This window comes from Lactuca virosa, chromosome 1 (genome assembly GCF_052849685.1).
Source record: "Lactuca virosa cultivar CGN04683 chromosome 1, Lactuca_virosa_CGN04683_v6, whole genome shotgun sequence".
Taxonomy (NCBI): Eukaryota; Viridiplantae; Streptophyta; class Magnoliopsida; order Asterales; family Asteraceae; genus Lactuca; species Lactuca virosa.
The window spans coordinates 246,133,398-246,205,486 of record NC_136426.1 but is presented as its reverse complement, the minus strand read 5'-3'; positions in this window follow the sequence as shown (position 1 = coordinate 246,205,486).

The following is a 72,089-nucleotide window of genomic DNA, read 5'->3' as shown; positions in this document are numbered from 1 at the left end:
TAGCACTCACGGGGTAAAAATACAACATATCGGTTTAAAACAAAGGAAAACATAAACAATATAGAAAACATTGTTTTTATACTTTTATTGTGAATTAAAACTATGTTAGACTATTTTATAGTACAACAACACTTATACAGAACGGTTTTATGGAGTTAAAACTACTTTTCAGTTAAAATAGAAAATATTGGATTTTCTGATATAGTAAACATACTCGCTATTTCAAGGAAAGGAAAACAAGCGTTTATACATAAATACTTACACACTCACCAACTTAAATATTGATACTCTCTTTTTCAAAACACTTGTGTTCTCAGGGAACCAGTAGACAGGTACATCCCAGGGATTTTGAGAAGACGGAGCAGTATAGAGTCATGTCTTCTATCTTTTGTTATATAATTTTTGATGTCATATATACAATGACTGAATACATATGTAAAACTTATACTTTATTAATGCAATGGTTGTTGTACTTTTATTACTATGATGCATGTGTTGTGATACTTAACATCAAGTCATCCACCCCCAAACGTTTCCGCCGCTCCGGTTTGGGGGTGTGACATATTGGTATCAGAGCATTGTTTATAGTGAACTCAGTATTTCAATTCATAAAAGATATACAACTATAAATACATTAGGGTTAAAGAACTCTGACTACAATTATACTTTTAAAATATAAGTATTTTATAAAAAGTATATTAACACTCATACATACAAGAACAACATCACAGTCATAACAACATAAAAGTATTTAGATGTTGAACACTACAATCAAACCTAGACAGTTATGTAATCTTATTTGGGATAAATACAGCATGGTCAACTATATTTATTTGAGATATGACCAACATGTGTTTGGGAGTGATCGTGGTGTTGCAACAAGTCTAAAACTTACCAATAAACCATACAGAGAACCTTTATCATTTAAAATACTATAGGAGTATTTTGTAATACTATATGTTTACATTCTTTCTTTTCTCGTATAGACATTATGGCAGGATATCCCCCGCACGGAGATCCCTACTTCCCTGATCAAGGGAATAACGGTTGGATTGAAGATGATCCTGAAGAGGATCTCAAGGATGATTAAGAAGGTACAGACTCAGATCCAGAAGTATACAACCCACCGCCGGTTGAACAAAACCCCGCAGCCAGACAGGATTACCAAGGTCCAACACCAACATGGGGCGAAGAACTACATAGGTGGAGCCAGCAGCCAGGACAACGCCCTCCTTTTAGTATGAACAGGGGCTTTTACAACATCAGCAATGGAGGTTCAACAGACAGGGCCTTCCCTATTATAGTACGCCGCATTTCTCGTCAGGTTGATCAATCTCGGATATCGATCAACCGAATTACAGAAGTCCCTACTGCCTCCCAAGTCAACGCCATAAATCTTCATCGTCTGGACGGAGATCACGATGAAACCAGACACCACACAAACATGCTTCATGAAGAAATGATTGTTGCTCAAATCGAAATTAGAGCACTCAGGAAGCATCAAGCTACACTAGAGAGGCGTATGAAGGGAAGAGAGCACCAGGCTGCAGACTCCATTGCCAAGAACCGTACTCGCCACAAGTAGTGTTTACACTACTTCTATTTTGATATATACTAGGATCTCGAATATATATACTACTTTTAACTATACCCTACGATTAAGTGAATACACTACTCATAGGTCGTAATGCTGTCTAATTTCCCTTTTTGTTGATGTAATATAGACCTATATCTAGGTTAAATTTTCCCAACTTCATGTACAAAATAATATATCAATAAAAATGACAAGTATTTTACTTCATTGGGAGTTACTACAATCTTCATAAACATTTTGCTTCATAAATTTTGATTGCAGACTTAAAGCATAGCCAATATGTTCAACTATACAAATTCATTATGAGTGTTGTTATAAACTAAATTGGCGATTGTTTACTTATATTAGTAGACTTTTATTGTAAATCGCTTAATAGAACAATACATCAGTCAGGATATAATGCATCAAAAATTAATGTGTATCTCGTTCAATATCACCTGACTCATAACTACTATAAAGAAACTTATCATTATTTTCTCATTAAATCTTGTAGAAAAAGATTCCTCCAAGAAGAAACCCAAGACGTATCAATGTCAATGCAGAACATATACCACCTCCACCTCCGCTGCCACCTCCACAGTTTGACGTTGCTATGTTTCAGGCAACGGTCACTGTAGCTATGGCAGCTGCCATGTCACACATAAATACAACCGGTACCAGTGGATCTGGGAGTGGTGCTCATCCCTTAAATCATGGTGAAAGTTATGGACACCCACAAGATTGTTCTTATAAGGACTTCACAAATGCTAAACCTAGGACCTTTAATGGGACTGGGGGAGTCATGGCTCTAACTCAATGGATAGAGAAAACTGAAGCATTCTTTGAAATATGCTCGTGCCCTGAAGGTAGCAAGGTGAAATTTGTTGTCTGCACTTTTTCTGACAGAGCTCTTACATAGTGGAACGACCATGTAAAATCACTAACCCTTGTAGTGGCTTATTACATGAGCTAGGAAAATCTGAAATCGTTAATGTTTCAAGAGTACTGCCCTAGGGGTGAAGTACAAAATCTCGAGCAAGAGCTTAGGGGTCTTACCATGATAGGTATATGTTGGGTTTTGAGCATTCTAACACTCCTATGGTGTACATGCAACCCTATAAACCTTGGATCTATGTTTTCTCTATTATACATGCAAATATTAAATATTCCAAGGTTTCATCCTAACTAGCATATTATGAAGCACCTATACTACCAAGTTCTAGTTAGATGACATACCTTTTGATGTAGCTTGATGTCTTCAAGCTTTAAGAGCTTAGCCCCAATAGTGTGGAAGCCTCAAGTGGAATCACAAATCACCAAAACACCTTGGAAAACCTTTAGAGAATATGGATACTTGGCTCACACTATGAAATCGGTTATTTCCCTCTCTAGTGTATCCACACTAGCCACTAGCCTAATTTCATGAACCATAAGACCCTTTATATAGTGTGGAGGATTAGGGTTAAAACCTAATACCCATGACCTTTCATTTCCTAGGATCCATGGGTTAAAGCTCCATGGACTATCCATGAAGACTTAGCCCAACCTAAATGAACTTGGCCCACTACACACACATATATATATATATATATATATATATATATATATATATATATATATATATATATATATATATATATATATATATATATATATATATATATCTAAGAGTCCATATTTAGTTAGTTCTTTTTGATCACTTAATTAATTATAAATTAATTCTTGATCAATACTAATTAAATCATATGACTATATATTAATATATTAGAACTTTTAATATATTAATATAAATCATAAATCTACTATTCTCAAAAGACTATCCATATAAATTGTGTCGGTGAAGTGCAACCCAAATGGACCATGCCGGGTCGGGTCAAGTACATACCAAATATAGTTATGGACTTAGACATTAATCCAACAGTATAGACATAGTAACTTACACCGATAGATTCAGTGATCTAGCGATCCTATGTCCTGGAATGGTTCCTATGGAGAGCAAGAAAATCGAAAGGTATATCTGGGGACTCTCACCTCAGATCCAAGGTAGTGTGTTAGCTTCAAATCCTGTGACATTTGATAGTGCCAAGCAACTGGGACAGTCACTATTAGATCATGGAGTGCGTCAAGGCTTCATTACTGCTACTGTAGAACAACCAAAAACAAACAAACAACAACAACAACAACAAAAACAACAACAACAACAACAACAACAACAACAACAACAACAACAACAACAACAATAACAACAACAACAATAGCAAGAAAAAGTCCTGGAACAAAAGGAAGGTTCAATCTTCCCAAGAGCCTTCCAAGAAACAACAAATAGTGGCAGTTCATATTGCTACTGTTCCAACTGTTGTTCCTGCTACTCGTACACCAGTAAAGCAGTATGCTGGTAAATTACCGAAGTGCAACAAGTGTAATTTCCATCACAATGGAAATTTCCGTGAGATGCAATGTAGGAACTGTAACAGAAAAGGGCACAGTGCCCAATTGTGACAACCCAAAACTTCTATCTTGTAAGGTCAAACACATCAACCGAAGGTCAAACTTATAGGTTTCTAGACCTAGTATACGTAAGGGTTGTGTGTTAGGAAGTGAACCACGTAAGAACCGAGAACCAAGAACAACATTCGAGCCATAAGCCTCAACAAGTGAGGTTCACGGCCACAAACTAGGTTCACGGCCGTGAACCCTCCCTTGGCCGTGAACTATACCTTATATATATGAGGTTGTTCGATTTTATCCTAATTTCTTCATCTCTTGGCCGAAAACCTGCCCTCTCTCTCTCAAGTACCATATACCAAGAACACCATTTTCACTCTTTTCATCCCTTTTCCTTTTGCATCTCCTTAGTATACCACTTTGGACGTTCAAAACACTCGTCAATCATCAAGATCTTCAAGTGTTCTTCCCTGATTTTGGGTCGTGAACCCTTCATAGGGCCGTGAACCATCCATGGTCCTTGAACTATCCATGGGCCGTGAACCCTTCATGGGGCCGTGAACCCATCAAGCCTGGCCGTGATCAACTTTCAGCCTTCCATTTTTCGATTCTAACACTTCTTTGTAAGTGTTACCTACTGTTGGGATTTGAGCATTCTAACACTCCTAAGTGTACATGCAACCCTAAATACCTTGGATCTATGTTTTCTATATTATACATGCAAATATGAATATTCCAAGGTGTTACCCTAACTAGCATACAATCTTTGATACTTGGGTAATAAAATAGATAGAATACATACCTTGTTGATGTAGCTTCACTCCATGTAGCTCGAGAGCCTAGTGCCCCAGGTGTGACACCTCAAATGGTTCACACAACATCAACACATGGAATAACCAAGAGAAGAAGACACATGAACTCTAGAAATCGGCTTGCCCTCTTGCGTATACACTCGTTCCAATTTCACCAACCAATGGGGTCTTTATTTAGTGTGGCTATTAGGGTTACACCATGTAACTCATGACTTTAACCATTCCTTATGCTTCATGGGTTTTAACCTCCATGGAGTATCCATGGGTCACCACATGGGTTAAACCCAACATAAGGAATCTTGGATCATAAGCCCACATATATAAGAATGAATGATTTACACAATCAATCCCCATATATTTAATTAGTCTCTTTTTGATCACTAAATTAAGTCCAAATTAATTCTTGATCAATACTAATTAAATAACATGATTTCATATTAATATATTAGAACTTATAATATATTAATATGTCATAAATGTCCTCTTCTCACAAACGGTCTATCCAAATGTTCCGATGCCATGCAACCCAAATGGACCATGCCGAGTCGGGTCAAGTACATACCAAATATAGTTATGGACTTAGACACTAATCCAACAGTCTCCCACTTGGATAAGTCTAAAACTATTATTGAGTATGACTTCAACAACCAACTGGCAATCGTAGCTCTCAAAAGCCGCTATCGAACTCTGACGTTGTGACTGAACTCTGATCTCGTCAATGACTTGTCCATTAGATAAGGGATCATATATTCCTCCATTCTAGATATCATATGGACTGAGACATGGATTATAAATCATTCTCTCTGTCCATTTGTTGTTTCCCGATTTTCGATTTATGACGACTAACTAATTGAACAAATCAAATCAGTCCAAGCCCGGCCGAGCACTTACATTTGTCATCACTAAATCATCGAGGGGCCCACAAATATCGCTTTTATCCCGAAGGTAAAAGGAATAGATAAAATTAGACTCATATCGCTTGTTCTACTACTTGTTGAATCATACACAAAGGCACGTTTTATAACATCGAGTTACCAATGCGGTTTCGCGCAATCAATGTATAACCAACTCATAGTAACAACTCATATCTCTAGGTTTGAAGAACATAAGATATTATCGTCTCATGATCACTCGTGATAAAATCCATGAAGTGATTCAAATGAGCGCGGGTTGAATCCAATACTCAGAACATATGAGCACTCATGAGTGTTATAGCACCGGTTTGTCCAACATCTTAGACCTCTACAAGCCAACCCATGACACTCTTGATTCATATCTACTTCCAACATATGACCGACTGTGGATGGTTTGAATAACTTAGTCATTCGGGAAGAGTGACCTAGTTTATTCTGGAAGTCAAAACATGCAAAATGAAACACAAGAATAATTGAATCTAGTATGGTATCAAAACCTATGAATATAAATAGAACACTTTTTATTTATCACCATACTGATTACTCATTATTCATTGTTTCGGTTCTATCAACTTTATACTTGAATTAAAAACACTAGTTGTCCCATGCTCCAAGCATGTACACTATGTTTTTCTAAACAATAGCTTTTCCATACACCACGTAAGCACTCTATGTTTGTCTATGATCTTTACTTTGTGAACTAGATCGATTGAACATAATTTCAATGATACTCTTTTCACACTCCCAAATTCTTATCGAAAATGTAAGAATTCCAAATTCCTATCATTTATTGAAAATTGTTAGATTCTAAACTTATATGCACTAATCCTCTTGTAATAATTATGCACAAAGTCAGAAAGACTTGTCAACAGACATTACTGAGTATTCCAATGGAGATCAGTTCCATGGAAACATCCTTCTTGCATTAAGTTTTTCAAACCTTACACAAATTGAATAACTTCCACCTATGGAAACATTTCCATATTCCCATTTTGACTGTCACTTCTGAACAAGAGTTGCCTCCTTTCAGAATATGTCAATAAGGTCCTTCGAAAATTTAACACTATACTTCCAACTGTCCTTGAGCAACCAATCTTTGGTAATCCTTAGATTGTTCTGGACAATTACTTAATCATTTTAGTCATATCCAATTCTAGATTTTTCCCCCTTAATGCCCAGAGCATTTGGAAAATTTAGAAAGGATGAATATTATACTACATGCAATCGATCCTATATCTGAAGCATATGGGACACGATTTATGATGTCTCACATAAAGACATGATACTAGACCAGTCCTTTTGCTATAATATTTCTATGTCTATTTGCCAAGTTCTCATAATTCAGATTATGAAAATGGGATGCCGTAATCATAATCAAATTTTAGAACGCAAATAATGGAATCATATATAGAATTTCCTTATGTTGAGCCATTCCAACACCAAATTGATATATACCCTTGACTAAAGATGATTAAAACCTCAATCTAAGCTTTTAGAATTGAAATGAAGTATAATTTCCTCTCCCTTAATTATAGCAAAACAACTTTTTCCCAATTGAAAATTTTGTTTTCTATAATTAACATTGCTAACTTGAAATACTTATCATAATTATCATGCTCCCACTAACATGAAAATTATTAGCATAACACTTAAGCTCCCACTAGCTTTGACATGTACTCAGAAATCAGCTGGACTTCTAGAAATCAATACTTTAATGACTTTCTTACCAAAGTTCAGATTTCTGATACAAGATTGCTTTGATAAGACTTTATCAAAATCATACACCTTATCTTAGATAGCTCACAGGTGTGTCTAAACAATTTTAGAACTATGAAAAGGGATGACATAATCATAGTCTCACTTGTTCAGACCTTTGCCATTCCTCACAAGTCCATGTTAGTGTGTCGGTTAACCACGCGTGCTCCACTAACGACTTTGAGATTGCAAAGATCACAATTGCTATCTTACTTAAAATCTACTTGGTGAAAGTGTTTCCTCGCCATCATTTTCATGAATCAGAGAGAAACCTTATGACCCTTAGATTTTATGGTGTATGTGTTCTTATCCATGTGAATTGTCAAAACCATAGTCAAAAGAAAAGGATAATGACAAATCTAAACTCATATGGATTGAACTTGTGCAATCTTAACTTCTCGCCACTTGGCAGTACAGGGCCTACCATTGCTTCCAAGTAGTTATGCAAACAATTGAGAACATGTAGAACTCAAATTTATAGCCAACTTTACTGGAATGGGCACAAAAATGTCAATATGTCAACATGATAGGTTATAAACCTCACGTCGTGTGCTAGTGTCAAACTACAGGTTTTTATTCTTTATTAGATCTTGAAATACTTCCAGGATCTTTAAGACTCCCACTGTCCTCTTGACATATAAGACTCACTTGTCAGATATTCAAGAGATAGTGCGGATTCTTTTTCAAGACAAACACTTAACACAATTGGCCTAAGTTGGTCTTTGGTTTTATCCAAAACATCACAACTTACCAATTTCAAACGTACAAGAGTAGGACACTTTTACTCTTACATTTGACAAGTGTTTTAAACTTTCTTTAAGATATGTCACTCAACTTACAGTCTTGGAGTATGACTCTAGGACTTGTTTTGGAACGAAGTATGACTCATCTTCTTGATTTAACCATTTCAGCAATTCTTGATTCCCCTTCTTAGCCATAGGAATGCACTAAGATTTTCCTTAGAGGACTAATTGTGATATGATTTCTAAATCATTAAGATCATCACAAAACCTGATACTAAAGTACTCTCCCCTCTTTTCAGATTTGAGAAACTTTTATCTTTCTGCCTAAAATCTGATTCTTCTCATTCTTTTTGCCATACATCGAAAATTTTCCAAAACTACAGAATTATACTTAGACTTGTAAGTATAACCATATTTACTAAACTTTAGTAAATCAGGGCGAATAGTCTTATCGATCTTTTGTGGTGGACTTGACCGGTGCACCAGAATGTGTACTCGATCCCTTAGTCCTTCAGTTGACTCACATATACATGTGAACAAGGAATCAATCTTAATTTTCCAAAGATGAAAATTGTCATTCATCATACTATATAACTTGCATGATTTCTAAGTTTCTATCCAACTGAAACCTTGGGTGATGAGAATCTTTCCTTATTTGGCAAATTTAGACACTACCACAAATGGAAGAAACAAATCCATTTTCCAATATTGCTATCAATGGAATCATATAAGCAATAATTTTTCTCAAATGCCATTGTAAGGATACATAGAATAAATAAAATCAAAAAATCCTTTAATTTTAAAACTTTGCGGAAAACTTATCCTTACAATGCAAAAGCATATGAAAAACTTGTTGTTATCTATTCCTAAGCAATATATCATAACTCCTAAGTAACAGCTCAAAATTTTGATCACTGAACCATGCAATCGAAATACATCTTCGTGATCAGAATCAACATACACCTCCTTTAAGTTTCTTCACTTTTCTTTGATTCTTCAAACATCAACATGTGAACCAGTCACATCATGTAATAAGAATCTCATAATAGAAACTTAACAGAGTTAGATAGTGGACTTTACCTGAAGTCGAGTCTTGACTTGATCAACCTTATGATCTTTCAGGTAAATAGGCAGCTTCGCAATCAATGCCCCTTCCTTTGGCAAGAAAAACATATGGACTCTTTGGAAATGGTGTACTGGACTATCACAGACTTGCCTTTCTCTTTACCATTTGGTCAACCGAGTTGACAATGGCGGATCCCTTTCCATTGGGAAGAGAAAGCTTTTCTAGATATTCAATGTTACCATTGTCAATGTCCATGGTAGTTTGGGAAGTTGATCTTCTAATCAAATTTGCTCCACCAGTGCTTCAAACCATTGCTGATTCAGCAGCACAAAGCAAATAGATAAGATCATTAAGGGTCATGCCATAGTCTGTTTCATAGTAGTCCCAAGGAACTAACTATGTGACTTAGAAAGTGATTGAACATCCGACTTTCTTAAGACTTTGACACCCAACTCTCCCGACTTGTCAATATGTGACTTCATCTCCAAGATGTGAGCACACATAGACCTTGCTTGCCAATAGGGCTTGAGTGACCTTGAACGTGTGGGTTAGGGAGAATAATTGGAGGAGGTGGAGGAAGTGAAGTTCCAAGAGATTTGGGAAGATCATAGATGTCTGAGCTAGACATCTTTTGGGAGATATTCAAGATAGTTGATTTAAAGTCCTTAATATAACACCCAATATGAAATATTAAGGCTAGGACCCAACACCATATTTTATAACTTGGAAGAGGGATGCCGTAATCCAAGCTATAGAATATTTGAAGGTAGTGAATGACGATTCACCAATTTCCTCCATGAAAAACGAAATAATTTATTAGGTTTTAATTGGATTTGAAATTCCTAGATCTTTTGAGATTCATTGAACTTTCAATGGCATGTTTCAATCTCGAGTGTTCCCTTCAGGTTTTGTGACTGGGATGCCGAGGATCACAAAACAAGGTGTGAAGTAACCATGCAAATTACTTGGTACTCTTAAATGTTTATCACCCAACCGATGTGCCGGTAAACCACACACGCTCCACCGGCCTATGATAAACTTTAAGAAACCCTTTGCCTACCTCTTTAAATCAAGCTAGTGTGCCGGTAAACCACACACGCTCCACTAACCGACTTTAGCAAAGTGCAAAGTGTAATTTCATTGGTTAGCACCTTATTCACATTTTCCTAAGTAACTAAGATTGGGAATTTATAAAAGGTTTAGTTACTTAGTATTTATCATTAATACTTTTAATGAAGGGAGAATTATAGTCCTTGTCCTACCCGTTTGGCTAACGACCCTCCACCAGTTAAGGAAGCGGTGGGTGAGAGTGGACACCCATTAACCTGCCATTTGATAGGCAGTAACCTTATACCCCCCCTTATAGACCGGCTTCGTGAATGAGGCCTACTAATGGTAAGACGACTTGCTCTTATACATATATATATATATATATATATATATATATATATATATATATATATATATATTATTAGCGTATAATATTATAAAGTATAAGGGTTGAATTTTAACTTTTAAAAACCCAAGGGCTTAGTTTGGAATTAAAGTGCTCATGAAAGAAAACTTTTCAAATTCCAAAACTTGAGGGCATGTTTTGAACTATTCAAAAACTTTTCAATTCCATAACTTATGTGTTTAAAGTAGTTTTAATTAAAAAACTCTTCAAGTTCCATAACTTGAGGACAAGTTATGGAAGACTTTAAACCATTAAAGAATGTGACTTTTCTTTATTCATAACCTATGGAAATATTTATGAGTATTATGAATCTTAAATGTGACTTTTCATCTAAATTGAGGACAAGTTACAAAAACACATTTTAGAATCACCTCTTAGATTAATTTGGATTGAAAACAACAAATTCACACAACATTCCTATTAATCTAAGCAACTCATAAGAACAAGATATTTCATTCAAACCTTTTTCATGTAATTAGCCTAATCATTAAACTAATACAAAACATGAATCTATTGATAATTATCTTTGAAATTGGATTAGCATGAACATTACAACATCAAAAACAGGTTTATTGGTTCAAAAACAACTTATGATAATGTTCCTAGTCCATTTCCAGCCAAAACAGTCGAAGATATGCTGTCTGGGGGTCCAACTCGTCGAGTGCATGAACCAACTTGGTGAGTTGGATGAGTTTTGCCTTGGACTCGTCGAGTCCCTTCATGGACTCGGCGAGTCTGCTGATCAGACAGAACAAAACTTCTTTTTTCAGCCATTTTTGCAAGTATAACAAGAAAACAAACCTGGCTCTGATACCACTATTGGGATTTGAGCATATTAACACTCCTAAGTGTACATGCAACCCTAAATACCTTGGATCTATGTTTTCTCTATTATACATGCAAATATGAATATTCCAAGGTATTACCCTAACTAGCATACAATCTTTGATACTTGGGTAATAAAATAGATAGAATACATACCTTGTTGATGTAGCTTGACTCGATGTAGCTCGAGAGCCTAGTGCCCCACGTGTGACACCTCAAATGGTTCACACAACATAATCAACACATGGAATAACCAAGAGAAGAAGACACATGAACTCTAGAAATCGGCTTGCCCTCTTGTGTATACACTCATGCCAATTTCACCAACCAATGGGGTCTTTCTATAGTGTGGCTATTAGGGTTACACCATGTAACTCATGACTTTACCCATTCCTTATGCTCCATGGGTTTTAACCTCCATGGAGTATCCATGGGTCACCACATGGGTTAAACCCAACATAAGGAATCTTGGATCATAAGCCCACATATATAAGAATGAATGATTTACACAATCAATCCCCATATATTTAATTAGTCTCTTTTTGATCACAAAATTAAGTCCAAATTAATTCTTGATCAATACTAATTAAATAACATGATTTCATATTAATATATTAGAACTTATAATATATTAATATGTCACAAATATCCTCTTCTCATAAACTGTCTATCCAAATGTTCCGATGCCATGCAACCCAAATGGACTATGCTGAGTCGGGTCAAGTACATAACAAATATAGTTATGGATTAGACACTAATCCAACACCTACTTTATAGGTTGTTTCCTTTGAACCTTAGATGTTAAATGCACTAACTGTAACATCCCGAAATTCAGGTACAACAATTTAACCCTTCTCCTTTTTCCAAGTTGTCAAGTTAAGTCCCTTAAAGTAAAAATGTTAGGCTTGTGAGTACGCTGGGCGTACTGCGGAGTACGCTGCGCGTACTCGCGCGCTTAATTTGTACGCGGACTTGCCCGGGTACGCTGGGCGTACCCAGGGTTACGTCAGGCGTAACCGGCCCAGATGCAAACCCTAATTTTATGACTTGTGCACTATATAAGGAATGCTATGGCCTCATCCTAAGCCACCATTTCACAGAGAGAAACCCTAAGAGAGCACTTCCTTCGTCCTAAAGCTTGTGTGTGAGTGTTTTGAGCTACAAAGTGTCTTTGTGTGTTAGTAAAGAAGAAGAAGAGGTTCTTGTGGAGGCTAGAAGTTGGAGTGCAAGCTTGGATCTGAGTTCTATAGAGGGAGGAGCTTCACTTAGAGGTATAAAGCTCAAAGCTTTCCTTGTTATTTTTGGTTTATGTTTCATGGACCAACTTTTAGGGTTTTTGGTCCCAAGGTGGAGACTTTATGAGCAAATAGTCTCCATTGGCCTAGATCTGCCATATTTCAGAATATTACGAGTTGTATGTTCATAAAAATCCAATCTTAGACGTTGAAATTAAGTCATGCATGAGATTAGGGCTTAATGAGAAAAGAGGAAAGGTGTTTGGAGGGATTGGTGACCTTTACAGCCATGCAAAGGCTTAAAGGTTTCGACTTTATGGATTAAGATTTATTAGAATGGCCAGATCTGAAATATGAGCTTATGTCTTAACCGTTTAAGACCAAAAAAGAAAAAAGAAGAAAACTGGGATTTACGCTAGGCGTAATCCCAGTACGCGCCGCGTAGGGGGTCGCGTTCCCCGATCCTGGATCGCTGGAGTACGCCCCGCGTACGAGAGCTGGTACGCCCCGCGTACTGCTTGCTGTTGACTTTCGTTGACTTTTAGGGTTTTGGTCAACATGTGGACTTTTGAGTCAGGGAGGGCTAAAATGGTCTTTTACCCTTCTGTGGGATTGTAGAAAGGGATTTAGTCTAGCCTTGAGAGCCGTTAATGATTTGAAATAATTACTTTATGTGATTAGGCGGGGCTAGGTCATTATATCGAGATTCAGGGATATCGAGCACGTGAATTACTAGACATCATACGAGGTGAGTCTTCTCACTATACTGTACCTGGAAGGGTACCTATGTGTGACCAGAAGGTCTTGTATGCTATGAGATGTATGTGCTATATGCGAATATGTGATATGTATGTGCTATGCATGTTATGATATGGTATGGACCGGAAGGTCAAGATGATATGGACCGGAAGGTCAAGAGGGTACGGACCGGAAGGTCGATATGGGTAGGACCGGAAGGACTACCGGGATTTGGGACGGAAGTCCCCTGATACACATGGATCGGAAGATCCTATAGAGTTATGGTCTGGAAAGGCGTATGTGTGGTATGTGGTATTTTGGGGAACTCACTAAGCATTTATGCTTACAGATGTTGTGATATGTGTTTCAGGTACTAGCGAGGATCGCGGGAAGGTACCGGCATGATCCGTATACACTGAGAGGATTTATGTATATGAGATCTTGGGACATGTTTTGTTATGTTACAGTGGACACATTATGTTTTTATGATTATCGTATGAATGAAAGTATGTTTTAAAAATGAAAAATTGTTTTGAAAATTCACGTCGTTACAAGTTGGTATCAGAGCCTTGATTTGAGGGATTCGGGTGCATCTTCGGATGAATCTGAACTCAAACTGAGGAACTGAGAAAGTTTTCATAAAGTAAACAATTTTTCTAAAAGAGTAAAAGATTTTGAAAAAGGCAGAAGGAAGAGTGTGTACGATCAGTCTCTGATTTCTAAGTAAGAATCCTTAAGGTACTAAAGAGCAAGTAGGGTTGAGTATCGAGTGTGAGTATACTCGAGCGAGTCTCTGATTTCTTTTGTGTTGTATATTAGAGACATCATGGTTGGGACACGCCACCACCCAGGAGGCAGTGGTACCAGTGGTATCAGTGATCAGGAGATCCGTAGGTTGATTCACGAGGAGGTGGCAGCGGCGATTCGGGCCGAGATTCCGGAGATGTTTGGGTCTATCAAGACCACACTGATTGAGACTTTCGATGAGCGGTACGCCGTGGTGACTGAGGCTGCTGCTGCTGCAGCTACTGCAGCTGTGGCTACTGCCCAACCTCAGGGAGGTGACTCGTTGTTGCTTCGGGAGTTCAGCAACACGAAGCCACCATAGTTTGATGGGACGCAGGATCCGATCACTGCGATGAGATGGATTTCTGATATCGAGGGATGCTTCCACACGTGTTCATGTCCGGAGCATCTGAGGGTACGGTTCGCGTTGAACCAGCTTCGGTTGGGAGCGAAGGATTGGTGGAAGTTCGTGACGGCGAGCTTCACTCTTGCAGAGATTTCAGCGGTGACCTGGGAGAGGTTCACCACCATGTTCAGAGATGAGTATGTTCCCTCTGTGGAGAGAGAACGGTTGGTTCAGGAGTTCTTGACCCTCAAGCAGGGTACTGATTCGGTTACTGTGGTTACCAGGAAGTTTCATGAGAGGGCGATGTTTTGCCCTAAGCAGGTGTCTACTGAGCAGGCACGCATGAGCCGGTATTTGGGTGTGTTGAGGAGGGATATACGGGAGTTCGTGTCGAACTCGACTTACCAGACATTTGCTGAGCTTCAGGAAAATGCCCGGAAGAGTGAGATTGAGTTGGAGACTCAGGCCAGGGAGGAGGCCGAGTCCCAGAGGATGGATCGGCGGCCGGCACAGTCTCAGCCGGTAGCCAAGCGGACCAAGTCCGCAGATACGAGATCTGGAGGCCAGAAGGGCCGCACTTGTGGGAAGTGCGGCAAGGGACATGATGGGGTCTGTCGATCGGGTGCTTGCTACAAGTGTGGGAAGGAGGGGCATATCGCCAAGGATTGCCCCAAGGGATTTATGGTTTGCTTTCATTGCAACCAGACTGGCCATCGGAAGGCCGAGTGCCCGCAGCTACATCAGGGATCAGCATAGGGATCTGCACCTGCTGCTAGGGTTAACGAGGTTCGGCCAGCGAAGGCCGAGGCACCGAAGGCTCGCAGGAGAGCTTTCCAGTTGACTGCGGAGGAGGTCCGCGCAGCGCCTGATGTCGTGGCTGGTATGTATTCTTTCATTTATTTATGTTGAGTTATGAAATATTGTGCTTATATGATGATATGCTGTCACACCCCGCTAAAGCGGAAACGCAAGGTATGACAGCGATAACGGTTTCATTGCAAAAGATAAAGATACATCACCATAGCAGTATTTAAAAGTTTACAACCCATAGCTTAAACAAAACAAAGTACAAGTTTTCCAAAATGACATTGTTCAAAATATAACTTCATAAAATAACTTCCACACGATGCAGCATGCTCTATGATGATGAATCTCTATATCCACTTACTAATTATTTCCTGAAAAAGCATGTAAAACGAGCGTCAACTATGAAAATAGTTGGTGAGTTCACAGGTTTATAAAATCAAGATTTGGTATAAGACTTTTCATAAATACAAGTACATTGCTTTAATGACAACAAAGTTCATTGCTATAATGAGAAACAAAGTTGATTGCTAAAATTGATAAACGAGTTTATTGCCATAATAGATAACAAGTTTATTGCTATAATGTGTAACGAGTTTGTATGTGTATGAGCAAACAATGAGTCTCAACCAAACCTATGACTGAAGCCCTATCAAGATCTATGCTTATCGTTCCATAGATGAATATGATATCATGCACTCCAGCAATAGGGCGAGTGAGGAGTTGTCAATTCCTAATAGCGCTATCCATAATGACCATTGGCTCAAAGAGTTAATGGTTAGAGATAAGGGAAGGGCCTTAGTACGATAAGTTCTCATGTTCCGTGTTGCATAGACATACATAGAGAGACATAGCAATAAAATAGCAATCATGTTTGATACAAATCAATTTAAATACAACATTCAAATAATAGTTTTTCGGGACATGCTTTTCCACCCCAAAACATAAAACTGAAAATAGGGGAGTGCGTGAATACTCACAATGTTTCGAGTAGGTACAAGTGGTACTTCGGAATGCACCAACGTCTTACTACCGGGATCCTACGACATCAAACACACACTAGTGAGTTTCCATGTCGAAATCTAATGCTAATATACTAAACTCTACATATAGTGAAATGCCAATTTATGTTTTAGTATTTGATTTTATATTAATTGGTTACACTTTTTCTGAAATAATGAAATTCTACAAATCGTGCGATTAATTACAACATTGGAATATACATTTTCCAAATTTTTAAGTCCTTATTACAACATAAATTCACGAAAATAGCATTCAAAGGATAAAAATTCTCAAACTTTTTATTTAACTGTTATTACACAATACTAAGCTGGGAAAATTATAAAAATGGATTTCCAAGCTGTTTAATTATATTTTATGATTTTTGAGAATTTATTCCAATAAAAATTGAAATAAATAGAAAACAGTTTCCAAAATTACCCAAACTTTTTAATTAACTGTTATTGTACATAAATAGGCTGGGAAAAATATAAAAGATATTTTTCAGTGGGTATTTCTATTTTTCCTTGTTTTATTCCTTTAAATAATCATTAATTGAAGAAATAATATTAAACAGTTAAAATAATTTACCAAAAATTTTTGTAACATGATTTACAGTATAAATAACCTGAGAAAAATGCCAAAAGTGGTCTTCATATTATATAATCCGGTTTTGGGTATTTATGAGTATTTAAGTGTAATTAACTTTAGAAGTTAAGAGAAAAATAGTTTACAGTGGAGAAAAATCCTTAAAATTTTTATGTAACCTCCTACTGTCCAACATGATGTTCTGGTAAATTTTCATGAATTTTAGATAATCATAACTATTTTTCCTATTTTTAAACCATTGTAATTACCAAAAATTGGGAAAAATAGCAAGGCATGATGAAAAATGTTGAAATTATTTTTCTGAGTCATCCATCACAGGTAAGGTATGCGAAAATTGTTAGATAAAATTTTCACACTCTCGAAAGTGGTTTTGTGATTTATTATATCCTAACAAAAAGAAAATCGGAAATCATACCAAACAGCAACAAAAATTAATGAAATTTAGTGAGGGGTTATTATCCATCATAAGGGTCATCCATGAATTTGTTCCGGATTTATTGACCTCTGGAAGTATTTTATGTGATTTATGCCCTTGGTTTCTAGCAATAATTTAAATAAATCAAAGAAATAATAAAAGCTTTTGGTATTTTACAGATTATCACATGCATGTGAGGGCTTTCAAAAGGAAAAATGTTCAAAATTTAATCAGAAGGGAAATAGGGGTATTGAACCCAAACAAGATAAGAAATGTTGCATGCAATGGTGCATGAGATGTAAATGTGGCTGAAGTTCATGAATTTATGAAGCACATTCTGTGGGGTTTTAAGCCACTAAATTTCAACCATCATTCACTGGATATGTTAAGTTTCTAAAGTATTTTTCCCCAGATTTATGGTTGGGTTTAAGGCCATTGATTATGCAAGGCAAAAATGGTGATCATAGAAAAAGAGCTGTTTGCGCAACCATTTTGTAAAAATTGGCAAAAATCGGATATTTAATATTTTACAGTGAGACCAGTTGGGTTTGAAAGTTAACTCATGGAACTATCCAATACAAAAAGAATATCATGATTTGGTTAAGTAATGACCGAGATATGGTCGTTCAAAACTGAATAAAGTAATCTGGCAGATTGCATGTTTGCTTTGAGTGCATCCTTAGGACATTTTGACAAGAACATCATGCATGCCTTTGATAAGGTCCGATTTCTAGCACATGCATGGAGTGACTGAGCATCCAAGATGTACTACAAATGGTTTAAATGCTTTTGATCATGCAAGAACACAAAAGAAATGGAGAAGAAGATGTAATACTTGTTTTTGAAGTCACATGAACATATGTGCATCATTTTCACTCCTTGCATGGGTTTGATCCCGGATTTTCACCATTTCAAACACATGCATTGTGTTATGGTGAGAATCTACAAACCACAAGGGAAAAATAAAGATTTCTAGCCATGGAAAGGCATAGAATCCGAAAAGAAGAGAAAACTAAGAAGAAGAGGAAGTAGAATAATGAAACTATGGGAGAAGATGTTGTTGTTTACCTTAGTTTTGATCTTGAGGGAAGTAAGAACACTTCAAGGTCTTCAAAATCTCGAAATTTGGCAGAGGAATGAGAGAAATTTCGTGGGTTAGAGAGAGAGAGGAAGAGAGTTTGTGGGTTAGGAGGGTGGAGTGTGAGAGAGTGAAGAGAGAAGAGGTAGAGTGAGGGTTTAAGTCTAATGATTGAGTTTTGGGAAGAGAGAGTGCATGGGGAGGGGAGAATGGCTGGCTGTATCATGCATTAGGCCTCCTCTCTCCTAATTTCAAATTTTATAAAATTCCCTCCAATATTTTTATAAAAACCCTAATTTTTATAAAAATATTTATTAAGCAATTCTTGATTTATTTGTAAAAAATCTTGTTTTTAACTAATAAATTATGATTATTGCATGATAATTTAATTCCTATTTCAATGATTATAATCCATAATTTGATTAATAAAAATTTGATATTAGAAAGTTTATAGCCAAATTTTATAAAGTTTTTAAGCTTTAAGATTTATAAATTTGGATTTTGGGCTCTTTAGGGTTTTTGGAATATTGTTTGATGTTCATCATCATAATGAAGTATAATTAGAATATTTTAATTTATTTTTAGGGTTTTATACCCTTTTTCAATTATAACAAAGCTTGAAAGTTTCATTCAAATTATAGCATTGGCATTTCCTATTGTAGTTAAGCAACTTACTAGAATCGTAAGTGTCAAGTATATTAGCCCTAGGTCTTAGATGGATCCTAGTTTATGCAAGATTTTGACCTAATTTATACTACTAGGCCATGGCATGATGTGCATGAATGGTTATTATAAAGATGCATGAGTCCGAGAATGACCTGAATTGACAGTTCTCACAGTATCCCCCACTTAAAAAGAATTTCGTCCCGAAATTCATTCTATGTCATCGCTTGCATCGCATGGGAAAAGTTGTGGATACTTTTCCTTCATGAAGTCCTCACGCTCCCAGGTGTACTCCGACCCGCGTTTTGAGTTCCATCGAACTTTCACAATTGGGATCTTACTCCGCTTAAGTTGTTTTACCTCCCTGTCAAGGATTTGTATCGGTTCCTCAACGAAGTTTAGCTTATCATTGATCTTAATTTCCTCCAGGGGTACTATCAATGTTTCGTCGGCTAGACATTTCTTAAGATTGGAGACGTGGAATGTGTCGTGAATGGCGCTTAACTCCTGGGGTAATTGGAGTTTATATGCCACCGGACCAATCCTTTCAATGATCTCAAAGGGTGCAACATATCTTGGGTTTAGTTTTCCTTTCTTACCAAAACGTACAAGCCCTTTCCAAGGCGACACCTTTAGTAGTGCCTTGTCTCCAACTTGGAATTCTAATGGTTTCCGACGATTATCCGCATAACTTTTCTGACGATCTCTGGCGGCTTTAAGCCTATCTTTGATGATAGCAATCTTGTCAGTTGTTTCCTGGATAAGGTCGAGTCTAGTCAATTGTCTGTCTCCGATTTCTGTCCAACACAATGGAGAACGACACTTGCGTCCATACAATGCTTCGTATGGGGCACATTGGATACTCGTGTGGTAACTGTTATTGTAGGAAAACTCAATTAGAGGCAAATGAGTATCCCAATTTCCTTTGAACTCAATGACACACGCCCGTAGCATGTCTTCCAATGTTTGTATTATTCTCTCTGTTTGCCCATCTGTCTAAGGGTGGTAAGCTGTGCTCAAATCTATCTTGGTCCCTAGTGCCTTCTGTAACATCCACCAAAATCGAGATGTAAAGCGACTATCTCTATCAGAAATGATAGACAGGGGTACACCATGCAGAGAAACAATTATGTCGATGTAGATTTGGGCCAATTTTTCCATCTTGAAGTCTTCCCGAATGGGGAGAAAGTGAGCAGATTTCGTCAGTCGATCCACTATGACCCAAATTGAGTCGTGACCTTTAGAAGTTCTAGGAAGTTTGGTAACGAAATCCATGGATATCTGCTCCCATTTCCATTGGGGAATTTCGGGTTGTTGCAATAAGTCGGATGGTTTTTGATGTTCAGCTTTGACTATTGAGAAAGTTAAACACTTCCCAACATATAAGGCAATATCCCTTTTCATTCCAGGCCACCAATAGTACTCTTTAAGATCCTTGTACATCTTATCCGCTCCAGGGTGGATTGAGTATTTAGGTCGATGAGACTCCTCTAGTACTATGTCTCTCAGATTGTTAACCCTTGGAATCCAGTCTCTGTCCTTAAAATAACGAACTCCATCAGGTTTGGTTTCAATCTCACTTCTAAACCATGTAAAGTTTCACCTGGAAGATTTTCCCTGAATAAAGCTTTCTCCTGGGCATCAATGATTTGAGATTTCAAGTTTGTCTGAATTACCATTCCCAAAGCTCTCACACGGGAAGGTTTCACTCTTTCTTTTCTACTAAGAGCGTCGGCTACTACGTTAGCCTTCCCTGGGTGATATCGTATCTCACAGTCATAATCACTAAACAACTCTACCCATCTCCTCTGCCGCATGTTTAACATTTTCTGATCTAGGATGTGCTGAAGGCTTTTGTGATCGGTATAAATGGTGCACTTGGTTCCGTACAAATAATGCCTCCATATTTTAAGAGCGAAAACTATTGCTCCTAGTTCTAGATCATGAGTGGTATAATTCTTCTCATGCGGTTTGAGTTGTCTGGAAGCATACGCAATGACCTTATCTTTTTGCATTAACACACATCCTAATCCTTGATGAGACGCATCACAATACACTACAAAGTTCTTTGATCCCTCTGGTAAAGCCAGAATTGGTGCATTACACAACTTGTTTTTCAGGATTTGAAACGCCTCTTCGTGTTTCTCTTCCCAGAGAAATTTTCTGTCTTTTTGGGTCAAAGATGTTAATGGTTGAGCAATCCTAGAGAAATTCTCAATGAAGCGTCTGTAGTACCCAGCTAATCCTAGGAACTGTCGTATTTCTGTCGGGGTTTTTGGGGCTTCCCATTTCTTGATTGCCTCGATCTTAGCTGGATCTACATGAATTCCTCTTTCGCCGATCACATGACCAAGGAAATGTACTTCCCGAATCCAAAATTCACACTTAGTGAACTTGGCATACAATTTCTGCTCCTTCAACAGCTCCAACACTAGCTTCAGATGTCTCTCATGATCTTCTTTGGTTTGTGAGTAAACAAGTATGTCATCGATAAATACAATTACAAACTTGTCTAGGTATGGTCTACCCTATTCATCAAATCCATGAAAACAGCGGGTGCGTTCGTTAGTCCAAAAGGCATGACTAAGAACTCATAATGTCCATAACGGGTTCTAAATGCTGTTTTGTGAATGTCTCCTTCGTGAATTCTTAGCTGATGATACCCTGACCGAAGGTCGATTTTTGAGAAGTAGGAAGCGCCCTGCAACTGATCGAACAAGTCATCTATTCTAGGGAGGGGATATCGATTCTTGATTGTCATCTTGTTCAGTTCTCTGTAATCAATGCACATTCGGAACGACCCATCTTTCTTTTTGACGAATAACACTGGGGCTCCCCACGGTGAAGAACTTGGTCGAATAAACCCTTTGTCTAGAAGTTCTTGAAGTTGTCCGGATAGTTCTTGCATCTCGGATAGTGCAAGGCGATAGGGTGCTTTTGCTACCGGTGCCGCTCCGGGAATTAAGTCTATCCGAAATTCGACCTGCCTGTGAGGGGGTAGACCGGGCAATTCCTCCGGAAACACCTCGTGATACTTTTGAACCACTGGAATCTCCTTGAGTTGCTTAGCTTCAGGTTCTCTTTCTAGCACGTGGGCCATGAATGCAATACAATTCTTTTTCAGGTACTTATGAACCTTCACGCTTGATACTATGTTTAAACTTCTTCCTGGCTTCTCACCGTGTATGATAAGGGTTTCTCCATTGGGGAGAGGCACTCTAATGACTTTCTCGTAACAACCAATTTCTGCTTTATTTTTGGATAACCAATCAATCCCTACTATCATATCAAAACTACCTATCTCTATAGGAATTAGGTCAATGCTAAAGAGTTTATCAGCTAAATTCAGAGTACAACCAGGAATTATATCATCAGCCCTAATTTCATACCCATCAGCAAGTTCAATAGCATAAGCATTCCTCATCTTTCTCGATTTCAAGCCAATTCACGGTCTAAATGCTAAAGAAACAAAACTCCTATCTGCTCCCGCATCGAATATTACTGATGCAAAATGGTTGTTCAGGAGAAACGTACCTGTTATCACTTCAGGGTTCTGACGAGCTTCTTCTGCACCAATCACAAAGGCTACACCTCTTGGCCGTCCAACTTGATTTCCTTGAAAGTTTTGCCTGGCTTGGCCTTGTCCATTGTTACCAGGTCCCTTGTTCATTTTGGGACAAGCACTACGCAGATGATCAGTACTCCCGCACTCGTAACATGCCCTTTTTCCATCCTTATTCAGCTTACAATACTTCGGGTAATGGCCTGTCTGTTTACAGTTTTGGCACACTGGGCAAGCTCCCTTGTGATGGAAGTTACACTTATTGCACTTCGGGTGTGGTCCCGTGTACTGCTTTCGCTCCTGCACTTCCATGACTTTCTGTTCCTGAGTTTTCACTGGTTCTTGCTCCTGGGCTCTTACCATAAAGTTTCTTGAGACTTTCTGCTTCCTCCCTGACTTGCCTCCATACTTCTTCTCTCCCTGATCTGCTGGCTTCCTCTTGCTACTAGAGTTTTCCTTTGCCGATGGTCCCGTCCTTATCACATCATTGGTTAGTCGATTTGCTAGACTTACTGCACTTTGAATGGTAGTTGGGTTTGCTGAAGTAACCATTCCCCGAATCTCTGGTGCCAGACCCCAGATGTAACGATCTATCCGTTTCTCCTCAGGAGTAACCATGTGAGGTACCAGTTTTGCTAGTTCATGAAATCGGACTGTGTACTTCTCTATCTGTGTTCCAACCATAGAATGGTTCCAGAATTCAGATTCAAGCTTCTGAAGTTCATCCTTGGGACAATACTCCTCTATCAGCAGCTTCTTTAGGTCTTCCCAAGTTAGCTGATATGCCGTTGCACGACCTTGGGTTTGCACTAAAGTATTCCACCAGGTCAATGCCCTATCCTGAAGTAGACAAGTTGCATACTCCACTTTGTTGCGTTCGAGGCATTTGCTAATGTGAAGGACCGACTCCATACTGTCAATCCATTTCAGCAACCTAACCGCACCTTCCTTTCCATGGAATTCCTTAGGTTTACAGGCCATAAAGGACTTGTAGTTGCATTCTCTTTCATTGTTTCCCCGGTTTCCTCCACTACTTCCTTGGTTAGCATTAAGTCCCACAGTTACTTGAGTGACAATGTTTGGGATTGCTGCCATGAGTTGTTGTGCTACCACTTGAGCAACATCGGGTGTTTCGTTCTGTGGGCGCCCGCGATTAGGCCTTCCTGACATGGTTCTAAGACACAAGAGAAGAAATACGTATGAATACATAAAATAATGTATAATTTTTAGTTCACTACTATTTTGAAAACCATAAGTGTTGTCAAATTAATGGTTTGCATTAATACTATGCACATAGATTTCAGAAAGGAAAGAAAAAAAAAATCTTTTTATTCAACTATTGACTAAATAAATTCTAGGGTTTGACCTCATAGTAAAAGTTTTGAAACATAAAATAAACTTCTTCATTACCATTTGAAATAGTCTTTAAAACCAAAACAATACATCAATCCCAAAATAAAGTTTTAATGTCCTTCCCCAAAAGATACCCAACATGGGTTTTCATTTCATGACACAATAAAATACTAAAATCAGAACCAAGTACGAATCGCTATCCCAACAAGAAACATCCACACCACAATCAGTAATAGCCCTCCAAACACATAACATGCGGTCATCGCACGACCTGCCACTCGTCTAGCAGGACTAGCAGTGTCAGCAGTCTCCATCGAATGTTGAAACAGGATTTTCATCCTTGTCAACACTTCATCCAAAACTTCCCGATGCTCAGCTATCACAGCAAGACTGTGATGTAGGCCCGCTGCCATCGAATGCATCCTCCGGGACTCCTCCGGGGTCATACCTGACTGCCTGACAGGTATCCCTATAACTCGCTGAGGTGGGGGTGCTCTCGGTCCTGCCATGCTGGGTCCTACCCGACTAGTTCCTGCTGTGCCAAGTCCTGCTATACTGGTTGCTATCCTTCCTGGGATAGGGACACTCTTCCTTGATGTCCTCCGAATACGAAGCCCATAAAGTGGTGGTTGTGGCAACACCGATGCAGGCGATGCCTCACGTTGCTGACTCGGGGCGTTGTCATTGCTGATCTCCACCGAGTTTTCTGTATCTTCTATGTCTTCCGAGGGGTCTTCCTCCACCGAGGCGGGGGGATCACGTCGAGGAATAACAGTGACGTAGCCGGACTCATCAGCTGAGGCGGTAGCGTGAGAAGATGACGATGTCGACATAGTGGACTGAGACATAGATTCAATGAGATATGAAATAAATGACAATGCATGGCTATAATATGCAATGCTTACACACACCAAAATTAACCTTTTTGAATTTTTGAAATAAAGTTTTCTCAAGAATTTTGTTGAACATATTCCCATTATAATTAGCTCAAGCTTTGTATAAATCTTTCCTTAATTAAACATAGGTGATCAGGCTATGTTTAATTGAGATCCAACGATACAATTCCCGACCTAATTATATTAGTAATATGTTTGATGTAAAAAGAATTTTTATAAGTTTTGGTTATAGGTTGTGTTTTCTTAAAGGAAAACTGATGTTCTCTATAACTTTTAGCTCTGATACCACTTCTGTCACACCCCGCTAAAGCGGAAACGCAAGGTATGACAGCGATAACGGTTTCATTGCAAAAGATAAAGATACATCACCATAGCAATATTTAAAAGTTTACAACCCATAGCTTAAACAAAACAAAGTACAAGTTTTCCAAAATGACATTGTTCAAAATATAACTTCATAAAATAACTTCCACACGATGCAGCATGCTCTATGATGATGAATCTCTATATCCACTTACTAATTATTTCCTGAAAAAGCATGTAAAACGAGCGTCAACTATGAAAATAGTTGGTGAGTTCACAAGTTTATAAAATCAAGATTTGGTATAAGACTTTTCATAAATACAAGTACATTGCTTTAATGAGAACAAAGTTCATTGCTATAATGAGAAACAAAGTTGATTGCTAAAATTGATAAACGAGTTTATTGCCATAATAGATAACAAGTTTATTGCTATAATGTGTAACGAGTTTGTATGTGTATGAGCAAACAATGAGTCTCAACCAAACCTATGACTGAAGCCCTCTCAAGATCTATGCTGATCGTTCCATAGATGAATATGGTATCATGCACTCCAGCAATAGGGCGAGTGAGGAGTTGTCAATTCCTAATAGCGCTATCCATAATGACCATTGGCTCAAAGAGTTAATGGTTAGAGATAAGGGAAGGGCCTTAGTACGATAAGTTCTCATGTTCCGTGTTGCATAGACATACATAGAGAGACATAGCAATAAAATAGCAATCATGTTTGATACAAATCAATTTAAATACAACATTCAAATAATAGTTTTTCGGGACATGCTTTTCCACCCCAAAACATAAAACTGAAAATAGGGGAGTGCGTGAATACTCACAATGTTTCGAGTAGGTACAAGTGGTACTTCGGAATGCACCAACGTCTTACTACCGGGATCCTACGACATCAAACACACACTAGTGAGTTTCCATGTCGAAATCTAATGCTAATATACTAAACTCTACATATAGTGAAATGCCAATTTATGTTTTAGTATTTGATTTTATATTAATTAGTTACACTTTTTCTGAAATAATGAAATTCTACAAATCGTGCGATTAATTACAACATTGGAATATACATTTTCCAAATTTTTAAGTCCTTATTACAACATAAATTCACAAAAATAGCATTCAAAGGATAAAAATTCTCAAACTTTTTATTTAACTGTTATTACACAATACTAAGCTGGGAAAATTATAAAAATGTATTTCCAAGCTGTTTAATTATATTTTATGATTTTTGAGCATTTATTCCAATAAAAATTGAAATAAATAGAAAACAGTTTCCAAAATTACCCAAACTTTTTAATTAACTGTTATTGTACATAAATAGGCTGGGAAAAATATAAAAGATATTTTTCAGTGGGTATTTCTATTTTTCCTTGTTTTATTTCTTTTAAATAATCATTAATTGAAGAAATAATATTAAACAGTTAAAATAATTTACCAAAATTTTTTGTAACATCATTTACAGTATAAATAACCTGAGAAAAATGCCAAAAGTGGTCTTCATATTATATAATCCGGTTTTGGGTATTTATGAGTATTTAAGTGTAATTAACTTTAGAAGTTAAGAGAAAAATAGTTTACAGTGGAGAAAAATCCTTAAAATTTTTATGTAACCTCCTACTATACAACATGATGTTCTGGTAAATTTTCATGAATTTTGGATAATCATAACTATTTTTCCTATTTTTAAACCATTGTAATTACCAAAAATTGGGAAAAATAGCAAGGCATGATGAAAAATGTTGAAATTATTTTTCTGAGTCATCCATCACAGGTAAGGTATGCGAAAATTGTTAGATAAAATTTTCACACTCTCGAAAGTGGTTTTGTGATTTATTATATCCTAACAAAAAGAAAATCGGAAATCATACCAAACAGCAACAAAAATTAATGAAATTTAGTGAGGGGTTATTATCCATCATAAGGGTCATCCATGAATTTGTTCCGGATTTATTGACCTCTGGAAGTATTTTATGTGATTTATGCCCTTGGTTTCTAGCAATAATTTAAATAAATCAAAGAAATAATAAAAGCTTTTGGTATTTTACAGATTATGACATGCATGTGAGGGCTTTCAAAAGGAAAAATGTTCAAAATTTAATCAGAAGGGAAATAGGGGTATTGAACCCAAACAAGATAAGAAATGTTGCATGCAATGGTGCATGAGATGTAAATGTGGCTGAAGTTCATGAATTTATGAAGCACATTCTATGGGGTTTTAAGCCACTAAATTTCAACCATCATTCACTGGATATGTTAAGTTTCTAAAGTATTTTTCCCCAGATTTATGGTTGGGTTTAAGGCCATTGATTATGCAAGGCAAAAATGGTGATCATAGAAAAAGAGTATCATGATTTGAAAGTTAACTCATGGAACTATCCAATACAAAAAGAATATCATGATTTGGTTAAGTAATGACCGAGATATGGTCGTTCAAAGCTGAATAAAGTAATCTGGCAGATTGCATGTTTGCTTTGAGTGTATCCTTATGACATTTTGACAAGAACATCATGCATGCCTTTGATAAGGTCCGATTTCTAGCACATGCATGGAGTGAATGAGCATCCAAGATGTACTAGAAATGGTTTAAATGCTTTTGATCATGCAAGAACACAAAAGAAATGGAGAAGAAGATGTAATACTTGTTTTTGAAGTCACATGAACATATGTGCATCATTTTCACTCCTTGCATGGGTTTGATCCCGGATTTTCACCATTTCAAACACATGCATTGTGTTATGGTGAGAATCTACAAACCACAAGGGAAAAATAAAGATTTCTAGCCATGGAAAGGCATAGAATCCGAAAAGAAGAGAAAACTAAGAAGAAGAGGAAGTAGAATCATGAAACTATGGGAGAAGATGTTGTTGTTTACCTTGGTTTTGATCTTGAGGGAAGTAAGAACACTTCAAGGTCTTCAAAATCTCGAAATTTGGCAGAGGAATGAGAGAAATTTCGTGGGTTAGAGAGAGAGGAAGAGAGTTTGTGGGTTAGGAGGGTGGAGTGTGAGATAGTGAAGAGAGAAGAGGTAGAGTGAGGGTTTAAGTCTAATGATTGAGTTTTGGGAAGAGAGAGTGCATGGGGAGGGGAGAATGGCTGGCTGTATCATGCATTAGACCTCCTCTCTCCTAATTTCAAATTTTATAAAATTCCCTCCAATATTTTTATAAAAACCCTAATTTTTATAAAAATATTTATTAAGCAATTCTTGATTTATTTGTAAAAAATCTTGTTTTTAACTAATAAATTATGATTATTGCATGATAATTTAATTCCTATTTCAATGATTATAATCCATAATTTGATTAATAAAAATTTGATATTAGAAAGTTTATAGCCAAATTTTATAAAGTTTTTAAGCTTTAAGATTTATAAATTTGGATTTTGGGCTCTTTAGGGTTTTTGGAATATTGTTTGATGTTCATCATCATAATGAAGTATAATTAGAATATTTTAATTTATTTTTAGGGTTTTATACCCTTTTTCAATTATAACAAAGCTTGAAAGTTTCATTCAAATTATAGCATTGGCATTTCCTATTGTAGTTAAGCAACTTACTAGAATCGTAAGTGTCAAGTATATTAGCCCTAGGTCTTAGATGGATCCTAGTTTATGCAAGATTTTGACCTAATTTATACTACTAGGCCATGGCATGATGTGCATGAATGGTTATTATAAAGATGCATGAGTCCGAGAATGACCTGAATTGACAGTTCTCACAGTATCCCCCACTTAAAAAGAATTTCGTCCCGAAATTCATTCTATGTCATCGCTTGCATCGCATGGGAAAAGTTGTGGATACTTTTCCTTCATGAAGTCCTCACGCTCCCAGGTGTACTCCGGCCCGCGTTTTGAGTTCCATCGAACTTTCACAATTGGGATCTTACTCCGCTTAAGTTGTTTTACCTCCCTGTCAAGGATTTCTATCGGTTCCTCAACGAAGTTTAGCTTATCATTGATCTTAATTTCCTCCAGGGGTACTATCAATGTTTCATCGGCTAGACATTTCTTAAGATTGGAGACGTGGAATGTGTCGTGAATGGCGCTTAATTCCTGGGGTAATTGGAGTTTATATGCCACCGGACCAATCCTTTCAATGATCTCAAAGGGTCCAACATATCTTGGGTTTAGTTTTCCTTTCTTACCAAAACGTACAAGCCCTTTCCAAGGCGACACCTTTAGTAGTGCCTTGTCTCCAACTTGGAATTCTAATGGTTTCCGACGATTATCCGCATAACTTTTCTGAAGATCTCTGGCGGCTTTAAGCCTATCTTTGATGATAGCAATCTTGTCAGTTGTTCCCTGGATAAGGTCGAGTCTAGTCAATTGTCTGTCTCCGATTTCTGTCCAACACAATGGAGAACGACACTTGCGTCCATACAATGCTTCGTATGGAGCACATTGGATACTCGTGTGGTAACTGTTATTGTAGGAAAACTCAATTAGAGGCAAATGAGTATCCCAATTTCCTTTGAACTCAATGACACACGCCCGTAGCATGTCTTCCAATGTTTGTATTGTTCTCTCTGTTTGCCCATCTGTCTGAGGGTGGTAAGCTGTGCTCAAATCTATCTTGGTCCCTAGTGCCTTCTGTAACATCCACCAAAATCGAGATGTAAAGCGACTATCTCTATCAGAAATGATAGACAGGGGTACACCATGCAGAGAAACAATTCTGTCGATGTAGATTTGGGCCAATTTTTCCATCTTGAAGTCTTCCCGAATGGGGAGAAAGTGAGCAGATTTCGTCAGTCGATCCACTATGACCCAAATTGAGTCGTGACCTTTAGAAGTTCTAGGAAGTTTGGTAACGAAATCCATGGATATCTGCTCCCATTTCCATTGGGGAATTTCGGGTTGTTGCAATAAGTCGGATGGTTTTTGATGTTCAGCTTTGACTATTGAGAAAGTTAAACACTTCCCAACATATAAGGCAATATCCCTTTTCATTCCAGGCCACCAATAGTACTCTTTAAGATCCTTGTACATCTTATCCGCTCCAGGGTGGATTGAGTATTTAGGTCGATGAGACTCCTCTAGTACTATGTCTCTCAGATTGTTAACCCTTGGAATCCAGACTCTGTCCTTAAAATAACGAACTCCATCAGGTTTGGTTTCAATCTCACTTCTAAACCATGTAAAGTTTCACCTGGAAGATTTTCCCTGAATAAAGCTTTCTCCTGGGCATCAATGATTTGAGATTTCAAGTTTGTCTGAATTACCATTCCCAAAGCTCTCACACGGGAAGGTTTCACTCTTTCTTTTCTACTAAGAGGGTCGGCTACTACGTTAGCCTTCCCTGGGTGATATCGTATCTCACAGTCATAATCACTAAACAACTCTACCCATCTCCTCTGCCGCATGTTTAACATTTTCTTATCTAGGATGTGCTGAAGGCTTTTGTGATCGGTATAAATGGTGCACTTGGTTCCGTACAAATAATGCCTCCATATTTTAAGAGCGAAAACTATTGCTCCTAGTTCTAGATCATGAGTGGTATAATTCTTCTCATGCGGTTTGAGTTGTCTGGAAGCATACGCAATGACCTTATCTTTTTGCATTAACACACATCCTAATCCTTGATGAGACGCATCACAATATACTACAAAGTTCTTTGATCCCTCTGGTAAAGCCAGAATTGGTGCATTACACAACTTGTTTTTCAGGATTTGAAACGCCTCTTCGTGTTTCTCTTCCCAGAGAAATTTTCTGTCTTTTTGGGTCAAAGATGTTAATGGTTGAGCAATCCTAGAGAAATTCTCAATGAAGCGTCTGTAGTACCCAGCTAATCCTAGGAACTGTCGTATTTCTGTCGGGGTTTTGGGGGCTTCCCATTTCTTGATTGCCTCGATCTTAGCTGGATCTACATGAATTCCTCTTTCGCCAATCACATGACCAAGGAAATGTACTTCCCGAATCCAAAATTCACACTTAGTGAACTTGGCATACAATTTCTGCTCCTTCAACAGCTCCAACACTAGCTTCAGATGTCTCTCATGATCTTCTTTGGTTTGTGAGTAAACAAGTATGTCATCGATAAATACAATTACAAACTTGTCTAGGTATGGTCTACAGACCCTATTCATCAAATCCATGAAAACAGCGGGTGCGTTCGTTAGTCCAAAAGGCATGACTAAGAACTCATAATGTCCATAACGGGTTCTAAATGCTGTTTTGTGAATGTCTCCTTCGTGAATTCTTAGCTGATGATACCCTGACCGAAGGTCGATTTTTGAGAAGTAGGAAGCGCCCTGCAACTGATCGAACAAGTCATCTATTCTAGGGAGGGGATATCGATTCTTGATTGTCATCTTGTTCAGTTCTCTGTAATCAATGCACATTCGGAACGACCCATCTTTCTTTTTGACGAATAACACTGGGGCTCCCCACGGTGAAGAACTTGGTCGAATAAACCCTTTGTCTAGAAGTTCTTGAAGTTGTCCGGATAGTTCTTGCATCTCGGATAGTGCAAGGCGATAGGGTACTTTTGCTACCGGTGCCGCTCCGGGAATTAAGTCTATCCGAAATTCGACCTGCCTGTGAGGGGGTAGACCGGGCAATTCCTCCGGAAACACCTCGGGATACTTTTGAACCACTGGAATCTCCTTGAGTTGCTTAGCTTCAGGTTCTCTTTCTAGCACGTGGGCCATGAATGCAATACAATTCTTTTTCAGGTACTTGTGAACCTTCACGCTTGATACTATGTTTAAACTTCTTCCTGGCTTCTCACCGTGTATGATAAGGGTTTCTCCATTGGGGAGAGGCACTCTAATGACTTTCTCGTAACAACCAATTTCTGCTTTATTTTTGGATAACCAATCAATCCCTACTATCACATCAAAACTACCTAATTTCATACCCATCAGCAAGTTCAATAGCATAAGCATTCCTCATCTTTCTCGATTTCAAGCCAATTAACGGTCTAAATGCTAAAGAAACAAAACTCCTATCTGCTCCCGCATCGAATATTACTGATGCAAAATGGTTGTTCAGGAGAAACGTACCTGTTATCACTTCAGGGTTCTGACGAGCTTCTTCTGCACCAATCACAAAGGCTACACCTCTTGGCCGTCCAACTTGATTTCCTTGAAAGTTTTGCCTGGCTTGGCCTCGTCCATTGTTACCAGGTCCCTTGTTTAGTTTGGGACAAGCACTACGCAGATGATCAGTACTCCCGCACTCGTAACATGCCCTTTTTCCATCCTTATTCAGCTTACAATACTTCGGGTAATGGCATGTCTGTTTACAGTTTTGGCACACTGGGCAAGCTCCCTTGTGATGGAAGTTACACTTATTGCACTTCGGGTGCGGTCCCGTGTACTGCTTTCGCTCCTGCACTTCCATGACTTTCTGTTCCTGAGTTTTCACTGGTTCTTGCTCTTGGGCTCTTACCATAAAGGTTCTTGAGACTTTATGCTTCCTCCCTGACTTGCCTCCATACTTCTTCTCTCCCTGATCTGCTGGCTTCCTCTTGCTACTAGAGTTTTCCTTTGCCGATGCTCCCGTCCTTATCACATCATTGGTTAGTCGATTTGCTAGACTTACTGCACTTTGAATGGTAGTTGGGTTTCCTGAAGTAACCATTCCCCGAATCTCTGGTGCCAGACCCCAGATGTAACGATCTATCCGTTTCTCCTCAGGAGTAACCATGTGAGGTACTAGTTTTGCTAGTTCATGAAATCGGACTGTGTACTTCTCTATCTGTGTTCCAACCATAGAATGGTTCCAGAATTCAGATTCAAGCTTCTGAAGTTCATCCTTGGGACAATACTCGTCTATCAGCAGCTTCTTTAGGTCTTCCCAAGTTAGCTGATATGCCGTTGCACGACCTTGGGTTTGCACTAAAGTATTCCACCAGGTCAATGCCCTATCCTGAAGTAGACAAGTTGCATACTCCACTTTGTTGCGTTCGAGGCATTTGCTAATGTGAAGGACCGACTCCATACTGTCAATCCATTTCAGCAACCCAACCGCACCTTCCTTTCCATGGAATTCCTTAGGTTTACAGGCCATAAAGGACTTGTAGTTGCATTCTCTTTCATTGTTTCCCCGGTTTCCTCCACTACTTCCTTGGTTAGCATTAAGTCCCACAGTTACTTGAGTGACAATGTTTGGGATTGCTGCCATGAGTTGTTGTGCTACCACTTGAGCAACATCGGGTGTTTCGTTCTGTGGGCGCCCGCGATTAGGCCTTCCTGACATGGTTCTAAGACACAAGAGAAGAAATACGTATGAATACATAAGTAAGGTATGCGAAAATTGTTAGATAAAATTTTCACACTCTCTAAAGTGGTTTTGTGATTTATTATATCCTAACAAAAAGAAAATCGGAAATCATACCAAACAGCAACAAAAATTAATGAAATTTAGTGAGGGGTTATTATCCATCATAAGGGTCATCCATGAATTTGTTCCGGATTTATTGACCTCTGGAAGTATTTTATGTGATTTATGCCCTTGGTTTCTAGCAATAATTTAAATAAATCAAAGAAATAATAAAAGCTATTGGTATTTTACAGATTATCACATGCTTGTGAGGGCTTTCAAAAGGAAAAATGTTCAAAATTTAATCAGAAGGGAAATAGGGGTATTGAACCCAAACAAGATAAGAAATGTTGCATGCCATGGTGCATGAGATGTAAATGTGGCTGAAGTTCATGAATTTATGAAGCACATTCTGTGGGGTTTTAAGCCACGAAATTTCAACCATCATTCACTGGATATATTAAGTTTCTAAAGTATTTTTCCCCAGATTTATGGTTGGGTTTAAGGCCATTGATCATGCAAGGCAAAAATGGTGATCATAGAAAAAGAGCTGTTTGCGCAACCATTTTGTAAAAATTGGCAAAAATCGGATGTTTAATATTTTACAGTGAGACCAGTTGGGTTTGAAAGTTAACTCATGGAACTATCCAATAAAAAAAGAATATCATGATTTGGTTAAGTAATGACCGAGATATGGTCGTTCAAAGCTGAATAAAGTAATCTGGCAGAATGCATGTTTGCTTTGAGTGCATCCTTAGGACATTTTGACAAGAACATCATGCATGCCTTTGATAAGGTCCGATTTCTAGCACATGCATGGAGTGAATGAGCATCCAAGATGTACTAGAAATGGTTTAAATGCTTTTGATCATGCAAGAACACAAAAGAAATGGAGAAGATGATGTAATACTTGTTTTTGAAGTCACATGAACATATGTGCATCATTTTCACTCCTTGCATGGGTTTGATCCCGGATTTTCACCATTTCAAACACATGCATTGTGTTATAGTGAGAATCTACAAACCACAAGGGAAAAATAAAGATTTCTAGCCATGGAAAGGCATAGAATCCGAAAAGAAGAGAAAACTAAGAAGAAGAGGAAGTAGAATCATGAAACTATGGGAGAAGATGTTGCTGTTTACCTTGGTTTTGATCTTGAGGGAAGTAAGAACACTTCAAGGTCTTCAAAATATCGAAATTTGGCAGAGGAATGAGAGAAGTTTCGTGGGTTAGAGAGAGAGAGGAAGAGAGTTTGTGGGTTAGGAGGGTGGAGTGTGAGAGAGTGAAGAGAGAAGAGGTAGAGTGAGGGTTTAAGTCTAATGATTGAGTTTTGGGAAGAGAGAGTGCATGGGGAGGGGAGAATGGCTGGCTGTATCATGCATTAGGCCTCCTCTCTCCTAATTTCAAATTTTATAAAATTCCCTCCAATATTTTTATAAAAACCCTAATCTTTATAAAAATATTTATTAAGCAATTCTTGATTTATTTGTAAAAAATCTTGTTTTTAACTAATAAATTATGATTATTGCATGATAATTTAATTCATATTTCAATGATTATAATCCATAATTTGATTAATAAAAATTTGATATTAGAAAGTTTATAGCCAAATTTTATAAAGTTTTTAAGCTTTAAGATTTATAAATTTGGATTTTGGGCTCTTTAGGGTTTTTGGAATATTGTTTGATGTTCAACATCATAATGAAGTATAATTAGAATATTTTAATTTATTTTTAGGGTTTTATACCCTTTTTCAATTATAACAAAGCTTGAAAGTTTCATTCAAATTATAGCATTGGCATTTCCTATTGTAGTTAAGCAACTTACTAGAATCGTAAGTGTCAAGTATATTAGCCCTAGGTCTTAGATGGATCCTAGTTTATGCAAGATTTTGACCTAATTTATACTACTAGGCCATGGCATGATGTGCATGAATGGTTATTATAAAGATGCATGAGTCCGAGAATGACCTGAATTGACAGTTGTCACATATGCGTAGGTACTTTTCTTGTGAGTTCTGTACCTGCCTTAGTGCTATTTGACTCGGGTGCGAGTCGATCATTTGTGTCGATAGCGTTTAGTCGGCACATCAGTAGAAGACGAGAGGCGTTGAGTCGACCTCTGCGGGTTTCCATAGTGGACGAGCGAGCGGTGTATGCCACGGATGTGATACGAGGATGTGTACTCGAGATCTTCGGTGTCGAGTTTCCGATAGATCTGGTCCCGATTGCGATGGGGGACGTATGTGTTATCGTGGGCATGGATTGGTTGAGCCGATTTGGGGCTGTGATAGACTGTGAGCGACAGTTGGCGACGATACGAGACCCCAATGGGGGAGTACTTACGGTGTACGGCGAGGGTACCCGATGTGGGTCAGCGTTTTGTTCAGCCGCCAGAGCGAGACAGAGTTTGCAGCAAGGCTGCAAAGTGTTTGTAGCTTATGTGATGGATACACGAGAGGCCGCTGGGAGGCCAAGTTCGATGGATAACGTTCTGATAGTGCGTGAGTTCCCGGATGTTTTTCCCGAAGAGTTCCCGAGAGGCAGGTAGAGTTCCGCATTGATTTGGTTCCGGGGGCAGCGCCTATCGCCAAGGCGCCTTATAGCCTTGCGCCGCCAGAGATGCAGGAGTTAACCTCGCAGCTTCAGGAGCTACTGGGGAAGGGGTTTATTCGACCGAGTAGCTCGCCATGGGGAGCGCCGATCCTTTTTGTCAAGAAAAAGGATGGTTCACATCGGATGTGTATTGATTACCGGGAGTTGAACAAGTTGACGGTCAAGAACCGTTACCCATTACCGAGGATCGACGATTTGTTCGATCAGTTGCAGGGAGCGTCTTGGTTCTCCAAGATTGATCTGAGGTCTGGATATCACCAGATGAGAGTACGTGGTGAGGATATCCAGAAGACGGCGTTCAGGACTCGTTGTGGGCATTACGAGTTCGTGGTGATGCCTTTTGGGCTCACCAATGCACCAGCAGCGTTCATGAATCTCATGAACAGGGTGTGTAGACCGATGTTGGATCGTTCGGTGATCGTGTTCATCGACGATATATTGGTGTATTCGAGATCTAGAGAGCAGCACGAGGAGCATCTGAGAGAGATTCTCGGGGTATTGAGGACGGAGAGGTTTTATGCCAAATTCTCCAAGTGTGATTTCTGGTTGCAAGAGGTCCAGTTCTTGGGGCATCTCGTCAATCAGAAGGGAATATTGGTCGATCCGGCCAAGATCGAGGCCGTGATGAGTTGGGAGGTGCTGAGATCTCCCACCGAGATCAGGAGTTTTCTAGGATTGGCCGGCTATTATCGGAGATTTATCAGGGACTTCTCCAAGATTGTCGTGCCTCTCACCAGATTGACCTGGAAGGCTGTTGCTTTTTCATGGGGTCCGGAGCAGCAAACCTCATTTGAGACACTTCGCCATAAGTTATGCGAAGCCCCTGTGTTAGCCCTCCCGGAAGGGATGGAGGATTGTGTGGTGTATTGTGACGCATCGATATCGGGGTTGGGTGCAGTACTTATGCAGAGGGGGCATGTGATAGCGTATGTATCGAGGCAGCTGAAGCCTCATGAGACGAGATATCCCACCCACGATCTGGAGTTGGGGGTAGTGGTGTTCGCCCTCAAGATCTGGCGTCACTATTTGTATGGGGTTCGGTGTACCATATACACGAACCACAAGAGCCTGAAGTATTTGATGGATCAGCCCAATCTGAATATGCGTCAGAGGAGATGGTTGGATGTGCTAAAGGATTACGACTGTGAGATCTTGTACCACCCGGGCAAAGCTAATGTTGTAGCTGATGCGCTGAGCCGTAGGGCGGAGAGTGCCCCAATTCGAGGCACTTGCATGAGATTGACAGTGATGACCCCGGTGTTGGATACCATCCGGGAGGCCCAGGCAGAGGCTGTGATACCGGAGAACCGCAAGAGGGAGCGGGTGATCGGGCAGGTGTCCGATTTCGTTACCGATAGTCGAGGGCTGATGACCTTTCAGGGTCGGATTTGGGTGCCGCATACAGGAGGGACACGTACCATTCTGATGGAGGAGGCGCATAGATCGAGGTTCTCGATCCATCACGGGGCCACGAAGATGTACTTGGACCTGAAGAAAGATTATTGGTGGCCCTGTATGAAGAGGGATGTCGCGTGGTTTGTCGAGAGGTGCTTGACCTGTCGCAAGGTTAAGGCCGAGCACCAGAGTCCGCATGGCAAGTTGCAGCCGCTTGAGGTTCCCCAGTGGAAGTGGGAACAGATTTCCATGGATTTCATCACCAAATTGCCGAGGACCGCGAGGGGTGTCGATGCAATTTGGGTGATCGTCGACCGGCTGACGAAGAGCGCGCATTTTCTTGCTATCAGTGAGAGCTCTTCTGCTGAGAGGTTGGCAGAGTTGTATGTGAGGGAGGTGGTATCGCGTCATGGAGTACCGATCTCGATTGTGTCAGATCGAGATGTACGTTTCACTTCCAGGTTCTGGAAGAAGTTCCACGAGGAGTTGGGCACGAGGTTGCACTTCAGTACCGCTTACCACCCCCAGACGGATGGACAGAGTGAGCGGACGATTCAGACGCTCGAGGACATGCTTCGAGCATGTGTGTTGGACTTCGGAGGAAGTTGGGACACGTACTTACCGTTGGTTGTGTTTTCCTACAACAACAGCCACCATTCTAGTATTGGTATGCCTCCCTTCGAGTTGTTGTACGGGAGGAGGTGTCGGACTCCCATTTGCTGGGGAGAGGTAAGGCAGCGTGTGATGGGTAACACTGAGATAGTGTTGCGGACGACAGAGCAGATACAGCAGGTTAGACAGAGGTTACTGACGGCTTAGAGTCGTTAGGAGAGTTATGCGGATCGGCGACGATCCGATCTTGAGTTCCAGGTAGGAGACTTCGTACTCCTTAAAGTATCTCCTTGGAAATGAGTGATCCGATTCAGGAAGATGGGCAAGCTGGGGCGCCGGTACATTGGCCCGTTCAGGGTGACTGCGAGGGTAGGCAGAGTAGCATATAGATTGGAGCTACCTGCGGAGTTGAGCCAGATTCAGTATACCTTCCACGTGTCTCAATTGAGGAAGTGTATAGCCGACGAGTCGGCGGTGGTACCACTGGAGGATATTCAGGTGGATGCGAGCCTGAATTATGCTGAGAGGCCAATCGCGATTGTGGATCGAAAGATCAAGGTTCTGAGGAACAAGGAGGTGCCCCTGGTTCAGGTTCAGTGGCAACATCGGAAGGGGTCTGAGCTGACATGGGAGACAGAGTCAGAGATGTGGGAGCAGCATCCGGAGTTGTTTTCGGCATGAGACTTCGAGGGCGAAGTCTGGTTCTAGTGGGGGAGAATTGTAACATCCCGAAATTCAGGTACAACAATTTAACCCTTCTCCTTTTTCCAAGTTGTCAAGTTAAGTCCCTTAAAGTAAAAATGTTAGGCTTGTGAGTACGCTGGGCGTACTGAGGAGTACGCTACGCGTACTCGCGCGCTTAATTTGGACGCGGACTCGCCCGGGTACGTTGGGCGTACCCAGGTTTACGCCGGGCGTAACCGGCCCAGATGCAAACCCTAATTTTGTGACTTGTGCACTATATAAGGAATGCTACGGCCTCATCCTCAGCCACCATTTCACATAGAGAAACCCTAAGAGAGCACTTCCTTCGTCCTAAAGCTTGTGTGTGAGTGGTTTGAGCTAGAAAGTGTTTTTGTGTGTTAGTAAAGAAGAAGAGGAGGTTCTTGTGGAGGCTAGAAGTTGGAGTGCAAGCTTGGATCTGAGTTCTACAGAGGGAGGAGCTTCACTTAGAGGTATAAAGCTCAAAGGTTTCCTTGTTATTTTTGGTTTATGTTTCATGGACCAACTTTTAGGGTTTTTGGTCCCAAGGTGGAGACTTTATGAGCAATTAGTCTCCATTGGCCTAGATCTGCCATATTTCAGAGTATTATGAGTTGTATGTTCATAAAAATCCAATCTTGGACGTTGATATTAAGTCATGCATGAGATTAGGGCTTAATGAGAAAAGAGGAAAGGTATTTGGAGGGATTGGTGACCTTTACGGCCATGCAAAGGCTTAAAGGTTTCGACTTTATTGATTAAGAGGTATTAGAATGGCCAAATCTGAAATATGAGCTTATGTCTTAATCGTTTAAGACCAAAAATGAAGAAAGAAGAAAATTGGGATTTACGTTGGGCGTAACCCCAGTACGCGCCGCGTAGGGGGTCGCGTTCCCGGATTCTGGATCGCTGGAGTACGCCCCGCGTACGAGAGCTGGTACGCCCCACGTACTGCTTGCTGTTGACTTTCGTTGACTTTCAGGGTTTTTGTCAACATGTGGACTTTTGAGTCAGGGAGGGGTAAAATGGTCTTTTATCCTTCTGTGGGATTGTAGAAAGGGATTTAGTCTAGCCTTGAGAGCCGTTAATGATTTGAAATAATTACTTTGTGTGATTAGGCAGGGTTAGGTCGTTATTTCGAGATTCAGGGATATCGAGCACGTGAGTTACTAGACATCATACGAGGTGAGTCTTCTCACTATACTGTACCTGGAAGGGTACCTATGTGTGACCGGAAGGTCTTGTATCCTATGAGATGTATGTGCTATATGCGAATATGTGATATGTATGTGTTATATATGTTATGATATGGTATGGACCGGAAGGTCAAGATGATATGGACCGGAAGGTCAAGAGGGTACGGACCAGAAGGTCGATACGGGTAGGACCGGAAGGTCTACCGGGATTTGGGACGGAAGTCCCCTGATACACATGGATCGGAAGATCCTATAGAGTTATGGCCTGGAAAGGCGTATGTGTGGTATGTGGTATTTTGGGGAACTCACCAAGCATTTATGCATACAGATGTTGTGATATGTGTTTCAGGTACTAGCGAGGATCGCGGGAAGGCGCCGGCATGATCCGTACACATTGAGAGGATTTACGTATATGAGATCTTGGGACATGTTTTGTTATGTTACAGTGGACACATTATGTTTTTATGATCATCGTATGAATGAAAGTATGTTTTAAAAATGAAAAATTGTTTTGAAAATTCACGTCGTTACACTAACTAGATACATATATATATGTCATAATATACTAAATAGGACTCGTTTGTGCTTCGGGACTTCGCTCGTGGAACTTTTCATCCTATATCAAATCTTCAATTGAATCACCCACATAAGGTGAGTTCATACCCCTATAATCTAACTTTTTTTAAATGGTTTTAAATGCTTTTAGGGGGGGGGGGGAATACAAGTTGAACACAATTAATTTGTGTTAATATTTGCCTGTGATATCAATCACGGGAAAGGTTTTCTTATGATTTTAAATATGGTGTTTTAAAATATAGATTGCTCATTATGTCTTTCTTACCATTAAAATGTATTTAAAACATGAAACTTGTTAAAACATGGAAATAGACTTATAAACTATGATAAGTATAGTTTATGGAACATAGGGATCTTTTTACGAAAACTACTAGTTATTTATAAAAAGGTTTTTGCATTATTACTTGTAAAGTCATTAATCTAGTTTGTGACACGCGGCTTCGGTACTTACATAAGTACCAGTGGAAGTCTACCCTTATGAACCAGAGTCTTCTGGAGGGAGAGCGTGAGTTTGTGTATAGATCTATACGGGACTGACAATCCCGCACCTAGCTGTTGACTACAGTGGGACCGACAGGTCTACGGGTGACAAATGTCATATCTTTTTCGACGCCTACAGAACGTCGTGTTTAACAGTTCCAATTAGCATGGTCATAAAACTCACAAGTAGATAATAACGACATACTTACGTAGTAATATACTTTTTCTTAAACAAATCTCAAGGGATAATAACTATGTGATTACTCAGTATATACAACAGGGTTAGATAAAACTGAAGTCCGGTAGACAGTGGAATGTGTGACTTCTGCCTTATTTCCTATTCCTTGTTTGGTTGTGGGCTTAGGGCAGATTTACCCATTCAACTGTCTGTTCGATCTCGGTTATATACAACTCATATGCATTAAGTGATCATAGCAGGGTAGTATCGTCGCATCGTGTTTTTAGGGCAAACAAACCTTCAGTCAGATTAACTTATCCACAAAACTAGATATCATTAAAGTAAGTATAGTAGTTATATTTATGCTTTTTGGTCATGGAACGATTAAGACTACCAGTCAATTTTATAGAAAATATAGGATTTTCTATTGTAAACATCGTTATTTTAAAGGTAAACAGTTTTCGATAGAACATTCTAAAAACAATGTTTCACAATAGAGTAAGTGAAATTAGAAACTTATTTACAAAAGGTTTAATACTTATTATTAAACTAGTATAACATAAGGGACCTTAAATGGTTAATTCTATAATTCCTTAGTTTATACATCAGAGTTATATATAAATAATATCCGATAGGTAGTGGAATGTGTGACTTCCGCCTTACTTTATATTCCTTATTTGGTTGTGGGCTTAGGGCAGATTCACACATTTAACTGTCTGTTCGATATTATGTTATATATAACTTGTATCCATTATGTACTCATTTCCTGTTCCTTGTTTGGTTGAGGGCTTCTGGTAGATTCACACAATCAATTGTCTGTTTGATCTGGATTGTATATAACTTGTATCCATTAAGTACTCATAGAAGGAATTGTAAGACTCAATTTTTCTTATCATTCATCACATCAGAAAATATTGGATTTTCTGGAGGAACATGCGAACTTTTCTAAAGAATTAAGAGTATACTTTTTATAACGAAAATACTTATGAACTCACCAACTTAAATGTTGATACACTTTCAAAATCACTTGTATTCTCATGAAACTAGTAGACAGGTACACGCACCGAGATTCAAAAGATGGAGCATAGTAGCTTCATGTCTTTGTTTTGTTATTTACTTTTGGAGTCAATCTTATGTAAATCGAATATAATGTAAACACTTTAATATTAATGCAATGGATGTTGTTGCTTGCTTTACTATTCTACTTTTGTTGTGATACTGAGCATGACGTCCTCCGCCCCCGAACGTTTCCGCCATTCCGGTTTGGGGGTGTGACAGATTGGTATCAGAGCATTGTTTATAGTGAACTGAGTATATCAACCCATAAAAGATATACAACTATAAATACAATGGGGCCGAAGTGCTCTGACTAAAAGTATATTTTTAAAATATAACATATATATATATATATATATATATATATATATATACATACTAGAACAAGTACCACAAGAAGAACAAAACAGAAGTATTTAAAGGTTGGACACTGCGGTCAAACCTGGATAGTTATGTAATCATATATGGGATCAATGTAGCCTTATCAACTATATTTATTTGAGATATGACCAACATGTGTTTGGGAGAGATGCAGTGTTGCAACAAACTTAAAACTTACCTAACTCTGTATACAAAGGATCTCTAGAACTAAATATAAAGTTAAAATACTATAGGAGTATTTTATGATACTATAAGATAACAACAAGTTTAAAACATACCAAGTTCATACCATTAAAATACTATAGGAGTATTTTAAGCACTATAAATAAATTATGTGAAAATGAAAAGACCCTTATTGGTAGGTATATAATTTCGGAGTGTATACTCCCAAGGTTTTATATAATTGAGATTTTATAGACTTAGAATTTGTGATCTATGCTTTACTTCCTGTTCCTTGTTTGGTTGTGGTTTTATAGTAGGGTCACTTATTCGAAGGTCTAACTAATCTTAGATTATATAAAACTTGTATACACTACGCAATTATAGAAGGACTCGGTAAGGATCACCCCATAATGTTTCACTTAATCTCATAGATTCTTTAGACACTCCCATTCTCGCAGAAAAAACCTAGATAGATGTAACCACTCCATCATAGCAGTCAACAGAGGAGTCAAGGAGGAACAAGAAGAGATTCATGAAGAGGATTCCGAGAATGGATCAGCCGAAGAAACCAAACGTCCTATGCAACACACTAATAAGTAATAAACTAAAAGTAACCTAGTGAGTTAGTGAATATACTACTCACACTATGTGTTAGGATTATTTCTTCTTTCGTAACAACTTGTATCGGTTATTAAAGTCACAGAAATCCATACAATGGTAGTCACTAATGATTCATAAAGTTTATTTTATATAGCCTTCCATTATGAATTGTTTTTCCAGAACACTATGAAAGTCAGAACAGGATACGCTCATAACTAGGATAACTTAGTTAATCAACATTCGACTTATAACCACGGCTATAGACTTATCACCGTATCATCTTGTATTCATTATAGCAAAAAGATGCCTCGCGGAAGACCTATAAGGCGCGTAATCAATACCACAACAAAGAATCCACCACCACAACACGATCCTGCTGCTTTCCAAGCGGCGGTAACCGCCGCAACAACAGCTGCAATAAATCAAATTCACGCAAGTGGTACCAGTGGATCTGGTAGCGATACCCACCTAACTAACCCCGGAGTTACTCACGGACACCCGCGGGAGTGTTCGTACAAGGACTTCATGAACTGTAAGCCTAAGTCCTTTAATGGAGATGGGGGAGTCATTGCTCTGATGCAATGGTTTGAGAAAACAGAATCGTTTTTTCGAAATATGTCCGTTCCCAGAAGGGAGCAAGGTGAAGTTCGATGCATGCACCTTCTCCGACGGAGCCCTAACATGGTGGAATGGCCATGTTAAGTCACTGACCCTATCAATGGCTAACTTAATGGGCTGGGAGAACCTGAAAGAGATGATGATGGAAGAATACTGGCCAAGAGGCGAAGTGCAAAAGCTGGAGCAACAGCTGTGGGAGCTTACCATGGCTGGCTCAGACATAGTAGCCTACACTGACAGGTTTACCGACCTGGCAGCACTGTGCTCCGGGATGGTTACCCCAAAGAGTAAAAAGATAGAGAAGTACATCTGGGGCTTATCTATCCAGATTCAAGGGGATGTGTTGGCTTCTAAACCAACTACCTTCGATAGCACCAAACGCCTGGACCAGTAACTCATTGACCATGGAGTCCGCCATGGCGTGGTGGCCCACGTACCCTACGCCCACAAAGGGAGGGGACTATAAACGAAAGTCGGGGAACAAGAGGAAGGGACGAACAACACAGGAAACCCCGCAGGAGCAACAAATAGTTATTGTGCACGCCGCCACAACACCTGCCACTCCAGTGCATGTCAGTCGATATATTGGAACCCTCCCAAAGTGTAGTAAGTGTAACTACCATCACACTGGAGCTTGCCGGGAGATGCAGTGCACGAATTGCCGAAGGAAGGGGCACACGGCCCGTTTCTGCAGGGCGCTGGCACAACCAATCTCCCAAGTCCCCGGAGTAGAAGTAAATCAAGCCTGCTATGGGTGTGGTGAGACCTGCCACTACAAGAGGGACTGCCCAATAACGAAGAACTCGGGCAGGGAAGGGCGAATATTGATGATCACCGCAGGAGAGACTACCCCGTAACCACAAGGGAACAGCGGTACGTCTACTAAATAAAATTACTTTAAAGATTTAATTTATATTAATATTAAGACTTGAGGAAAATTAGAAAGTAGTTATAAATTACTCACTCATCCGAACAAGTCATAGCATTCATAAGAGAACTAAAGATCCTTATAGGTAAGCTATGATGGCTTAGTATGTACATCAGGGTTATGCATAACTAAGATTTTGCAGGCTTAGAGTGAGTGACTCCGCCTCATTTCCTGTTCCTTGTCTGGTCGTGGATTTAGGGCAGAGTCACTCAGTCGACCGTCTTATTCATCTTAATTACACATAACTTGTATATGCCAAGCGATCATAGAAGTACCAAGAAGGATCATAATATAAAGTATCGTCACTAGTTATCAAATCACTTTCACTGCTAGTACTCGCTTGTCACACCCCAAAACCGGAACGGCGGAAACGTTCTGGGGTGGAGGACGTCATGTCAAGTATCACAACATATGTAGTATAGTAATCAAAGTACAGAAACCATTGCATTAATAGTAATAATTTTTACATAGGTTACATTTAGCAACAACATCAAAAGTAAATACAGAGAATAATATAAAATGCAGCTAGGTACAAGGCTGTCTTCACAAAAGCTTCCGGAGTGTACCTGTCTACTGACGACCTGAGAATACAAGTTATTTTGAAACAGAGTATCAGCATTTTAATACTGGTGATTTCATAAGTATTTTAATGACATTGATATAAATACATGTTATTCATCAAAATGATCTCACAAATGATGGCAATTAGAATTTACAGAGTATTAGAATTTCTCCTAGAAAATCCCATATTTTCCAATAAAAGTAGTCTTCTACCAAGACCCGATTGTTTTATGTTTAAACGAATGAGTTTCCCTATTAAAAGCAGTCTTCTACCAAGACCTTACTGTTTTATTGTTTAAGGAGTATATTTCCCCAAAAGTTACTATCATTATCAAAATATAGTTTATACTTTAACGAATATGTGAAAAGATCACAAGTAAAAGTAATAGGGAAAATAATGCTTTACTTCAGCAATGACGGTGCTGTTTATAAGTAATAAAATACAACTCCAGGTAGTATTAAGTGGACAATACACCTCGGGGAGTCTAAAGGAGTAAAATACAGACTCCAGGTGGTATTAAATGAACAATACACCTTGGGGAGTCTAAAGTAAATGAAATACAGACTCCAGGTGGTATTAAATGAACAATACACCTTGGGGAGTCTAAAGTAAATGAAATACAGACTCCAGGTGGTATTAAATGAACAATACACCTTGGGGAGTCTAAAGTAAATGAAATACAGACTCTAGGTGGTATTAAATGAACAACACACCTTGGGGAGTCTAATGTAAATGAAATACAGACTCCAGGTGGTATTAAATGAACAATACACCTTGGGGAGTCTAAAGTAACCTTTAATCCTAAGTAGGTTAGTTTAAAGGTTTAAAATGTGGCCTAGTGTATAACTAGGAAAATATACTATGATGGTTTCATATGTAGAAAAATACCATGATAATACTTATTACCTTAAAGCCATGAATTATAAGGTAATTGTAAAGATACTCGTAGCCATACTGATTGACGGATGTAAACACGACGACCTGCTGGCGTCGAAATGACTGTGACATTTGTCACCCCTTGGCTTGGTCGGCCGAGACTGTAGCTAGCAGTCAGGATGAGGGATGGTCTGTCCCGTATAGATCTATACACACAATGCCCGCTCTCCCTCCAGGAGACTCTGGTTACCACTCGACAACGGTGAAATCCGCGTCATGAGGATATATCTCGTGTTTTGATTTCTATATACCTTTCTTTTTATTATAAGTACAAGTTCTTAGAATATAGATATAACTAAGTTCTCCTTCATGAAAGTTATGGTTGCTTTCTAAACTATACCTATTATAGTTTACTCGAGAGGTTATCTAGATGCCTTTGCTACCCAAAGGTGTTAAACTGGAATAAGAGTATTAACATCTAACCAGATATACATAATATATAACTAGGACTTCAACGACACTCTGACAAATAACCGGATGCTCTAAGTCCACAACCAAACAAGGAACAGGAAATAAAGCAGGTTATCAGTCCTAAGTCCTTCAAACCCTACTTATATAACTATATCTATATAGACATGAATCTATTAATAATATAAGTTTAAAAGACTTTGATAAAAGCTTGGTAATTTAAAAGAGACTTTGGTACTTTAAAAGAGATTTGAAAACAAAATATGAAAACCTTTAGCTGGATAAAACAGTTTAACATGCAGAAATCTTTTTGCTATACAGTTATTAATCACATGTGGTTGATATAATAACTTTATAGTTCAACTTGTATTCCCCCCATAAAAGCATTTAAAATCATTTAAAAAGGTTATTTAAGGGGTATGAACTCACCTGAAGTGGGTGATTCCGATGAACGGGTGGTATAGGATGCTAAGTGTCAAGTGAGGACTTGAACACACACGCGGATCCTATTGAGCATGCAATGATACATTTATGTATCTAATTAGTCATTTAATAACTAATTAAGCAAGTAAAGACACTCAAATACATGAAAACACTTTGTTTCAAGTGCTAGGAGTGCTAAGGGTTGCATCTTAAGAGAGTATGGCCTCACATTGGAGTTTACTCCCCATATAGTAGCACCATATGGGTTTACGGTTCTTGGACCATTTCCCCCATGATTTTACGGCCGTAAACTCATGGAAATGGTGCCATTGGCTGTTTTAAGGTCCTACACCACACAAGGAAGTAAGGTAGACTCGAATCCAAGGCTTAGGAAGTGACTAGGGCTCGAAATGGCCCTTCTTTGGAGTTTACGGTCCTTGGACCACTCCTTGGGAGTTTATGGTCCTTGGACCACTCCTTGGGAGTTTACGGTCGTAAACCCATGAGTTTACGGCCGTAAACTCTTGGTCACCTCTACATTTTCGTGTTTTGGGGTTTCTAGTTCATGCATGCAAGGTTCTAGTCCTTTACACAAGCCATAGGAGGTATTAGGGGCACCTAAACCTCACTTGAAGGTGTTTACGGTCCAAGAAGATCTCCTTGAACCGTAAACACATATGTTCTTGGGGATTTTGATGTTCTTCAAGGGTTTAACATGTATTCTAAGCAAACAACTAGTTAGGAGGAGTGTACTTACTTATGGGAAGCTTGTAGGAGTGTTTAAGGGCCAAGAACACTAGTGTACTTGGTGTTCTTGGTGTTTTGAAGAACACTTGGAAATCTAAGAAAAGTGGAGATTTCCATGGATGAAATCGAGTATAAACACTAGATAAAGTGTTATATGAACAAATCAAGGAAGGAAACACTTACATTTTTGAAGGATTTGGAAGATGATCCTATGATAGTTGAGATAAAACTTGGGTGTTCTTGAACTAGGAAGTGAGAAATGAAAGAATGAAGGGTAAACTCATGCTATATGCATGAGTTCATGGTCAAAGGGAGTTTACGGCCCAAACCCCCTTGTTTGGCCGTAAGCACCTAGTCAAGGTGTTATATGTTTACTTGTTCCACAACACTCCTAACAGATACTTCCATTTATTTGTTCGTTTGACGGAAAAATTAATATGAAACACCCAAACGAACTTAAAACCGGCCAAAAATGTACTAAGATGAATTTGACCATTATTTGATGTGCTTGACTGCGGAGTTTATACAAATGGAAATTTCGGGTTGTCACATCGCTTATTATATTACGATATGTGACAGTGGCAATATCAAGAAAGCACTAGAAAGCCTACACGGAATGCACTGTCGAGCACACTCGAAATACACTATCGCTATAGCAAATGTTTCTTTCGAATCGACTTAACACTTTTTTCTATAAAGATTCCAGCGTTGTCATTCGACGTGTATTGGCATGGTCCTCACCATGCCAAGTTCATGTGTTACGAAAACCACCGCCTTTACCGACCGATTAACGAAACCCTCGTCACTCGTAACGACAACTCGACCAAGACCTCATAATCGTCTCTTGTATTCTAAACCCCGAAGTACTCATGAGAGGAGTACTTTGACCTCTGAAACCTTGCCGACGTATACCCAGCAGACCTTCTAGAACTACCACTCGTCCAACAGGTCAAGTTCAAACACAGAGGCTAAGGATGAATACGGTCAACCTATCACTACTAAGTGTATACGCGAGAGTAGTATATAATTAAGATTTTGCGGACTAAGAATGTGTGCTTCTGCCCTATCTCTTGTTCCCTGTTTGGTTGTGGAACTGGGGCAGAGTCGCACATCCGACCGTCTTACTAGTCTTAATTATATACGACTTGTATACACGAGGTAATGATAGATAGACCAGGTGTAAATCCTATCATGAACTTCAGGGCAAAGTTGCCCAGGTCTACGAGTGGATATTCTACCATTAAGAGGAGCACGACCCCAAAAGTCCTGCTAAGAAAGCTAATTTCGGGACGAAGTTCTCTCTAACGGGGGGATGATGTGACAACCTGAAATTTCTATCTTGTAAGGTCAAACACATTAACCGAAGGTCAAGCTTATAGGTTTTAGAGCTATTATACGTAAGGGTTGTGTGTTAGGAAGTGAATCACGCAATAACCGAGAACCAAGAACTACATTCGAGCCATAAACCTCAACAAGTGAGGTTCACGGCCGCAAACTAGGTTCACGGCCGTGAACCTTCCCTTGGTCGTGAACTATACCTTATATATATGAGGTTGTTCGATTTTATCGTCATTTCTTCATGGCTTGCCCGAAAACCCTCCCTTTCTTTTTCAAGTATCATATACCAAGAACACCATTTCCATCCCTTTTCCTTTTGCATCTCCTCAGTATACCACTTAGGACCTTCAAAACACTCGCCAATCATCAAGATCTTCAAGTGTTCTTCCTTGATTTTGGGCCGTGAACCCTTCTTAGGGTCGTGAACCATCCATGGGCCGTGAACCCTTCATGAGGCCGTAAACCCATCAAGCCTGGCCGTGATCAACTTTCAGCCTTCCATTTTTCGATTCTAACCCTTCTTTGTAAGTGTTACCTACTTCATAGGCTGTTTCCTTTGCACCTTAGATGTTAAATGCACTAACTATATATATATATATATATATATATATATATATATATATATATATATATATATATATATATATATATATATATATATATATGTCATAATATACTAAATAGGACTCGTTTGTGCTTTGGGACTTCACTCGTGGAACTTATCATCCTATATCGAATATTCAATTGAATCACCCACATAAGGTGAGTTCATACCCCTATAATCTAACTTTTTTTAAATGGTTTTAAGGGGGGGGGGGATACAAGTTGAACACAATTAATTTGTGTTAATATTTGCTTGTGATATCAATCACAAGAAAGGTTTTCTTATGCTTTTAAATATGGTGTTTTAAAATATAAATTGCTCATTATGTCTTTCTTACCATTAAAATGTATTTAAAACATGAAACTTGTTAAAACATGGAAATAGACTTATAAACTATGATAAATATAGTTTATGGAACATAGGGATCTTTTTAGGAAAACTATTACATATTTATAAAAACGTTTTCGCATTATTACTTTTAAAGTCGTTAATCTATTTTGTGAGACGCATCTTCGGTACTTACATAAGTACCAGTGGAAGTCTACCCTTATGAACCAGAGTCTCCAGGAGGGAGAGCGTGAGTTTGTGTATAGATCTATACGGGACTGACAATCCCGCATCTAGCGGTTAGCTATAGTGGGACCGGCAGGTCTACGGTGACAAATGTCATATTTTTTCGACGCCTACAAAATGTCGTGTTTAACCGGTCCAATTAGCATGGCCATAAAACTCAAAAGTAGATAACAACGACATACCTACGTAGTAATATACTTTTTCTTAAACAAATCTCAAGGGATATTAACTATGTGATTACTCAGTATATACAATAGGGTTAGATAAAACTGAAGTCCGGTAGACTGTGGAATGTGTGACTTTCGCCTTATTTCCTGTTCCTTGTTTGGTTGTGGGCTTAGGGCAGATTCACCCATTCCACTGTCTGTTCGATCTCGGTTATATACAACTCATAGACATTAAGTGATCATAGGAGGGTAGTATCGTCGCATCGGGTTTTCAGGGCAAACAAATCTTCAGCCAGTTTAACCTATCCACAAAACTAGATATCATCAAAGTAAGTATAGTAATTATATTTATGCTTTTCGGTCTTGGAACGATTAAGACTACCAGTCAGTTTTATAGAAAATATAGGATTTGCTAATGTAAACATTGTTATTTTAAAGGTAAACAGATTTCAATAGAACTTTCTGAAAACAATGTTTCACAATAGAGTAAGTGAAACTAGAAACTTATTTACAAAAGGTTTAGTACTTATTATTAAACTAGTATAACATAAAGGACCTTAAATGGTTAATTCTATAATTCCTTAGTTTATACATCAGAATTTTATATAATTAATATCCGATAGGCAGTGGAATGTGTGACTTCCGCCTTACTTCATGTTCCTTGTTTGGTTGTGGGCTTAGGGCAGATTCACACATTTTACTGTCCGTTTGATATTAGGTTATATATATAGCTAGTATAAACTTAGTGATTGTAGAAAGAACTATCATGGTTACCATTTTACTACAACAGTTAACTCCATAAGCACCTAGTGAATACGTCAAGGTTATATACAATGAAGATCTAACAAACAATGGGATGTGTAACTTCCGCCTCATTTCCTGTTCCATGTTTGGTTGTGGGCTTATGGCAGATTCACACAATCGATTGTCTGTTTGATCTGGATTGTATATAACTTGTATCCATTAAGTACTCATAGAAGGAATTGTAAGTGTCATTTTTACTTATCATTCATCACATCAGAAAATATAGGATTTTATGGAGGAACAGGCGAACTTTTCCAAAGAATTAAGAGTATACTTTTTATAACGACGATACCTATGTACTCACCAACTTAAATGTTGATACACTTTCAAAATCACTTGTATTCTCAGGAAACTAGTAGACAGGTACATGCACCGGGATTCAGAAGATGGAGCATAGTAGCGTCATGTCCTTGTTTTGTTATTTACTTTTGGATTCAATCTTATGTGAATCGAATATAATGTAAACACTTTAATATTAATGCAATGGATGTTGTTGCTTGCTTTACTATTCTACTTTTGTTGTGATACTAAGCATGACGTCATCCGCCCCCGAACGTTTATGTGGTTCCGGTTTGGGGGTGTGACACCAATTCTGTAGGTCACCTCCGCAACCGATCATGCAAGTTCCTAGCGTTGGATTAAGCCAGGCATGTTATGAATACGGTGAAACTGGACACTTCAAAAAGTATTGTCCAAAGAAGAAGAATGTCGGTGGTGTGGGAAGAATACTAGCTATTGGTCATGAGGAATCCGTGGGAGATCCTACTGTGGTCACGGGTACGTTTCTTCTCAACAATTCATACGCATGTATTCTATTTGATAGTGGTGCAGAGAAGAGCTTCGTGAGCCACAAATTTGAACACCTACTTAAAAAACATTCCCAACCACTAAAAGATACCTTCACTGTAGAAATGGACAACGGGAAAACTGAGTGCACTAATAATATATACATAGGATGTACCTTACTCTAAATAACTTTTCCTTTCCAATCGACTTGATGCCGGTCTCCATAAAAAGTTCCGATGTCATTGTTGGTATGGATTGGTTAGGCCCTAATCGTGCCGACATCCTATGTTACGAGAAAGCCATTCCCCTTAATCTGCCAAGTAATGAAAGCCTTATCATTTACGACGACAAACCCGACACGAACCTACAAATCATTTCCTGTATCAAGGCGCAAAAGTATCTTCGCAAAGAGTACCGTGCTTTTCTAGCTCACGTGGTAGACAAGAATCAAGAAGTGAAAGACCTCAAGAGCATTCCCAAAGTCTGTAATTTCCCCGACATTTTCCCCGATGATCTTCCAGGAGTTCCTCCTGAAAGACAATTCGAATTCAGAATCGACTTAATTCCTGAAGCTACTCCCGTAGCTAAATCACCTTATCGTCTTGCATCGGCAGAAATCCAGGAACTCTCCAGCCAGGTGAATGTAATTCTTTGTAAAGGTTTCATTAGACCAAGCTTCTCACCTTGGGGAGCACAGGTCTTGTTCATGAAGAAGAAGGATGGATATTTCCGCATGTGCATATACTATCGCGAGCTACAAACTTACTATAAAAAACTGATACCCTCTACCGCGGATTGACGACTTATTCGACCAACTTCAAGGAGCAAGCTACTTTTGAAAGATTGACTTAAGATCCGGGTATCACCAGTTACGAGTTTTAGAGGAAGATGTTTCCAAAACAGCTTTCCGAACTCGTTATGGTCACTAGGAGTTTGTAGTGATGCCTTTCGGATTAACGAATGCACATGCATTGTTCATGGAATTGATGAATAGAGTGTGTCGTCCTTACCTGGACAAATTCGTAATAGTCTTCATAGACGATATTCTTATATACTCACGAAGTGAGGAGGAGCATAGCCAACATCTTCGACAAGTCTTACAGACATTGAGAGCAGAGAAGCTATATGCTAAGCTCTCAAAGTGCGAATTTTGGATTGGGAAAGTAGGTTTCCTAGGTCACGTGATCAGTGAAAAAGGAATACATGTGGACCCATCCAAAATAAAGGCAATCGAGAACTGGTCAGCACCCAAAACGCCTACGGAAATCCGTCAATTCTTAGGCCTTGCTGGCTACTATCACAGACTCATTCAGAATTTCTCCCGAATTGCTAAGCCACTTACCACCCTGACACAAAAGGCTGTAACTTTTAGCTGGGGAGAGAAACAAGAACCATCGTTCCAAACACTGAAAGGAGCCCTGTGCAGTGCACCTATCTTGCCCCTTCCGGAAGGAACAGAAGACCTTGTAGTATACTGCGATGCGTCTAACCAAGGGCTTGGCTCTGTTTTTATGAGGTGATGGAAGGTCATATCCAATTCCTCGAGACAGCTTAAGACACATGAGGTCGACTATACGACCCATGACCTTGAACTGCGAGCAGTGATATTTGATCTGAAGATCTGGAGACACTACTTGTATAGCACAAAATGCACAATATTCACGGACCATAAAAGTCTTCAGCATATCTTCGACTAGAAAGATCTAAACATGACACAACGAAATTGGGTGGAGCTACTAAATGATTACAAATGCGAAATTCGTTATCATCCTGGTAAAGCCAATGTAGTAGCTTGTGACAACCCGAAATTTCTATCTTGTACAGCCATTTAATTCAATCAAAGTCAGACTCGTTTCTTTTATCTTTTAGCATTGTTTAGGGTCTGTTTGAGTGTTCTAAGCCTAGTACACTCAAGGTTTGGGTTTAGGGATGAGTTAACTTAAGTTCATCGTGTTGCATTCGAGCCAAAAACTCCTTCAAGAGGAGTTTACGATCGTAAACATGAGTGTGCGGCCATAAACTCAAGGTGGTCGTAAACTCATGCCCTTATGTGTGATATTCTTTCACTTTTATTCATTTCTCACACTTCTCACTCCAGAAACTCGATTCTCTCTCAACTATCATCAAGAGTTTTCATCTTAATCTTCAAAGATGTAAGTGTTTCTTCCATTTGTTAGTTAGTACCTTGCTTAATCTAGTAAACCTTTATGATTTCATCCATGAAATTATCGCTTTTGGATAGATCTTCAAGTCTTCTTCACTTTCACCAAGAACACCAAGAACACCTACTTGTTCTTAGGCCGTGAACTCCTTAGAAACCTTCAAAAGTGTGGGTATCTCTTCTATCTTCTAGTTAAGCTTGAGAAGCACTTGATTCCTAGCCGTGAATCGTCATCTAATGCATGAACACCAAGGGTGTACGGTCGTACGCTCCTCATGTGGTCGTAAACCCTTGTTTAGTGCATGTTTTGGCCTCAAACTCACCTCATGTCCCAACATAGGATCATGAACACTTAATGAATGCTAGATAGTACCGTAAACACCCTTTTTGCATGCTTCTTCCGTGAGTGTACGACCGTACACTCCATGACCATACACCCAATGGCCGTACACCACATTGGACGTACACATATTGACCCTACACACCCTTGTGTGGCCGTAAACCCCTTTGATGCAATCATGTGTGATTGTAACACTTCAATCTAAGTGTTTCCTAGTCCCTAAGGTGGATTCCTTGCATGATTAGTTGTATATACACTAATTATATACATATATGTGTTACTATATGCCTAATAGGATACGTTTGTGCTCAAGGATTCACTTGACACTTAGCTTCCTATATCGATCTTACATTCGTATCACTCACTACAGGTGAGTTCATACCCCTAACTTATCTTTTAAATGATTTTAAACGCTTTTATGGGGGGGGGGGAATACAAGTAGAAAACATTATAGGTATTATATCAATCACATGTGATTAATAACTGTCAATCAAGTAGATTTCTTATTCTTCAAAACTATGTTATCAAACTATTTCAAAAACATTTTTATAAACAGACATCAATTCATCTATAGCCATTCAAATGGTTAAAACTCTTTTATATGTTAAATTCTTTATTAAACTCTTTTAAACTTATATATTGTCAAAATCATGTCTATATGGATATAGTTATATAAATAAGGTGGAAAGGGCTTAGGACTGATAACTCGCCTTATTTCCTGTTCCTTGTTTGGTTGTGGACTTAGGGTATCGGTTGTTTGTCCGAATGTCGTTTAAATCTTAGTTATATATTATGCATGTGTATATAGATATAAAGGTTCTTTCATTCTATTCAATAGCTTTTGGTAGCAAAGGTGTTCAAACATAATCAGTCATTCAAACAACATTACTAGTAAACTATAATAGGTATAATTTAGGAAGTCACTACTTACTATTTCTAGAATAGTGAAACTTACAAAAGTCAGTTCATACATGAGTCAGTTCAAACATACTATATTGAGAAACATAGAGAACATACTATATACTAGAACAGAGAGAACATACTGTATACTAGGACAGATAGAACATACTACACTAATACAATAACAAAGATAACATTAATGTGAGCCACTACTTCATGGCGCGACAATATACTGTTGTGTCACGTTTTGTAACCAGAGTCTCCTGGAGGGAGAGCGTGAGTTTGTGTATAGATCTATACTTGATTGACCATCCTACACCTTGCTGCTAGCTACAGTGGGATCTGCAGGTCTACGGGTGACGAATGGCATACCATTTCGACATATCGAACGTCGTGTTTTACTAGTCAATCAAGTATGGTTATAATCTCATCACATTTTACCTTAATTAAACAAACAGGTTTAAGGTAGTTAGTACATCGGTAGTTACTTATATAATAAACTACAGTACTTCATTATTTTCCCATTTCATTCACATTGTGATATTCTCACATAAACGGTAATGAAAACTATATTTTGGTAATGATAGTCATACTTGGGAAAAAAACTCACTTTTACAAAAGAACAAACTTACAAAATAGTCGAGTCTTGGTAGAAGGGCACTTTAGTAGAAAATATAGGATTTTCTAGGAATTATTCAAACATTTACAACAAACACTTACAAACTTTTACATCAAACATTTACAAACACTTTCATAAAACTTATACCAACAATGATATTAAAATACTTATGAACTCACCAGCTTTAATGCTGATCTACGCTTTCAAAATAACTTGTATTCTCAGGTCACCAGTAGACAAGTACATGACCAGGTTTTGATAAGACGGAGCACGGTCAAGACTCGTCTTTTATTTTGATTCATATATTGGTGTCTTATAAACTATACAGAACACACATGTATTGAATTATGTTATTAATGCAATGGATGATGTTGTTGCTTGTTTTACTATTTTACATTGTTATGATACAGTACATGACATCCTCCGCCCCCGAACGTTTCCGCCGTTCTGGTTTGGGGGTGTGACAGATTGGTATCAGAGCTTTGTTTATAGTGAATTGAGTATATCAACCCATAAAAGATATACAACTATAAACACATCGGGATTAAAATACTCTGACCAAGAGTTTATACTTTTAAATAATAAAATATTTAACCAAAGTATACATACCTGCATTCATACTAAAATCAGTGTCACTAGGACAGAACAAAAGTATTGCGATTATTGGACAACACAAGTAGGCTTGGGGACATATAATCAGATCTGGGAGTGATATAGCCTGATCAACTATATCTTTCCGAGAAGTGATTAGCATGTGCCTAGGAATGATTTTCGTGTTGCAGCAAGTCTAAAAACTTACCAACACTACTACAATGAAAACAGTAGAACAGAACATAAACTCAAAATACTATAGGAGTATTCTGTGTTACTATAATTACTTATGTGAAACTAAAAAGGTCGTTACTAGTACGTCAATAGCTGCTGAGTGGATACGTTAAGGCTATATGTAACTAAGGTGTTATAGACTTAGAATCTGTGATCTTTGCTTTACTTCATGTTCCTTGTTTGGTTGTGGACTTAGACTTAGGGTCACTTATTCGAAGGTCTATCCTGTTTTGGTTACATATGACTGGATGCACTACGCAAATGTTGGAGTAACTGGTAAGGATCATCTTATAATTATCTTAATTAGTACGTCTATTAATTATTTCTTTTACCCCTATTCTCGCGTAGATAACATGGCTAGATTCCATCCCCATTGTGATCCGTACTTTCCCAACCACGGTAATGGTGGATGGCTCGATGAAGAGCCATAAGAGAATCATGCAATTCCATTGGACGATGACTTCGCAGAGAACTTCCCGGAGGATTCTGACTCCGAGCTAGAAGTCAATGATATACCCCTGGTAGCTCCAATCCCAAATACTAACCCTCGTCTGACTTTTCAAGGCCCGACGCCTCTGTGGGCGGAAAGCTTGGAAACATGGAGACAAGAGCAGGGTCGAACCATTCCATACAACGGAGACAGAAGCTTCTACAACCTGAGCGAAGGAGGCTCAGCAGACAGAGTCCTGCCAATTCTGGTCTGCAGGGTTGCTCGAAATGAAATACATGGTAGGACAGCCATCAACCGAATCATGGAAGTTGATGCCAATGCGGAGATTAATACAGTCCGCATTCATCGTCTTCAAGATGCTCGCGAGAGAGCTAAGAGAGACAATGAGTCTCTATTGCAAGAATTAGCTGCAACTCGAGCTGAAGTCATAGAGGTCTGAGTACGCCAACGAGTCTATGAGAGACACCTTCTTGATGTGGAGCGTCAGCTGGCTGATTTGAGGGTTCACCCGAGGGGTGCCCGTCGCCAGTAGGAGATGCTCTGCACATCCTTTCTTTTGGTTAAAGGAATAGCCTTCTTATATATGCTCTAAGTAGCACTTTTCCCTATAATTTCCTGTTTATCTTAAGACCTTGAACTTTCAGTCTATTAGGTCTTTATGCTGTCAAAATTTTCTTATTTTGGTTTGATGTAAGACCTACTCCTAGGTCATTTTCCCGAACTTGTTACATCTTTAATACCAGTATTATTGACAGATATCTAATCTCATGGGAAATCTTTATCCAAATGCTTTCATCCTTCTATTGCTAGATCTCTAATTCAATCATACTCTCATCTATTTTGTTGGGCTATGGAGAGTTAGTCCATGATTCACTCTCATTGTACTTACTATTGAATTCTTACCGATATCTTCATCTTTGTGATCTTATAGCTACAAGCTTCCTCCACGTTGATCAGCGAGACACACTATTCCGATAACTCCGAATCAACAACCACCACCACCTCCTCCACAATACAACCCATCAGCTATCCAAGATGCAGTGAATGCCGCTGTTACGACAGCCCTAGCGCAGTTCAGTGCTAGTGGAACTAGCGGAAGTTGAACAACTGTTCATTCCACTCAAGGTGATGCTCTAGTGCCCTCTAGAGAGTGCACGTATAAAGACTTCACCAACTGTAAACCCAGGACCTTTAATGGGACTGTCGGAATCATTGCCCTCTCGCAATGGTTTGAGAAAACGGAGTCGATCTTCGAGATATGTTCCTGTCCGGAAGGGAGCAAAGCTAAATTTGTTGCATGCACCTTCGCGGACAAAGCCCTGACGTGGTGGAATAGCCATGTCAAGTCACTAACTCTAATAGTGGAAAATGCTATGTGCTGGGAAGCTCTGAAGGAGCGCATGATCGAGGAGTACTGCCTGAGGGGCGAAGTTCAAAAACTTGAACAGGAACTCTTGAGCCTAACCATGAAGGGCTCTGACATAGTGGCCTATACTGCCAGATTCAACGATCTGGTGGCACTATGTCCCTACTGAGGGAAAGAAGATACGGAGGTATATTTGGGGGCTGGTGCCTCCATTTCATGGGAATGTATTAGCTTCAAACCCCACTACCTTCGACAGTTCCAAGCGATTGGCACAATGGCTCAATGATCATGGAGTCTGTACCCCAAAAACAACAACAACCCTAGCCATCTCAGAACCCTCCAAAGCCGCTGATAACAAGCGGAAGTTTTGTAATAACAAGAAGAAGAACGTGGCACAGAACGCTGCAAAAAAGCAGCAGGTTGTAGTTGTTCATGCTGCAATAACACCTACTGCTACTGCGCCGATGAAGCAATATGCTGGAAGCTTGCCTAGGTGCAACAAATGCAACTTCCACCATAATGGACCCTGCCGGGAAATGCAGTGCACTAACTGCAACAGGAAAGGGCACACTGCCCGTTTCTGCAAGGCTCCGGCAAGGCCAATCACCCAAGTCCCCGACGTTGGTGTGGCCCAGGCTTGCTACGGATATGGCGAGGTGGGCCACTACAAGAGAAACCGCCCGAAGGAAGGGAACGTCGGCGGAGTGAGAAGAGTTTTGGCTCTAGGCGACTAGGAAGAAGTTGCCGACCCCACAGTGGTCACTGGTACGTTTCTCCTCGATAACTTATATGTATGCATACTGTTTGATAGTGGAGCTGAGAGGAGTTTCTTGAACCATAAATTTGCTCACTTACTTAAACAAAAAGCACGTGCACTTAAAGAACCGTTCACTATAGAAATGGCTAACGGAAAACCTGAGAGCACTAGCTGCATATACATAGGATGTACACTAACTCTAGATAGCCATTCATTTCCAATCGACCTCATGCCGGTCTCAATAAAAAGTTTCGACGTCATTATCGGCATGGACTGGTTGAGTTCTCTTCATGCCGAAATCATGTGTTACGAGAAAGTCGTTCGTCTAAATCTATCGTCTAGCGAAACCTTAGTTATCTACGGCGACAAACCCGGCACGAGCCTTCATATTATCTTGAGCATACAAGCCCAAAAGTACTTACAAAAGGAATGTCGTGCATTCCTTGCTCATGTTGTCGATGTGAGCCAAGAGACGAAGGACCTAAAGAACATCCCAGTAGTACGCAATTTTCCCGACATCTTTCCAGAAGAACTACCACGATTACCTCCGCAGCGTCAAGTCGAGTTCAGAATCGACTTAGTTCCAGGGGCTACCCCAGTAGCCAAATCGCCCTATCGTCTACCGCCAGCCGAGATGCAGGAACTATACGGTCAACTTAACGAATTGCTCAGCAAGGGATTTATTAGACCAAGCTTCTCACCCTGGGGAGCATCGGTCTTGTTCCTCAAGAAGAAAGACGGATCGTTCCGTATGTGCATCGACTACAGAGAACTGAACAAACTGACCGTCAAGAATCGTTACCCTCTGCCACGCATAGATGACTTGTTCGACCAACTGAAAGGAGCAAATTACTAATCAAGGATAGATCTGAGATCCGGGTATCACCAGTTGCGAGTGTTAGGGAGGATGTTCCGAAGACAGCCTTCCGAACTCGTTATGGACACTATGAGTTTGTAGTGATGCCTTTCGGATTGACCAATGCACCCGCAGTATTCATGGACTTAATGAATAGGGTGTACCGTCCTTACTTGGATTCGTTCGTCATTGTATTCATCGATGACATACTTATTTACTCTCGAAGTAAGGAGGTGCATAATCAACATCTACGTCACGTCTTAGAAACACTACGATCAGAGAAGCTTTATGCGAAGTTCTCTAAATGAGAATTTTGGATTCGAAGAGTCGAATTCTTGGGTCATGTTGCTAGTTAAGAGGGAATTCATGTGGACCCTACTACTACTGTGCCAATGAAGCAGTATGCTGGAAGCTTGCCTAGGTGCAACAAATGTAGCTTCCACCATAATGGACCATGTCGGGAAATGCAGTGCTCTAACTACAACAGGAAAGGGCACACTGCCCGTTTCTGCAAGGCTCCGGTAAGGCCAATCACCCAAGTCCCCGGCGTTGGTGTGGCCCGGGCTTGCTACGGATGTGGCGAGGTGGGCCACTACAAGAGAAACTGCCCGAAGGCAGGGAATGCCGACGGAGAGGGAAGAGTTTTGGCTATAGGCGATGAGGAAGCAGTTGCCGACCCCACAGTAGTCACTGGTACGTTTCTCCTCGATAACTCATATGTATGCATAATGTTTGATAGTGGAGCTGAGAGGAGTTTCGTGAACCAGAAATTTGCTCACTTACTTAAACAAAAATCACGTGCACTTAAAGAACCGTTCACTTTAGAAATGGCTAACAGAAATACTGAGAGCACTAGCTGCATATATATAGGATGTACACTAACTCTAGATAGCCATTCATTTCTAATCGACCTCATGCCGGTCTCAATGAAAAGTTTCTACGTCATTATCGGCATGGACTGGTTGAGTTCTCATTGTGCAGACATCATGTGTTATGAGAAAGTCGTTCGTCTAAATCTATCGTCTAGCGAAACCTTAGTTATCTACGGCGACAAACCCGGCACGAACCTTCGTATTATCTTGAGCATACAAGCTCAGAAGTACTTACGAAAGGAATGTCGCGCATTCCTTGCTCACGTTGTCGATGTGAGCCAAGAGACGAAGGACCTAAAGAACATCCCAGTAGTACGCAATTTTCCCGACATCTTTCCAGAAGAACTACCAGGATTACCTCCGCAGCGTCAAGTCGAGTTCAGAATCGACTTAGTTCCAGGGGCTACCCTAGTAGCCAAATCGCCCTATCGTCTAGCGCCATCCGAGATCCAGGAACTATCGGTCAACTTAACGAATTGCTCAGCAAGGGCTTTATTAGACCAAGCTTCTCACCCTGGGGAGCACCGGTCTTGTTCGTCAAGAAGAAAGACGGATCGTTCCGTATGTGCATCGACTATAGAGAACTAAACAAACTGACCGTCAAGAATCGTTACCCTCTGCCACGCATAGATGACTTGTTCGACCAACTGCAAGGAGCGAATTACTAATCAAAGATAGATCTGAGATCCGGGTATCACCCGTTGCGAGTGTTAGGGGAGGATGTTCCGAAGACAGCCTTCCGAACTCGTTATGGACACTATGAGTTTGTAGTGATGCCTTTCGGATTGACCAATGCACCCGCAGTATTCATAGACTTAGTGAATAGGGTGTGCCGTTCTTACTTGGATCAGTTCGTCATTGTATTCATCGATGACATACTTATTTACTCTCGAAGTAAGGAGGAGCATAATCAACATCTACGTCAAGTCTTAGAAACACTGCGATTAGAGAAGCTTTATGTGAAGTTCTCTAAATGAGAATTTTGGATTCGAAGAGTCGAATTCTTAGGTCACGTGGTTAGTGAAGAGGGAATTCACGTGGACCCTTCCAAAATCAAGGCCATTGAGAAATGGTCAGCACCAAAGACGCCTACAGAAATTCGTCAATTTCTAGGCCTCGCTGGCTACTATCACAGGTTCATTCAGAACTTCTCTCGGATTGCGAAACCGCTTACAACATTGACCCAGAAGGGTGTGGCCTTTGACTGGGAAGAGAAGCAAGAGAAGGCGTTTCAAACCCTAAAGTGATCCTTATGAACCGCACCGATATTATCCCTCCCCGAAGGGATAGAAGACTTTGTGGTTTATTGTGATGCATCCAACCAAGGGCTTGGCTGTGTTTTGATGCAACGAGGTAAGGTCATCACCTATGCCTCAAGACAGCTAAAGACACACGAAGTCAACTACACCACACATGATCTTGAGTTAGGAGCAGTGGTATTTGCTCTGAAGATCTGGAGACACTATCTGTATGGTACAAAAAGCATTATCTTTACAGACCACAAAAGCCTTCAACATATATTCGACCAGAAGGAGCTCAATATGAGACAACGACAGTGGGTTGAGCTACTGAGTGACTACGAATACGAAATTCATTATCATCCTGGTAAAGCCAACGTAGTAGCTGACGCCCTAAGTCGGAAAGAATACTCTGGTCGTAGAGTCAAACCATTGACTATGACTATCCATTCACACTTGTCCACACAAATTAAGGAGGCTCAGCTTGAAGACTTGAAACCTGAAAATGTGGCGGGTGAGTCCCTGAGAGGGATGGATAAAAACTTGGAAGTCAAGGGTGGCGGAGCCTTATATCTCATGGATCGGATCTGGACACCGAAGCACGGTGGTTTCAGAGACTTGGTCATGACCGAGGCACACAACACTCGATATTCCGTCCACCTAGGTTCAAATAAGATGTATCTGGATCTTAAAAAGCCATATTGATGGCCTAACATGAAAGTAGAGATTGCTACCTTCGTGAGCAAGTGCTTTACTTGCGCCAAGGTTAAGGTCGAATACCAGAAACCCTCAGGTTTACTTCAGCAACCGGAGATACCTGAATAGAAGTTGGAGCGGATCACAATGGACTTCATAACCAAGTTGCCCAAGACAACGGGTGGTCTCGATACCATTTGGGTGATCGTAGACAGGTTAACAAAGTCCGCGCACTTCCTGCCTATTAAAGAAACTGACAAGATGGAGAAACTAACTAGAACATACATTAGGGAGATTATACGACTGCATGGTGTTCCCATATCCATTATTTCTGATATGGATAGTAGATTCACTTCAAGGTTCTGGCAGTCGCTATAGGGTTCCCTAGGAACTAGGCTGGACATGAGTACAGCCTACCATCCGCAAACCGACGGACAAAGTGAGACGACTATTCAAACCTTGGAAGATATGTTGCAAGCCTGCGTGATAGACTTTGGGAAGGCATTGGATACTCATTTACCCCTTGTCGAGTTCTCATACAACAACAGCTATCACACGAGCATAAAGGCTGCTCCATTTGAATCCCTCTATGGCTGTAAGTGCAGATCCCCTTTGTGCTGGTCTGAGGTGGGCAACACTCAGTTACCTAAAGGACGAGTTCCTGATAGCACTCTCACAGGTCCGGAGATCATTCGGGAAATGACAGAGAAGATTGTTCAGATTCGTGAGCGATTGAAAGCCTCTAGAGACTGACAGAAAAGCTATGCAGACAAGATAAGGAAACCTTTGGAATTCCAGGTGGGTGACCGTGTTCTATTGAAGGTCTTGTTGGGTTTTGAGCATTCTAACACTCCTATGGTGTACATGTAACCCTATAAACCTTGGATCTATGTTTTCTCTATTATACATGCAAATATTAACTATTCCAAGGTTTCATCCTAACTAGCATATTATGAAGCACCTATACTACAAAGTTCTAGTTAGATGACATACCTTTTGATGTAGCTTGATGTCTTCAAGCTTTAAGAGCTTAGCCCCAATAGTGTGGAAGCCTCAAATGGAATCACAAATCACCAAAACACCTTGGAAGAACTTGAGAGAATATGTATGCACACTAAAATAGGCCCACTCTTATTTTCACTCACTTGTTCCAATTTTGTGAGCCAAGGACCCATTTATATATTATGGAGGATTAGGGTTACATCCATGTAAACCCTAATACCTATGACCTTTCATTTACATAGGATCCATGGGTTAAAAGCTCCATGGACCATCCATGAAAGCTTAGCCCAACCTAAATGAACTTGGCCCATTCCATATATATAAGAGTCCATATTTAATTAGTTCTTTTTGATCACTTAATTAATTCTAAATTAATTCTTGATCAATACTAATTAAATAATATGATTCCATATTAATATATTTGAACTTATAATATATTAATATAAATCATAAATATACTATTCTCAAAAGACTATCCATATAAATTGTGCCGGTGAAGTGCAACCCAAATGGACCATGCCGGGTCGGGTCAAGTACATACCAAATATAGTTATGGACTTAGACATTAATCCAACAGTCTCCCACTTGGATAAGTCTAAAACTATTATTGAGTATGACTTCAAAACCTAACTGGAAATCGTAGCTCTTAAAGCCGTTGTCGAACTCTGACCTTGTCAATGACTTGTCCATTAGATAAGGGATCATATATTCCTCCATTGTAGATATCATATGGACTGAGACATGGATTATAATCATTCTCTCTGTCCATTTGTTGTTTCCCGATTTTCGATTTATGATGATTGACTGATTGAACAAATCAAATCAGTCCTGGCTTGGCCAAGCACTCACATTGTCATCGCTAAATCATCGAGGGGCCCACAGATAAAGCTTTTATCCCGAAGGTAAAAGGAATGGATAAACTTCGACTCATATGGCTTGTTCTACTACTTGTTGAATCATACACAAAGGCACGTTTTATAACATCGAGTTACCAAATGCGTTTTCGTGCAATCAGTGTATAACCAACTGATAGTAACAACTCATATCTCTAGGTTTGAAGAATATAAGATATTATCGTCTCATGAACACTCGTGATAAAATCCATGAAGTGATTCAAATGAGCGCGGGTTGAATCCAATACTCAGAACTTATGAGCACTCATGAGTGTTGTAGCACCACTTTGTCCACCAACTTGGACCTCTACAAACCAACCCATGACAGTCTTGATTCATATCTACTTCTAACATATGACCGACTGTGGATGGTTTGAATAACTTAATCATTCAGGAAGAGCGACTTAGTTATTCTGGAAGTCAAAACATGCAAAGTGAAACACAAGAATAAATGAATCAAATATGGTTTCAAACCCTATGAATATAAATAAACACTTTTATTTATCACCATACTGATTACTCATTATTCATTGTTTCGGTTTTATCAACTTTATACTTGAATTAAAAACACTAGTTGTCCCATGCTCCAAGCATGTACACTATGTTTTTCTTAAACAATAGCTTTGCCATACACCAAGTATGCACTCTATGTTTGTCTATGATCCTTACTTTGTGAAATAAACCAATTGAACATAATTTCAATGATTCTAATTTCACACTCCCAAATCCTTATCGAAAAATGTGAGAATTTCAAATTCCTATCATTTATCGAAATCTGTTTAGATTTTAAACTTATATGCACTGACCCTCCTGTAATGAATATGTACAAAGTCACAAAGACTTGTCAACAGTCATTATAAGGTATTCCAATGGAGATCAACTCCGTGGAAACTAAGTCTCATATTCAAAGTACATTGCTTTGGACATGCTTCTTGCATTAAGTTTTCTAATCTTACACAGATAACTTCCACCTATGGAGACAAGATAACTTCCACCTATGGAGACAACTCCATATTCTCATTTTGACTATCACTTCTGAATAAGAGATGCCTCTTTTCAGAAAATGTCAATATGGTCTTTCCAAAATTAGCACTATACTTCCAACTGTCCCTGAGCAACCAATCTTTGGTAAACCTCAGATTGTCCTCGACAATTGCTTAATCATTTTAGTCATATCCAATTCTAGACCTTTTCCCTTCTTAATGCCTCTGGGCATTTGGAAAAATTTAGAAATGACAAATATTATAGCACATGCAATCTATCCTGTACCCAAAGCAAATGGTACACGATTCATGATATCTCACATAAAGACATGATTCTAGACCAGTCTTTTGCTACAATATTTTTATTTGCCATGTTTTCAAAATTTGACTATGAAGAGGGATGCCGTAATTATAATCGAATTTTGAGAACGCAATTTATAGAATTTCCTTAAGTTGAACCAATCCAACATGAAATTCATATATATATTCTTGACTAAAGATGATTAAGGTCTCAATCTAAGCCTTTAGAACTGAAATGAAGTATATCCTCTCCCTTAATTATAGCAAAACAACTTTTTCAATCCCTGCAGCCTCACGAATTGAAACTTTTGTTTTCTATAATTAACATTGCTAACTTGCAACACTAACAATATTTATCATGCTCCCACTAACATGATGATTATTAGCATAACACTTATGCTCCCACTAGCTTTTACATGTACTCAGAAATCAGCTGGACTTCTAGAAATCAATACTTTATTGAGTTTCTTACCAAAGTTCAGATTTCTGATATGAGATGCTTTGATAAAACTTTATCAAAATCATACACCTTTCCTTAGATAGCATGCATGTGTGTCTAAACAATTTCAGAACTATGAAAAGGGATGTCGTAATCATAGTCTCAATTGTTTAGACCTTTTGCCATCTGCTTCAAATCAACTTGGTGGAAGTGTTTCCTCACCATCATTTTCATGAATCGGAGAGAAACCTTATGACCCTTAGATTTTATGGTGTATGTGTTCTTATCCATGTGAATCGTCAAAACCATAGTCATAAGACAAGGATAATGACAAATCCAAACTCATATGGACTGAACTTATGCAATCTTAACTTCTTGCCACCTGGCAGTACAGGGCCTGCCATTGCTTCCAAGTTGTTATGCAACTAATTGAGAACTTTCAGAACTCCTATGCAAAGCCAACTTTAACTGGAATGGGCACAGAATATGTCAACACGATAGGTTATAAACCTCAAGTCGTGTGCTAGTGAAGAACCTCAGGTTTTATTCTTGATTAGTTCTTGAAATTCTTTTTAGGATCTTTAAGACTCCCACTATCCTCTTGACATATAAGACTATCTTGCCAAATATTCAAGAGATAGTGCGGATTCTTTATCAAGACAAACACTTCACACAATTGGCCTTAGTTGGTCTTTGTTTTATCCAAAACATCACAACTTACCAATTTCAAATGTACAAGAGTAGGACACTTTTACTCTTACATTTGACAAGTGTTTTAAACCTTTCTTTAAGATATGTCACTCAAGTTACAATCTTGGAGTATGACTCTAAGAATTGTTTTGGAACGAAGTATGACTCGTCTTCCTGATCTAACCATTTCAACAATTCATGACTCCTCTTCTTAGTCATAAGAATGCACTAAGATGACCTTTAGAGGACTAATTGTGATATGATTTCTAAATCATTAGGATGATCACAAACATGATACTAAAGTACTCTCCCATCTTTTCAGATTGGAGAAACTTTTATCTTTCTGCCTAATTTGATTCTTCCCATTCGTTCTGCCATACATTGAGTCTTTTCCAATGTTTCAGAATTATACTTAAACTTGTAAGTATAACCATATTTACTAAACTTTAGTAAATCAAATATTCTTAACGAGCTTTATGGTGAACATGACTAGTGCACAAGAATGTGTACTCGATCCCTTTAGTCCTTCACTTGACTCACACATCCATGTGAACAAGTAATTAGTCTTGATTTTCCAATGCTTGAAAGTTCTCATTCATCATACTATTTAACTTGCATGATTCCAAGTTTCGATCCAATTGAAACTTGGGCGATGAGGAACTTTTCCTGATTTGGTAAATTTAGACACTACCACAAATGAAAGAATCAAATCCATTTTCCAATATTGCTGTCAGTGGAATCATATAAGCAACAACGCCCCTTCCTTTGGCAAAATAAACATATGGACCCTTTGGTAATGGGACTATCTTAGACTTAGCCTTTCTCTTTACCATTTGGTCAACCGGGTTGACTATGGCCAATCCCTTTCCATTGGGAAGAGAATGCTTTTTCTGGATTTCCAGTGTCACCATTGTCACTGTCCATAATGTTTTTGGGAAGTTGATCTTCTAATCAAATTTGCTTTACTATCGTCCCAAATCATTGCTGATTCAGCAGCACCAAGCAAATAGATATGATCATTAAGGTTCATGTCATAGTCTGTTTCATAGTAGTCCCAAAGGAACTCACTATGTGACTTAGAAAGTGATTGAACATCCAACTTTCTCAAGACATTGCCACCCAACTCTCCCGACTTGTCAATATGTGACTTCATGTCTAAGATGTGATCACACATAGACCTTGCTTGCCATTAGGGCTTGAGTGACCTTGAACTTGTGGGTTAGGGAGAATAATTGGAGGAGGTGGAGGAAGAGAAGTATGACTTCCATGAGCCAAACTCGGGAAGTCATATTCATTAGGAAAGCTTGGTTTGGGAAGATCATTGTTGTCTAAACCAGACATCAACAATGGGAGAAATTCACATAAAGTTGATTTAAGTCCTTAATATAACACCCAATATGATATATTAAGGCTAGGAACCAACAAACTATTTTATAACTTGGAAGAGGGATGCCGTAATCCAAGCTATAAAATATTTGAAGGTAGGTGAATGACGATTCACCAATTTCCACCAAGATAAACGAAATGTATTATTAGGTTTTAATTGGTTTTGAAACTCCTAGATTCTTTTGAGATTCATTGAACTTTTCAATGGCATGTTTCAATCTCGAGTGTGCCCTTCAGGTTTTGTGACTGGGATGCCGAGGATCACAAAACAAGGTGTGAAGTAACCATGCAAATATACTTGGTACCCTTAATATTTACCCCTCAATCGATGTGCCGGTTAACCACACACGCTCCAACGATACTATGATAAACATTAAGTTACCCTTTGCCTACCTTGTTAAGTCCAGGTTAGTGTGCCGGTTAACCACACACGCTCCACTAACAGCTTAAACAAAGTGCAAAGTGTAATTTCATGGATTAGCACCTTATTCACATTTTCCTAAGTAACTAAGATTGGGAATTTATAAGTGTTTAGTTACATCATTATACTTATAATGAAGGGAGAATTATAGTCCTTGTCCTACCTGTTCGGCTAACGACCCTCCACCAGTCAAGGAAGCGGTGGGTGAGAGTGGACACCCATTAAACTGCCATTTTATAGGCAGTAAGCTTATACCCCCCTTATAGACCGGCTTTGTGAATGAGGCTTACTAATGGTAAGACGACTTACTCTTATACATATAATATATTAAACTTTTAATATTATAATAGTATAAGGGTGTATTTTAGACATTTAAAATACTTGGTGGTTTAATCTATTAATTAAACTATACTCTTAATTTAATTAAATTTAAACCATGTCATTATGGAATTATTAATTCTCTTTTAATTAAACACTTTAATTATCTATTAATAAAGTCCATAAGAGTTAATTGAATTATTCAATAAAAACATCATAATTCCAATTATTAAATTCAAAATTAAAACCATTTAATTAATTGTTTAAGTTATGAACCCAAGAGTTTTAGAATTAAATTCTTTTTTTTATCATAAAAAACTTTTTCCAAATTCCAAAACTTGAAGGCAAGTTTTGTAACTCTTGAAAACTTTTGGATTCCAAAACTTATGGAGTTAAATACTTGTTTTATGATGAAACTTTTCATGTTCCATAACTTAAGAACAAGTTATGGAATTCTTTAAAACATTAAGACCAACTTTTGTAACTCCATAAAAAACTTTGAATCAATTTTTTTAAAAACCTTTTCATATCCATAACTTATGGAGGTTTCAAAAAACTCTTTAGATCAAACTTTTAAAACTAATAAAATAATCATATCATTTTATCTTTCACTAAATTTGACCTAATTCAACTCATATAGCAAATGATTCAAATTTTACAAATAATTAGTTTTTCACAAAAACAAGTAATTATCTTAAGATTTGACAAACGTCATGTTTTTTTTCCTTTTTTTTCCAACTTGAAAATAAAACATTTGCATCAATATAACAGAAAACAACTCATGACTCTGATACCACTGTTGGGTTTTGAGCATTCTAACACTCCTATGGTGTACATGCAACCCTATAAACCTTGGATCTATGTTTTCTCTATTATACATGCAAATATTAACTATTCCAAGGTTTCATCCTAACTAGCATATTATGAAGCACCTATACTACAAAGTTCTAGTTAAATGACATACCTTTTGATGTAGCTTGATGTCTTCAAGCTTTAAGAGCTTAGCCCCAATAGTGTGGAAGCCTCAAATGTAATCACAAATCACCAAAACACCTTGGAAGAACTTGAGAGAATATGTATGCACACTAAAATCGGCCCACTCTTATTTTCACTCACTTGTTCCAATTTTGTGAGCCAAGGATCCCTTTATATATTATGGAGGATTAGGGTTACATCCATGTAAACCCTAATACCCATGACCTTTCATTTACATAGGATCCATGGGTTAAAAGCTCCATGGACCATCCATGAAAGCTTAGCCCAACCTAAATGAACTTGGCCCATTCCATATATATAAGAGTCCATATTTAATTAGTTCTTTTTGATTACTTAATTAATTCTAAATTAATTCTTGATCAATACTAATTAAATAATATGATTCCATATTAATATATTAGAACTTATAATATATTAATATAAATCATAAATATACTATTCTCAAAAGACTATCCATATAAATTGTGTCGGTGAAGTGCAACCCAAATGGACCATGCCGGGTCGGGTCAAGTACATACCAAATATAGTTATGGACTTAGACATTAATCCAACAGGTCTCACCCTGGAAGGGCTTGATACACTTCGGAAAGCGTGGAAAGCTAAATCCAAGATACGTAGGGCCTTTCGATATTATCGCTAGAATCGGCCTTGTAGCTTACAAACTCAAACTACCTCGCGAACTTAGTAACGTACATTCTACTTTCCACGTCTCGAACTTTAAAAAGTGTCTGTCCAACGAGACTCTTGTAATCCCACTCGACGAGATCTAGATCAACAAGGGTCTCAACTTCGTGGAAGAACTAGTAGAGATCATGGACCGAGAGGTCACGCAAACGAAGCAAAGCCGTATCCCGATAGTGAAGGGTCACTGGAATGCCAAGCGAGGACCTGAATTCACTTGGGAGCACGAAGATCAAATGAAACTGAAATATCCTCATCTTTTTACTTAGATATTTGTAATTTCTTAAACTCTAATTTCGGGACGAAATTCTCTCTAACGAGGGGATGATGTAACAACCCGAAATTTCTATCTTGTACAGGCATTAAATTCAATCAAATTCAGACTCGTTTCTGCTATCTTTTAGCA